The sequence below is a fragment of the Rutidosis leptorrhynchoides genome, chromosome 4, assembly GCF_046630445.1.
Source record: "Rutidosis leptorrhynchoides isolate AG116_Rl617_1_P2 chromosome 4, CSIRO_AGI_Rlap_v1, whole genome shotgun sequence".
In the NCBI taxonomy this organism is placed as follows: Eukaryota; Viridiplantae; Streptophyta; class Magnoliopsida; order Asterales; family Asteraceae; genus Rutidosis; species Rutidosis leptorrhynchoides.
In genome coordinates this window covers 166,492,464-166,564,552 of record NC_092336.1, presented here as the reverse complement: position 1 = coordinate 166,564,552, position 72,089 = coordinate 166,492,464, and the positions used below count along the sequence as shown (strand labels likewise).

General features: G+C 34.6%; 2 protein-coding genes across 2 annotated transcripts; both read left to right on the top strand.

Moving 5' to 3' along the window:
* The first annotated feature begins 28,328 nt into the window (after positions 1-28,328).
* Positions 28,329-29,198, top strand: LOC139841193 (uncharacterized). Its single transcript, XM_071831421.1, has one exon. The coding sequence runs from the start codon at positions 28,329-28,331 to the stop codon at positions 29,196-29,198; it is 870 nt and encodes a 289-aa protein (XP_071687522.1).
* A 13,607-nt stretch (positions 29,199-42,805) lies between these two features.
* LOC139841192 (uncharacterized) lies at positions 42,806-43,894 on the top strand. Its single transcript, XM_071831420.1, has one exon. The coding sequence runs from the start codon at positions 42,806-42,808 to the stop codon at positions 43,892-43,894; it is 1,089 nt and encodes a 362-aa protein (XP_071687521.1).
* The last annotated feature ends 28,195 nt before the right edge of the window (positions 43,895-72,089 follow it).

Below are 72,089 nucleotides of genomic sequence, written 5' to 3'. Positions count from 1 at the left end.
TTCCCCTTATGTGTCAATGCGGTTAAAGGTTTGGCTACTCGGGAGAAATCTTGAATAAATCTTCTATAATAACCAGCTAAAAACAAAAATTAACGTTTTTGCGTTGGAGTTTTCGGGGTCTCCCAATTTTTGATGGCTTCAATCTTGGCGGGATCAACTTTGATTCCATTACTACTGACTACGTGGCCAAGAAATTGTACTTCGTTTAACCAAAAAGCACATTTAGAGAACTTAGGATAAAGTTTTTCTTTTCTTAACAGCTCTAACACAAGTCTCAAGTGTTGTTCGTGTTCTTGGTTATTCTTCGAATAGATAAGGACATCAATAAAGACAATAACAAACTTATCTAAATATGGACTACATACTCGGTGCATGAGGTCCATGAAAACTGCGGGTGCATTGGTTAAACCGAATGGCATAACCATGAATTCGTAGTGGCCATAATGAGTTCTGAAGGCTGTTTTTGGTTTATCGGCATATTTAACCCTCAGTTGATGATAACCCGACCTTAAGTCGATTTTGGAGTATACGCTCGAACCTTGGAGTTGATCAAATAGATCGTCGATTCGGGGTAAAGGGTATCGGTTTTTGATGGTTACTTTGTTCAGCTCACGGTAATCGATACACATGTGAAAAGACCCATCTTTCTTTTTAACGAACAAAATTGGAGCTCCCCATGGTGACGTACTCGGTCGGATAAAACCACGTTCTAATAATTCTTGTAGCTGACTTTGTAATTCTTTCATTTCGGTGGGCGCAAGTCTATATGGAGCACGAGCTATTGGTGCGGCTCCTGGTACAAGATCTATTTGGAATTCAATGGATCGGTGTGGAGGTAGTCCCGGTAATTCGTCCGGAAACACCTCAGGAAATTCTCTTGCAACGGGAACATCATCGATTTTCTTTTCTTCTTTTTCAACCTTCTCGATGTGTGCTAGTACGGCATAGCAACCTTTTCTTATTAGTTTGCGCGCCTTCAAACTACTAATAAGATTTAATTTGGCATTACCCTTTTCTCCGTACACCATTAAGGGTAACCCGTGTTAGGACCCCGAAGTTGTATAGTGTTAATGTGAAATAAGCTTAATTGAAGGTTCCTTAGAAGAGGGCTATATAAGGAACCTAAGTAGTCCTAATTAGATAGCCATTGCATTGTAACTGAGTTCTAGAAGCTGTGGAATGTAATTGTACCGATTCTCTCTAATACCGAGTCTCATGCTTACATACCGAATCTCTCTTTATCTTATCATTTCTCTCAATTTCAACATGATCTGACCTATCATTTGGTATCAGAGCTTCCAGGAAGTGATTCTACATCACTATATCGATCCAGAGATTGTAGATTACAGAATCTGAATACTCTCGGTATTTTGAATCACATTCGGTATTATCAAATTTGATAATCTGACATTCAGATTCTTGTGATAAGTTCAGAGAAGGTGCATTAGGTATTTTAGAAAGAGTTTCGATCATCATTGCAGCTTTTTAACTTCAATTATGGAGAATCAAGTTGATTTTTAGAGTTTGTGGCTAAAACTCTCGGTATTGCTTAATTCAAGCTTGATTCTGGATTTTTGTGAAGATTTAAGGATTCAGTTGTGTTCGTGAGGTGTTAAATCACATTTCTGACGGTTCAATTTCTTCAATTCATCAAGTTTTGAAGATTTGATCAACACTCAGTATCGTAACTGTCATACCAAGTCTGCTTCATTACTTAAATTCATCTTAAGTGTTGTAGATTGTGGTGTGATTGTGATTCTATCACATTCGGTTTGATTATACGCAGCTACTTGGTGTGGTTTGAGAAAGGATTCTGTCATATTTCTAAGTTTTAAACTTAGACTCGGTATTGTCAACTGCTACAGTTGACATTCGGTATCCTATACTTTCGGTATCTTTGATATTTTGTGTGATACTAACGTGTTTCCTTGTGCAGCAAGGTTACAGAATCTAATTCAAAAGGATTGAATTGAGTTTGAACTTCAAATTCATACAGAATCTGACTACCGAATCAAATACAGAATCTGAGTTTCTGTATCACTTAATCCATTGTTTTAAGTGGTTACAGGCTACAATTCTTGTGATTACCAAATCTATACTGAATCTGGGTGTGTCTCTTATATTTCTGATCAGTTTCTTTTACAGAATCTGATATACAGAATCTTTACCGAATCTGCTACAGTACCGAATCTGCTACAGTACCGAATCTGACACAGAATCTGACATTCTGATCAGATTGTTGTGATTTTTCATCTTAGATTTGTGTAATACAGAATCTTTAACGAATCTACCTCATTTTCAAGATGTCTACTCAAGATACTTTGATCATTGGATCAGATTCCCGTCCTCCATTGTTGTTTGATGGAAAGTACACTCAGTGGCTTCACCGTATCACTCAGTACATAGACTATAAGGGTGAGAAAGCAAAGTACATTTGGGCTTCTCTGAGAGATGGTCCAGTTGTTGATTATCATCCGGATACTGGTATGCCAATTCCAGTCTATGAACTTTCTGGTGATAAGCGTGAGAGAGCTCAGGGTGACATAGAGGCAAAGAATATTGTTATGCAAGCTATCCCGTATGAATTGTTTGAAAATGTTGATAGCAACACAACAACAAAAGATATATGGGATGAGATCAAACGACAGCAAGAAGGTTATGACATGTCAGACGTTACTAAATTGAATAAGGCTCTGGGATTCTATGAAGATTTCAAGCAGGAAACTGATGAACCACTCAAGGATACCTATCGTCATTTCAATGGTGTTCTCAATGAGTTGAAAAGGTGCAAGATCATAAAAGTAAATACTGAAGTCAACATGAAGTTTCTCAAAAAGCTCAATGCTGATTGGCTTTCTTATGGAACCATTGTTCGATCTACTAAAGAGATTGACAAGTTGACTATTCATGAGCTTGTTGGAGTTCTTATGCATTACCAACCTGAAGTGTCTAAACTTCAAGAAGGAAGAAAAGAGTCTTCTCCGGGTGATCCACTTGCCCTAATTGCCAAAAATAAGAGCAAATCGTTGACGTCTTTCAAAAGCTTGTCCAAGAAAGTGCTTGTAGAAGAATCAACTGATTCAGAAGATTTGAATCTTTCTGATGTTGATGATTCTCACCTTGAATTAGTTAAGATGGCAGCCATGTTCACAAAAGCCTTGAACAAACACAAGTTTAAAGGCAAATCAAGCAATCAACGCAAAAACTCGTCATCTTCCTCGTACTACAAGAAAGCTGATCAATCTAAACAACAACGTGCTGATGATTCCAAGAAGGAAGATTCAATTTGTTTCAATTGTGGCAAAGCTGGTCATTACTCTCGTGAGTGCAAGATGCCTAAGAAGAAGGACGCAGCTTACTACAAGAAGAAAATGTTGATGGCTAAGATTGTGGAAACTTGGGGAGAGCTAAAACCGGTTGATGATACTTGGTTTAACTGGACTGACGATTCAGATTCAGAGGTGGAACATGCAAATGTTTGCAAGGTGACAAAGCTCATCAAAGCTAAGGAAGCAATGGAGAATTCTGACTCAACATCCGATGATGATGAGGTACAATCAACTGAAATCTCACCAGATTTTATAAAAATGCAAAATGACTTAATGAAGAATCTGGTCTCAATGTCAAAAGAAGTCAAAGGCTTAAAATCTGAAAACAAGGTTTTAAAAGATAAAATCAAAATGAATGAGTCCAGACCTTCCTCATCCAAATTGCAAACGGATGTGCAACAATTGACTATCCAACTCAACTCTACGGAAACTGAGTTGGAAGATCTGAAAAAGACAATTCATCCAATTAAAGTTGAAAGAACTGATTATCGTTTAAAATCGGAACGACTTGCAGAAAAAGTTCAATTTTTAGAAAAAGATCTTTCTGATTTGAAAAACCAACATGAACCCACACTTTCAAAACTAAACAAGAAAATCGTTCAATTGGAAAACACCATAATTGAAAAGAACACTGAAATTTCTTTATTGTCAAAAGAATCTTTTCAAATGAAAGCTCAACTTGCTCGATATGAGGAAAAACTCTATCGAACAGAGCAATCCAAAGCTATCATGGATATGGAACTTTCAAAACAAACGATTTTCATGAATAGACCAAAAACAATTCATGGTGAAAAGTGGGGGTTGGGTTATGAAGATCCGAAAATTTTGGAAGATGCTTCTAAAAAGATTCCAGGATTATATCATTCTGATTATTTTCAAGCCGATTTACCATCGCATTTTGTACATGCTTCTGATGCTGATTTTGATGATATTATTGTAAATCGTAAATCTAGGAAATACCATCAAATTAGCTTAATGTATGAAAAAATCAATGCTAAGATAGGTAAATCGAATCCTGATTTCTTGAAAAATCTTGTTTAAACTGAAAAGAACATGCAACGTGAAGATTATGTGCCTAAGCATAGACTGGTTTATATTCCAACACTCATGCTAGAGAAATACATTTTAATGCTTGAGAATGAAGTGCTTAACAAACCTAGTTCTAGCATTACTGCAATAGATGAGGTGTTTGATGAACCAATTTTTGATGTGAAACCATTTCTACCAACTTTACCTGCATGTCCAGATGATGTTTTTCGTGAAGACCTAGCACATGAACTAACCGTCTTCTTTGAGACAGATTCTCTAGATCAAAATTCTTTAGATGAAAAAGTAGAACCTCAGGATGAACCGAACATTGAACCTTTGATAGATTTTGAAAGTCAACTTGATCCTTTGCATGATTATTACTTGCATTTGCCTGCTGTACGTAATTTGAATCGTATAGTAGCTCAACTTGAACAGGAGAATATTGACTTGCAACTTAAGTGCCAATCATTAGAACAAATGCTTGCTTTGTGTGATAAATTGCCTTCACTGCCTAAGAAAGAATGTACTTATGCGTTTAAGGAGGGTGAAGTGATAGTTTCTGCTAAAAAAATATGTCTTGAGATTAAAAGCTTAAAACAAAAGATAATTCAAATGAAACAGGCTAACACACTTAAGCAAACGTCTAATGTTGCAACCAATGTGCTTGAATGTACTTGTGGGATTACTAAGAAGGGGAAGGGAACAACAACATCTAAGGATGTAAAACCCATTACTATTCTTAAAAATCATCTACGTTCTCAATTTGGTAATCATGGTTCGAAAGTTGTTTCTACAACTCAGTATATTGTTAAAAAGGTTCATTCTCCAAATGGTTCTGTGTTAACTGAAAAGATTCCTATGATTCCTATGACAAAAACTTCAAAAGCGAGTCTTTTAAAGAAATCATTTAAGTCCACAATACACACAAGTTCTAAACCTGATTTAAGTGAGTATGATGCAAAAGAACGTACAATCAAATTAGAAATTCTGCAAAATCAGTCATCTCATGTGTCAACTGAAAAGTTTGGACGTCTAACTAACAAAGGTGTTTTTCGTGTCACAGGTCATAATTCAAACTTGAATTACAAATCTGTATAGGTTCCTAAGTCCACGACTAAGAAAGTAGCAACCAAACCAAAGCAATCTGCTAGTCGGCCTAGGAAATCATCTCATGTTTTTTAATTTTCGTCTGTGAACAAAACATCTACTTGGAATAAATTGTGTGTTAAGACTTCTGATAACGATGTAAAGATTGATATTGCGTATGATGCTTCATGTAATGTGGTTTTAAATGATGCTTTATTGTCTAAACTGCATGATGCTTTACGTGATTATTTCATCATTGATCCAAAGTTTGTTGTTAATCAAAAGTTTATTGCTGGTACTAACCGAAAAGGACCCAAGAAACTTTGGGTACCTAAACTCTAGGGAATTCACATTTACAGGTTTTCAACGTCTGTGTTTGGTATATCGATTCCGGTTGTTCTCGACACATGACAGGCGATAAATCCTTGCTTGTTAACTTCATTGACAAATTCCTAGGAACGGTTACATTCGGAAACGATGAGATTGCAGCAATAACGGGTTACGGAGATTTTATGCAAAATGGTGGAACAATCAAACGGGTTTCATATGTTGAGGGTTTGGGGTGCAGTTTATTTAGTGTGAGCCAATTCTGCGATGGAGATCTCAAAGTTTTGTTTGAACGTCGACAATGCTCGGTGCAATCCACCGAAGGGAATGATCTTCTTGTTGGTAAACGTTGTGCTTCACTATATACTATTGACCTCAATGATGCACCATCACATGCAACCATGTGTTTGGCCACTCGTTCTATCAAAGAAAATTCATGGTTATGGCATCATCGGATGTCACACCTGAATTACAAGGGTATCAATCGATTAGTCTCTAAAGATTTAGTTGATGGTATTCCAACCTTTCAATATGATAAGCATCATGTGTGTCCATCATGTGCGATGGGTAAGCTGAAATGGACTAATCATCCGCTTAAGCAAAACCCCAGTACTTCATCGTCTTTGCAATTATTGCATATGGACTTATGTGGACCCATGCGTATTTCTAGCCTCGGTGGCAAGAAATATGTGCTTGTCATTGTTGATGACTATACCCAATTTACATGGATTTTTCTTTTGCGAACTAAGTCAGAAACCCCCGCCAATACCATTGAATTCATTAAAAAGATTCAACGCTCTTTTAACAAACATGTTAAGAGCATCCGAACTGATAATGGGACGGAATTTAAGAATGACCCGCTTGATAGTTATTTGAAAGACCAAGGCATTGAACATCAGTTCTCTGCTACTCGGACCCCCCAACAAAATGGAGTAGTCGAATGACGTAATCGTACGTTGTGCGAAGCAGCACGAACGATGATTGTATACTCCAAATTACCTCCAAAAATGTGGGGGGAGGCCATTTCAACTGCATGCTATACCCAAAATCGGTGTATTGTAAACAAACATTTTGATAAAACTCGATATGAGTTATTATATGGTAGACGCCCGAATGTCAAATATTTCCGTGTTTTTGGTTGTATATGCTATGTGCTTAACGATTTTGACAGCCCTGGAAAGTTTGATCCTCATGGCGATCAGGCCATATTTCTTGGTTATTCCTCGAACAAAGTTGCTTATCGTGTTTATCATAAGCGGACAAAGATGATTAAAGAGAGCATTAACGTCAAGTTCGATGAATTTTTGGGAATGGCTTTTGAACAACTCTGTTTAAAACCCGATCCTAACCTGGCTACTACTTCTTCTGTGCAAAACTCAATTTTCTCGAAGAAGGGTGTTCCTACGGTTACATCAGAGGAACTGGATATCTTGTTTGATAGTCTTTATACTCCTCAACGGGATTCAAATGTTCAAACCGTACCAGTTACACCATCACAGTCAACTACTGTGGAGACTCTTCAAAGTCTTTTTGATGAAGATTCAACACCAACTGATTCACTTGTTGCTTCTTCATCCTCCCTCCAACCTCCTGTTATTGATAATCTTGAACAAGATCAAGATTCATCATTTGATACAACTCCAGCTGTTTCTCCAGATACTCTATTGAATCCATTAGATACTGTTACATCAGATCATGTAGATCAAGGCTCAACGTCAACAACGGTTGATGTTCCGATGGATACAATTGATGTACAATCTCTTCCTCACACCCGATGGACTAAAATTCATCCAATAGATCTTATTATTGGTGACGCATCTACTCCAGTTTCAACTCGAAGGGCTACTCAGAATATGTGTCTATTCACAGTCTTTCTTAGTAAGATTGAACCAACAACGGTTGCTCAAGCTTTACTAGATCCATACTGGGTAGTTGAAATGCAAGACGAGATCAATCAATTTGAACGATTGAAAGTATGGCTATTAGTTCCAAGACCAACGGGTCAACGACCAATAGGGGTTAAGTGGATTTTCAAGAACAAGAAGGATTCTGATGGAATTGTGGTTCGAAATAAGGCACGTCTTGTGGCTAAAGGATATCAACAACAAGAGGGCATTGATTATGACGAAACGTTTGCTCCGGTTGCTAGGATTGAGGCAATTCGTCTTTTCCTTGCATTTGCTTCTCTTATGAAGTTCACGGTGTTTCAAATGGATGTCAAAACTGCTTTTCTGAATGGTTATCTTCAAGAGGAAGTCTATGTTGATCAACCAGAAGGCTTTGTCAATCCCATTCATCCAAACCACATTTACTACTTGGAGAAAGCTTTATACGGTCTGAAGCAAGCACCGCGTGCATGTTACGAGACCTTAACAAAGTATTTGCTGGACAATGGCTTCTCTTGTGGAACGATTGATACAACGCTATTCATCCGTAAAAACCACGGTCACATTCTCTTGGTTCAAATTTACGTTGATGATATTATTTTTGGTTCCACGTCCCCGGCCTTATGCAAAGAATTTGGTGATCTTATGGCCAGCAAATTCGAAATGAGCATGCTTGACCAGTTAACTTTATTCTTGGGGTTACAAGTAAAACAATTACCAAATGGGATTTTTATCAGTCAAACAAAGTATATCAATGATATGCTAAAACGTTTTAAAATGACTACTTTAAAACCAATGACAACCCCCATGAGGACTTTACTGGATGCTGATACTAATGGGGAACCCTTTGATATTACGCTTTATCAAAGCATGGTTGGTTCTTTAATGTATCTGACTGCGAGTCGACCAGACATTACACTTGCCGTAACTGTCTGTGCCCGCTTTCAGTCCAACCCTAAGAAATCTCACTCCAAAGCGGTTGTTAGGATTTTTCAATACCTTAAAGGTACACCTAACCTTGGGATCTGGTATCCTCATGGATCCGATTTCAATCTCACTGCTTATACTGATGCGAATCATGGTGGTTGCCATGTTGATAGAAAGAGCACATCTGGATCGATTCAGATGTTGGGGAATAGATTAGTTGGTTGGTTATCCAAAAAGTAGAACTGTGTGTCTTTATCAACAGCTGAGTCTGAGTACATTGCTGCTGCTCACTGTTGTTCACAAGTTTTGTGGATGCAAACTCAACTCTTGGACTATGGCTTTAAGATTTCTAAGACCCCGATCTATTGGGATTCACAAAGTGCTATTGCAATAACAAGCAACCCGGTTCAGCATTCTAAAACTAAACACATAGATATTCGTTATCATTTCATTAAGGACCATGTAGAGAAAGGGGATATAGAGTTATACTTTGTGCCTACTAAAGTGCAATTAGCTGACATGTTCACTAAACCTTTAGATGAACTTAGGCTAAATTTCTTGATCAAAGAGATTGGCATGGTAGAGTATAGTGCTTGATATTCCTTAGATCTGTTGGAACTTATTTTTGGGATCTTGTGTTTAGGGGGAGTAGATACTTTCTAGGGGGAGCAACTAAGTTTCAGTGCTTTAGATAATTTTTCTTTAAGGGACTGCCTTTAGATTAATGATAACTTCCTAGATATATTTGTTCAATGGTTACGCAAGGGGGAGGTAACTCATTGATATCCTATTTCAAGGGGGAGTTAATTCATTTTCTTGGGAATATAATCAAAATGCTGATTTACTTTCTTGTATATCACATTTTGAGGGGGAGAAAAAGGGAGAAAATGAGAAAATAATTCAAAAATATTGTTTTTCAAAAGTGAATTCAAAATTTCTTTGTTTTTATCTGAAATAATTCACTATGGCTTGTATACATCTCAGTATGCAACCCGTGTCAACAATTGGTATCACTGAAGATTTGTACTTTGTATAAAATTCAAAGTTCTTTTAAGTACAAATCTTATTTTGAAAAATTCATAAAAATTGGAAAAGATAAAATCAAAAAATATTTAAATTTTACTGAATAAATGCTATTTTTAGCATTTTACCGAGTCTGACAACCAACAGTACAGATTCGGTAAGTTCAAAGTTTTCAGAAATTGTCTCAGAATTGTTTTTCATGAAAAGATTGAAATGGATTTCAAGAGGAAAAATCAATTTGTCAAAATTTGGAGTTAAATTATTAAAGTTTTGAAAAATTGGACTGTATTCGGTATATTAGGCCCATTCTGTAAAGCCCATTCGGTATTTTACTTTCGGTATCTATAAAAGGAGAGTCAAAGTCAAACATTACTCTCTTACTGTTATTAATTACCTACCGAGTCTGTTGATTATACCGAATCTGCCTAATTCTACCGAGTCCGTCATTCTGTTTCTTCAAATTCTTGGTAATTGTTCATTTTAATCAATGTTTAAGATATATAATTGTAGATCTGAGATAATTAAGTTTTTATCAACCAGAAAAGATCAAAATAACTGGATTATGACCTTTAATTTTTGAAATCTTGTTGATTATACCGAGTCTTAGTCGATTTTAATTAATCTTTGATTAAACTCAATTGATTTGGAAAATCAACATGAAATCTTGTCTAATCTGAGTTAAATTGACTGATCTATCATTTGACCGAGTCTGATTACATGTTTAATTGCTTATTTGATGAATTCAGTATCTACCGAATGTGTTCTTATCCTGAGACCGAGTTTGTTCATACAATTAACATGTTAATATACTTGTAATTGAATGGTTAATTGATCATGGTTGTGATATTACTTGATATGTGATAGAATATGCATGTTTGAGTGACTTTCTATTCATTGTTGAAGATACCGAATCTGGTTTTCTTTCTTGATACCGAGTCTGAAATTTGGTACCTTGAAATTTTCCGATTTTTATCTTCAAACACTTAACATGTTTATTCTATATCTTTCTGATATGAAAACTCAAGCTTATTTGGTTACAGAATCTAAAGTTTTCATAACTACCGAATCTGCTTGAAATGTGTTTAAAAATTGACTAAGTGTTGTTCTGAGTCCTTGTGTTATATAATTGACTTTGCATGATTATTTTGTACTAAGATGAATATCATATGAATGTCATGGTTGTCAATTATTTGTTCATATTTGAGAATAAAAGACTTTTATATTTGTGAAAAACCATAAAAATCTTAAAATTTAAAAATATAAAAAGGATTTCAAAGGCAAATAAGAATAGAGATATATGCTTTTTGTTAAATATCTTGTGGTCTTCTATTTCTTATTTATACAGCTAAATGGCGAACAATCACTTCATCAACTCTGAAACCAGTATACCCTGCAACTACTGGACATCAATTCTAGAGAGGCACACACTGTGGACTGCTCTTAATACTACTGCCAGTGTAGCTGTAACAGATCTGGAGTTACTTAACAGAACAATTAGGTTTGTGGAAGCTACACAACCTACTACTGTAAATCCAGAGGGAACACAAGCTCGTTTTGAATTTCAACTAAGAGGAGTTCAAGGGAGGAGGAGTTTCACTAAAGCTGATTTCAGGAGGGTCTTCAGACTTCCTCTTGTACAGAATGCTCCTGCTTTTCCTGCTACTCAGTAAATGATGACTTCTATCTTTGATCTTGGTTATGTTGGAGCTACCAACGTTCCACCAGCTAAGTTTCAGAAGAAATATCTGCACTCAAGGTGGTATGTGATCTTCTCAATCATCAACAGATGCTTGCTGATGACAAGGAGTGGATCTGATAGCTTGACTGTGCCAATGCTGAAAGTATTCTACTCTTTCATAAGAGTAGAGGCTCCTGACTATGCTGAGCTTTTATGGGATCTGGTTCAAGCTCAAGTTGATAAGCCAAGGGGTTCATACATCCCTTACGAAAGGTTTTTCTGTATCTTTATCCATGATGCTATAAATGCTTGCAGAAATGTAAATATATTTGTACCAGGTACACATGGATTACAGATGAAAAGGTTTGGAGAGCTGAAGATGAACACCTCAATGGTGTCTGATAATCAATTCATTGCGCCAATTCCAAATTGGCTAGTGATGCTAGCTGAACCCCAAGACGCTCGTATGCGTTCTTATTTTCAGGCTGTAGGAATACCTCTTCCGAACCCGGTACAACAAGAACAAGTTGAACCTGCCGTGGTTCCAGCCCCAGAGGTTGTAGAGGAACCTGTAGTTCAACCACCCAGGCCAGCTAATCCTCCACTTAGGGTGAACCTCAAACGATCTAGGGTAGCACACCAAGCTCAACCCGTGAGGATCAGGGAACCTTGTCCAACTAGGATTGAACCAACCCTTTCCACAACACCCGAAGTAAGCAGTGACACTTCAGCAACAACATCTGAATCATCTCCTGAACATTCTCCTAAGAGAACTCGATACATGCCTGATGAGATGATTCAGACTCCGCCAACCCAACTAGTAACTAGATCTAGGACTTCGACACCCATCGTCCACCAAACAGTTACTCCAACCATTGGTGATACGGACCAAGACCAAGAGCCAATTAGGTCACCCTCACCTATCTCTGTATCACATCCAAGAATAACAGTAAGCCCTACGCTAAATGAAGCGCAAGCTTCGTTAGGCAAGAGATCTAAATGCATGGATGGTAAAAAGACCACTAAGCCCATCCAATCTAAACAGGACTTAATAATAAATCCTACAAAGCAAGGTGCTTCGGCATCTAAGGAAGTAAAGTCTTCCTCTGCAGTAAAGTCTGCGCTGACTCAATCGATTGAGGAAACTCAATCATTGAAGTCCAGAACGGCCGAAGGGGAGCCAAAAAATCTTGAAAAGGCACCCTGCGTATCGGCTGGAAATCCTCCTGTACCTCAACGTACAACAGGGTCTCGAGGTCCGGCTTATCTTGATGAGGAAGATCTGCCGCGTCCCATGGAAACGAGTCAACATGACAATCCTTCGGGATATTTATCAGACTTCCAGCAGACTGTTCCCTTGGTTCATGAAAGTGATCCATTGGTTCAAACCACTTCTCTTCCGGATTCTGAATCTCAGGGTCTGGAGGAAGAGTCTTTAACTGAAAGAGATGTGCCACCTCATGGTATATCAATGATTTCAGGAGTCAGGGATAGCAATATCTCTGCGAGAACTAAACCGACGGGTAGTCCTACTACTTTGTCAGAGTCCCATGAGACCAAAGTCATGGAGGCGGATGCTTCGAAAGAAACTACGCCGGTGACAACTCTGGTTGTTACCCAACCTCCATCAGAAGGGGATATCACGAATCTGACTAGTAGTATGTATAGCCCTACATATAAGAATAATACCGCACAATCATCCTTACCTGCCCTCACGGCAACTCAAACACTTCCACCAACATCGCCTTCAATAGTTGCTGCTGCTGGTGTTCCTATTGTTACTTTTCCACCATCACCTTCTCGTTTACCACATTTCTATGATGCTTTGGAGCAAGAATATTTCATTCATATGTTTTCTAGAGTCAATTTAGATGTTCTTCGACGCACTTCGCTTCAAGCATTGTTTCGTGCTCGTGTTCGATATCCACTTAATTCCTGCTCTTCTCCGTTGAGTCCTCACCGTGATGATGAACATGACGATTCTGATCCTCAGAATAGCCATGAGGGGGAGATAGGAGTAGATGGAGAATATCTAACGGTAAACATTTCAACTAAGGGTGGTGGTGTAAGGTCTTCATCAGCTTCACAAGCTCAACAAGTTCAGATGGAATCAGAAATGGTTACTACACATGATGAAATTGATGATAAGGAGCCTGAGCAAGTTATAATTCCAATTGTTCATAATGAGGCTGATAGTGGACTGGTAGATGAGGATTTGAACTTGAGTGATTTCTATCTTGAAGAGACGGATGACGATGGATTTGTCATTCTAAGCAAGTTATCATCAGTATCTTCAATTCCGGAAGATGTAGAGATTGTAGATGAAGAGAATCCTGAACCAGTAATAGAAAGTGATGATAAAATGGATTCTTCTGATGACGATGAAGACAATCTTTATGTTAATCCAAATGAAGATGAGATCTTTGATCATATTGAAGATGATGATGTTCCAAATAATGATGCAACAAATCCTACTGGTCATTCATCAAATTCTACACCCTCATCGAGTTCAAATCCAACAAATGCTAATGAAAGTTCAACTTCTGGTACATCTACATCAAGTGAAACAGTGAATTCCAGATTCAAATACAATCATGGAATATTCTTTAAGAATCAGGAGCAAAGATTATTGTTGGGAGTAGAACATGATTTTATAACGTTACGAAACACATTCATCGAAGAAAATGCTTACAAGATCTTCCGCATCAATGAATTACCAAGGAGTAAAAGGTTTACTTATATAGGTTCACGATTGCTTCCAGCAAGTGAAAGGAATTGGTATGAGTTTATGTGGAGGAAACATATCAATAAAGATGAAGATGATTTGTGGCTTCAAAGAAAATATCGTATTTCAGAAGTGTTGAATATTACTCGAGTCGAAGTAGAGATAAGCGAAAAGAAAGACGTCATCAGTCAGTTCCACGTTATCAGAGAAGATGAGAAAGAGTACAAGTTCACTGAAATAGATTTTCATAATCTAGATATGCTTGACAGCATTCACATCTACAACTACCTCAGTATCATCACCATACGACCTTTTGCTAAGGCTCAAGCTTTGGAAGCTGTGAAAAGATACATGATGGAGACAATTGAACTGATGAGACGTGAAGATTTTCAAATAGGTCTCGAAGCAAAAAGGAAAAAGATTCGAATTACGTGTCCGAATCAATTTACAAAGGGACTGAAGGATATGAGGATGTTTCAAATGCAATTCGAACCCGAAGGGTTTGTTTTTGTAAATTCTCAAAAAAAAAGGTGTTCATTCGTACTGAAGAGCTAAACAAATCTTCAGATGGAACACTTAAGGCTGCACTGAAGTATCTTAAGATTCATCAAAGCAAGTTCCATGACATTGACATGATAATGGGTCTTGGAGAATTCATAAAGCATATAAGAGATCGTCTGAAACTCCGGGTTCGTACAAGACAGTTTGAGATACTTCGTGGACAGAGAAAGAGAAGATATTTCAAGGAAATGGATGAATATCATTATATGAGGGAGATCCAAGAAAAACGTGGGGTGTCTGGAAACCTTCTAAGCAAATTTCAGAAAATCAAGTAGAAGTTTCAAAACCAGATGGCACACGATGGAAACTAACGTTTGGACCTCTCAAGATTACAAAATAGGATTATGTTGTAAACTTCACATTTAACACTAAGGGGGAGATTGTTAGGACCCCGAAGTTGTATAGTGTTAATGTGAAATAAGCTTAATTGAAGGTTCCTTAGAAGAGGGCTATATAAGGAACCTAAGTAGTCCTAATTAGATAGCCATTGCATTGTAATTGAGTTCTAGAAGCTGTGGAATGTAATTGTACCGATTCTCTCTAATACCGAGTCTCATTCTTACATACCGAATCTCTCTTTATCTTATCATTTCTCTCAATCTCAACATGATCTGACCTATCAACCCGTTTTCTCTCGGAATGCGAATCGCCTTCTCATGACAAACACCTTCGGCTTTCACCTTGGACATCCGTTCCATTCCAATAATTACATCGAAGCTTCCCAATTCCACCGGTATTAAATCAATTGCAAACGTTTCACTAACTAAACTAATTTTTTAATTTCGGTAAATTTTATCAACCTTAATTAGTTTACCATTTGCTACTTCAACTATACACTTTTTATCCAAAGGCGTTAACGGGCAATTTAATTTGGCACAAAATTCTCTACTCATATAACTTCTATCGGCACCCGAATCAAATAAAACATAAGCAGGTGTATTGTTGATAAGAAACGTACCTGTAACAAGCTCCGGGTCTTCCTGTACTTTCTCCCCATTAATGCTGAAGGCTCTCCCAAGGCCTTGCCTATTTCCATTCCTGCACTGGTTTATGGTATGGCCTGGTTTTCCACATCCATAGCAAACAACACCGTTATTATTTGTTCCGGCATTATTTACTCCTTTGTTTCTATTTGGTCCGTAGACTTCACACTTTGCCGTAATATGGCCATTCCTATTACACTTGGTACATAATTCTCTACAAAACCATTCCAGATGAAACGTATCACACCTAGGGCATATAGTTCTTTGCCTTTTGTTGTTGTTGTTGTTGTTGTTGTTGTTGTTGTTGTTGTTGTTGTTGTTGTTGTTGTTGTTGTTGTTGTTGTTGTTGTTGTTATTGTTGTTGTTGTTATTGTTGTTAGGGTTATTGTTGTTGAGTCGTTTGTTGTTGTTATTGTTGTGATTTTGATTGTTGTTGTTGTTATTATTATTGGGATGGTTGTTACGGTTATTGTTGCCGTTGTTGTTGCGATTATTGTTGTTGTTGGGGTGGTTGCGATTGTTGTTGAAGTTGTTATTTTGATTGTTGTTGTTTTACTGGTGACCCTGATCACTGCTTTCCTCCCACTTTCTTTTTCCCTGTTTCATTATGGCCTCCTCGGCCGTTTCTTTCTTTATCCTTCCTGTAATTTGGCCTATCAATTTCTGGGCTATACGGCCCGCTTTCTGCATTGTTGCAGGGTCGTTAGCACCTACATGCTCCTGGATTCGTTCCGGCAACCCTTTTATGAATGCTTCAATTTTTGCTTCTTCGTCCTCAAATGCTCTAGGACACATTAAAGCCAGTTCATTGAAACGTCGCTCGTAGGTAGTGACATCTAACCCTTGGGTTGTCAGTGCTTTAAGCTCTGCCTTGAGCTTGTTGATTTCGGTTCTGGGACGGTACTCTTCCGTCATCATGTGCTTGAAAGCGGACCATGGAAGTACGTAGGCGGTATTCTGTCCTACGTAATCCATGTAGGTATTCCACCATGTCAAAGCAGTACCTCTGAAAGTATGTGTGGCATACTTAACTTTATCCTCTTCTGCGCAGTTGCTGATTATGAACACGGCTTCAACCTTCTCTGTCCACCTCTTTAGTCCAACGGGTCCTTCAGTTCCTTCAAACTCATTGGGTTTGCAGGCCATAAAAGCTTTGTAGGAACATCCTACCTGGTTGCCATTGTTTCCTCAACTGCTGGAACCCGATTGGTTATTGTTGTTCATTGCATTCACCACTGCAGCCATATTTGCAGCGAAAGCTTGAAGTTCTTCTGTGTTCAATTGTTGTTGTCTAGTAGCTGGAGGAGCCATTTTCTTTAAAAATAGCCGAATGAGTTAATCATATAAAATTTTAGAAGTAGCCAAAAAGTATTTTGTAGCTTAATATGAACTTATTATTATAAAAGTCTTTTTTTCATATTAGCGTTTTATAACTATAATAATGTTCATACTTAGCAGCTAACACACAAATTAACTACTGAAATTCTAATATGAAAAGCTATGGTAAGTTATTACGTTACTACGTAATAATAATTTGTAATAATAATAATAAACCTTCCATGCTTATTCTTATTATTATACAATCATAAGGAAAATTACATTGCGGATTTTCTTACAAACTTAAACACACAATATAATACATATTATACAATGCATGGAATACAGGATAGCTGCTGTTGGTTCAAGAATGGAGAGATTTCTTAGATGTTGACGTTGTTTCTTTCTCGGCTAAATGTTTGGATTTTCATTTGGATAGTTCTTTTTCTAATTCCTCCCAATTGGTTCTTTCGGCTAATTGTTTGGGAGCAAAACCAACAGTCATTATACGAGCGGTCATTTTATAAACTGGTCTCTTAGGTGGTTTAGGTGGATGATCACAAACATTTTGGGTTATAATAGGTTCACCGGGTTTGGGATCGGGTATAACAGCCAAAGATTTTCCCAAATCACGTTGTGGTTCGGTAATTTCCACAACTTCTTCAGGATCCTCTTCTTCGGGTTCCTCTTCGGGATCTTCTTCTGGATCCTCTTCTGGAACCTCTACTGGCAATTGTGAATCTTCCCAATTTTCTCAACAATTTTCCACTTTAATGGTAGCACCAAAAGTTAACTTTTCCGTTGGTTCATAAGTCGTATGCTTTGACTCAGCCTCCGAATCACTTGATAAGTAAATGAAATCTGAATCACTAGAGATGCTTATATGATCGGATGAAGTCATCTATCACATAATAGCAGGCACGTTAAAAGAATGATATATCTTATAATATTTATATGTTAATAATCTTATGTTTCCAACAATTATATTAAGCAATCATTTTTAAAATAATTACGGTCGAAGTCCAGACTCACTAATGCATCAAAAATCAGTAAGACACACTAATGAAAAATTTTCTGATTCTCTAAGACCAACGCTCGGATACCAACTGAAATGCCCCGTTCATATTAATTATAAACATGTCATATTAATTGGTTTCTTTGCGAGGTTTTGACCTCTATATGAGACGTTTTTCAAATCTTGCATTCGTTTTTAAAAACCACCATAACCTTTATTATTGAATAAAGGTCTTAATGACATAATTTATATTGCCTATCAAAGACAATCTCCTCAAATAAATAAGTTTTTACACAACCCATTACAATATGATCAAATATATTACAACAAATACTCCGAATGCAAGTTTAAACAATATAAACAATTATGCCGACTCCAAATCTTGACCTTGGGTTGGCATATGACAGCGGAAGTGTTTTTAATATTCACCTGAGAATAAACATACTGAAAATGTCAACAAAAATGTTGGTGAGTCATAGGTTTAATTTCTATATAATAATCATAACATTTAATAAGCCACAAGATTTCATTTAATTAAATGCGCAGGATCATTACAACTGCAAAAATCATTCATACGATGAGTCGCCTGGTAACCGACCTTAACATAGAGCGCTTAAGATATCTGGCTTCATAAATTCCACTATTCAAATATATGACAAGAACCCTTCGAAGTACTAAAGCATTTCCACTATTCGAAAATGGGGGTGGTTGGTGCCCGTAGATCTACCTTTAGGATTCGCGTCAATTAGTGTTTTTCACTAATTTTTAGGTTACCAAGCATAATAATAATAAGTACAGATATCCGATATAACAAATCAATCATAGAATGTAGTTCCATGAACTTGTGCTTATTTTGTAAAACATTTATAAATTTTGCATGTATTCTCATCTCAAAATAATTTAGATAGTAAAAATGGGACTATAACTCAATTGTGATGATTTCCAAATAGATGGTGATAAGACTTGGCCTTTTGACAAATTCACGAACCTAATAATAATATTCTTGTGTCAAGATATATATATATATATATATATATATATATATATATATATATATATATATATATATATATATATATATATATATATATATATATATATATATATATATATATATATATATATATATAATTAATATTCCATACTTATGATACTTGTGATAATTTTAATTGTCCATTGTTAGTAGTCCAACGTTCGTAGTCCAATAGTCCAATAGTCCAACAGTATAAATATATATATATATATATATATATATATATATATATAAATGCATATATTGTGTTAGAATTCACTAACACTATAATATATTGTCTTAATATAATAAGACACATAATATGTATATTGTCTGAAGCAATCCGCGACCCATTGTATACATGTCTCAGGCTCGATCACAACTTAAAGTATACAATATTTTGGAATCCACTTTGACCCACATCTAACTCGAGATTACTGCCAATGGTGTCTAATAGTTCGTTCCAATAATATATATAGAAGAAGTCAAAATGATATGTCAAAACTTTGTATACGAGTCCACGGTGATCAAGTCATATATATATATATATATATATATATATATATATATATATATATATATATATATATATATATATATATATATATATGGTGCCTTACGATCTTTATTAAGACTATAATATATTGTCGTAGAACTTAATCACGACTATTATAAATTGTATTTCCATACGTTCAGAAACAAGACATGTATAAATACATGTAGGATACAAGGTAAGTTAGCTAGGATAAGGTTAGCATCCATTTTTATAAATCATGTCCGTAGCTAAAAATTAAGAAAAATATCCAATTTTGTTTTACCCATAATTTCTTCGTTACAAATCCATTTTGAGTGATTCAAGTTTCCATGGTTTTGTATCGAACTCAACATTATTAATTTTAACAGAAAAAGTATAGGTTTATAGTTGAAAATACAGCTTAGGTGTCAAATAAGAGAAGATAGTCATATCCGTCGTAAGAACGACATCTTGATGACCCTTTTGAAAAACATACTTAAACTTTGAGTTTAACCATGGATTTTGGATATATTTCATATCCATATAAAATAAGATTTTTCACCAAAGGAAATCTTTTAATTCAAAGTTTAAGATAGGTTTTTAAAATTAAACCCAAAACAGCCCCCGTTCGACTAAGACGGCGTATATTCGATTTTAAGGTGTTCTTCGTGTTTACAAGTTTTATATCCTTATGTTAGCTTGACATACTATCATAATACATGTGTTGAAGTGTTTTAAAAGTCAAGTTAGAAGGATTAAGTTTATTTGCAAACAAGTTTAGAAATAATCTAAACTATGTTCTTGTTGTTTTTAGTTATAACTCAAAATAAGATAGCTATATGAATACAAATCGAATAAGATTATGAATAAGGTTACTACCTCAAATCAAATGAGTAAAGTTTCTGGAGAAATAAGGAGAATATTTTGAGTTCAAAAGATACCCTTGATGGCTTAGAATTCTTGAAGTGTTCTTGATCAAGCTTTGTTATGATGATTATAATTTGGATTATGAGACCAATACTTGCTGAATTGAATGGAGGTTTGAGAGGGTGTTTAGAGATTAAAATGATGTAGTTAATTGGAATGAAATGGTTGGTTATTTATCCTACATGTTGGCATCAAAATGGGGACCATAACATGGCTCCATGGTTTGTAATTTTATGCATTTAGTCATACTAGTTTCCAAGCCATGGTTCCCACAAGTCTACATCATGTTTATACATGTCTCAAAACTGATTGAGGGCTGCTAAGATCAATGATTTGGTATGTATATACCCATAGTAAATACGTATAGAAGCTGGGTATTATACGGGTATAAATACCGTATGAATACGAATAGGATTCTTGATAAAATTGAATGAGAAAATGAGTATAGCTATCTTTATTGAGTATAAATATATTGATATATATTATTAAGTCTTTAAAAAGTGTATTAATACATATTAATACACTACATATACATACATTTTAATTTAGAAGTTATTACAACGTTAATCGTTATATATATGTATATAGTCTTTAAGTTAGTAATCTCATTTTATGTATATAACCAATTGTTATTATATATAATGAGATACTTAAATATCATTTTAACAAATCATAATTATATATATATCCATATATACATCATTATATAATTATTTCAAATTATGATGTTCGTGAATCGTCAGACAGACTGGGTGGTCAAACATTTGCATAAAATCCATTCCAAATATATATATATCTTGACAAGTTTGATTGTTTAATATGTTGGAAATATTTAATTATGTAAATATTAATCTTCAATATATTAGCGGAAAAATCCGGGTCGTTACATATATTGCTTTACATATTTAATTCAAATGATTAGATGGTATTATATTAATTCAAATAAATATATACACTTAATTTTATATTTTCATATATATATATATATATATTTATTTACATGTTTATTTACACAAAATTGTTTGTGAATAGTCAAAGGTCAAATGAATGTTGGAAAATAGTTCAAAAATTTTGAGATTTATGATAACAGACTTTGCTTATCGTGTTGAAAATATTAAATCGTATCGAGAGTTTGGTTTAAAAATTGTCAAAAATTTCCGGGTCATTACAAATTTATCTTGCAAACGACCAAGTCAAACATAGGTTAAAGAATGGAATTAAAAGTTCAGCTAATCACACGGTCGAGGTACGGTCGACCGCATAGTTAACCGTGAAACCCCATACTGAATTGCAACACAGTTTTATGAAAACAAGTTGCACGGTCACCACCACGGTCAACCGCAGTGCGACCGCAGTTTTCTCTGTTATCGATTTTGACCAAATAATGATTGACTAGTTCCTGACATCTATAATTCATGAAACCTTTCTCAACATGCTTAGAATAGATGCCCTCTCCATACTCAATTGAGTTTTCGTCATAAAAACACTAATTGTGATTAATTACGCCTAATGACATCTTAATGATGAATTAACCAAGATTAGGCATAACACATAAATGTTAATCAACAACTTGTGATCTTAATTCTTATCTAGATATCCTTAATATGATCATCAAGTACCAACACACTTAAGCCAAAGTCACTAGAACAATAATTGCTATTAGAAATGACTTAGTGATTAATTAAGGCTAAATGAGGAACAAGGCTCTCAAGGTTAACTAGTAATGACTTGTAATCCTAAAACACACTTAGATACATTTAGGATGGTCACCAAGTCTCAGCTAGAGATTGCTCTTCCCTTGTGCATGTGTTGGACATTAATGTGTGCTTACACATTAATCAAGCAATATGTTATATTGCAATTGAACTTGTTAAAAGCTTGAATTATAAGTTGTGCAAGTATCTATATAATTGATCCTAGAATAACTACCTCTTTCTATGTGTGAGTATTACTTGCTACTTGACAATATGCTTAATACTCATAAACTTGTTAACTTGATTAATATGTTTGTTATGTGCTCACTAGTTAGGATTCAAGTAACTAACCTACTCCAATAGATTAAGCGTAAAATGGTTCACAATGAAAGTATAGTCAATTGTCTATTTGGTCTAGTCTAAGTAACTAAGTGTGATTGCTTATTCAAGAATGACTTAACTTTAATGTCTCTACATACTTCGTGATTATCTTATAGAGACATCACTCAATTTATCTCTACCTAAATGGAACATGATTTGTGATTAATTGAAACTAGGAAGTTAATGACATAGTGACTAGTCTTTAGAATTGAACCAAAAGCATTAATGTGACTAACTAAGTCTTGACCAAACTGAGATTTCCCAAAATATCAATCAAGACACTTCTCCAAGAATGTTGGGTCTTGCCACTTTTGGAATGATTAGTCACTTTCATGCAATAAGACCAAATCTCACACACTTAATGCATATAGTACTTGTATAGGATGTTTGGTTTCTTTTGCAGGTGCTAGAAGGAGTAAAGGTGCCAAAATGTGGTGTTCAAATTTGAGTCAAACGGCTATACAACGGATACCAAATTTGGATTGGAGTACGCACGGTCGCACCACGGTCGACCGTGCAGGCAATCGTGTGTCAACGACTATTTTTTGAATCCCACTATAAAAGGCAAACATTAAAGAGCATTTGAAGCTGACCCTCTTGCATATTTCAAAGGCTTATTTCCAGAGATGACAAGTGCTCTAATTACTACTCAAATGTGATCAAGCAAGAGAAGATTCTATGATCTTAGAGATATAGAATTTGGTTGTTATAAACTTACTAATCAAAATTATTAATGTTGTGAGTATACTTAGTGTAATGTATGTCCTAGTATTGTCTTAGGATCATCATTTCAAAGTGTATAAGTCTTGTAACTTCAATTAGTAGAAGCATAGGCTAGCTTAGTGATCTACTTCCTTAAAGGGCCTTAGGAAGTTGATTAATCTTATTTGGAGATTAATACTTGTCCAAGGTGAAGACAAGTTGATCTAGGTTAGAGTTGATCTTTCAAAGGGATAGAATGATTAGGTTTGCTGTCTACCAAAGAAGTTGAAGACATGTAAATCGGATCTCCATCAGGTTTGGAAAAAGGTGCTTAGTGAAGCAACAAATCCCGATTAGTGTAATCGGGGAGTGGATTAAGGTAGATTAGTTAACATCTACCTGAACCACTATAAATCCTTGTGTCTATGTTCTTTACATTACTTAATTTATCATTTTGAACATATACACCACACACATCAAGTTTGAGTTGAATTGGTTGATCAAAGTTAATCGATTTTGGTGATCAATCGAAAAAGTGTTAAAAACGTATTAAGTAACTATTCACCCCCTCTAGTTACTTACAGAAACCTTCTTCTCTTTCTTTTTCTCTTTCTCTATGCTATTAACCTGATCTGGTACCGGAACCTGATTCAGTACTGGAACCTGATTCGGTACCGGAACCTGATATGGTACTGACAACTGATTAGTGGGCTCTGCCACTTCTTTCTTTATCCGTTTCCAAATTTTAGTCGTTGAAGTCCCATCATCATCGGAATCTTCTTCTTCTCAAATAAAGCCATAGCTTTCTTACTCCATAGAATTGTACACATGGGTCCATTTCATAATGCAAACGGTCCAATGCACCGCTTACCACTTGATTCACTTGAGCATCGGAAAATTCTTCTACGATATATTGCGAGTCCCGAATTAAAGTACAAACATTCTCCCGGGTCCGGATACCTCTCGGTAATCGTGCAGCTGCGTCTCGAACCAGGCAAAGAATGGTAACGTGTGGGGGCCGATCCTTTTTCAACATAAAATGGTCACGGGCTTTTGAAGTTGTTTTTCCCGTACCTTTTCGTGATGGAGCTACAGTTGACTTTTTCCCGTCAACAGCCGTATATGCAAATAATACCTTAGAATTTCTTCTTTGCGAAAATAATCCCGAACGTCCTCAGTAGTCGGGTTTATCGTGTTGAGACTTTTTTGAGCTCTTAATTCTCGAAAACGTTCTTTTTCGTCCAAAGTTTGTTGCATTAAAGCCAATGGTGGAGGTGGAAGACTCCCGATTTTTTGCAACGTTTCTTGACTTCTTTTAAGCCAATTAACTAATGAGTCAACCAATTTAACAAGCATTTTGTGAGGTAGACCCCACGAATCAGGAGACGTTACCTCTTGATCAGGTGGAACTTGGGAAACGGGCACCACCCATGACCAGCTTTTAATTGACTTTTTATACGACACAAGTGGTTTCTATCCCTTTGTTACAAAAGGTGCAGTTTTTGAAGCAAAAATATTTAAAACCCCTCTCACTAAATCTTGAAGTGGTTCTTGGGTTTCAAGAATACATGGGTCTCCCGGGTTTGACCTCACACGATTGACTATATCCTTAACGGTCAAAGAAAGAACATTCGAGTTTCCATCATGTTCTTGTTTATTATTATTATTATTATTATTATTATTATTATTATTATTATTATTATTATTATTATTATTATTATTATTATTATTATTATTATCATTATTATTAAAATTATTATTAAAATTATTATCATCATTATCATTATCATTTACACCATCTTCAGGAAGTAAAATAACCATTACCACGAAAATTACATTTTCAACCGGAATATCTTCTTCAGCACATTTCCTCTTCCTTGCACTTCTAACATACCCAACATCGTGTTGACCTTAACCATAATTTTTTTTTATCATGAGCATTTTTCATCTTACATTTCTTAGACCGTGAATTGCCCCTTAGTAACCGATCTTGACTATAACCTTCACTCATTTGACCTTTTTTGGAAGCATAATAATCATTTACAATCGTTGGTGTGTAAGGGTCATATAGTCACGCCCAATTTCTTTTTTTCTTCTTCTTTGATTTTCTTAAACTTTGCAATAGCATATCAACATCTTTAATACTTGTAGTATTACTATTATCAAGTTTGGACTTTTTACGACTTGGCCCAGATTTCATAGTTGCACCACTAGGGTAAGCCTATTTGGTTCTCACTGGCTAAGATGAATCTGATTCTGTTTCCTCACCACTACTAAAGTAAGCCCATTTGGTTCTCATACCATCTTTATAAAAGTGTCGAGACGAATCTGATTCAGTTTCCTCTCCACCATTTGCAACCATTGTCATTGCTTCTGCAGCTGCCACGAGTTGTTTTTATTTTTGTTTTGTTTTTTTTGAAAGGCAAACACACACGCTCATACACGAATTTAAACACGAATATATACATACCCACCACGGGACTCGGACCCCCAACCTATAGGTTGAAGGGGTCATCTCGATACCGCTAGGCCAATGGCCCTTTGGTGCTGCCATGAGTTGTTGATTTCGTGTACAAACTCCTCTTCCCTTCTTCATCCCCATCCTGTTTTCCATACACAAAAATTTGTTATAATTTTGATAAAAAATTAATTAAGATAATTTAGGTTCTAATGATACGCATATTCGCTAGATTGTGCGGATGCGCATCCAAAGCCCTAAAACCGCACACAAAGGCATAAGTCACGGGTATAGTCGTACCTTGTGCGCCTATATCATCTGATGCGAGTTTCATATACTTGCATAAGGATCCAGTACATTCTAGAAGAATGTATGATATAATCAATTCGAATTCTTTTCCTTAAATAACAAAAGTTAGTTGGGACAAGATCACATTTAATTACTGAAGAGATTCTACCGAAACCCTAATTCGTGAGCCTATAAATACATAGCTCATGAACCCTAATAGAAATATTCATTCGTTTACTCATACGTAAACCACAACATACAAATCTCCATCGTACGAATAAAGCTTCTTACGATCTTAAAGACTTTCAGGTATGTCTCGAACTATAAAACCTTCATGTCTTTGGGCCACTCAACCTTGTATGCTAGGTTGTTGGTGAACTCTCAAATTGGCCACCCTGTCAGAATCGAAACAATACCGATATGGGTTATCCACGACTAAGTGTCGGAGGTTCAAATATTGTTAGTCCTTAAACCCCTTTATGCACTCAAGCGTAGGTTCACCTTGACCCCGTGAAAATATGCTTGATCATTTGGCGCCATCCGTGGGACCAGTTATATGAAACAAAGAAGATTGGAATTTATGTTGTATATGATTTATTGTACATATCTTTTTTCCATAAAACTTTTTTGTTTAACTAATCGGTCACTTTCAGGTTTTTAATTGTTAGCAAGAATGGGTGGAGGAAGTAAGAGTGCAAAGGACCAAGGGCGATCGGACTCTCCAGTAAGTTCAGGGTTTCAAACACCTACGACGACTGTTACGAAGAGACCATCGACGCCACATGCACCAACCAAGGGCACATCAAAGCCTCCATCGACACCAAGTATTGAAACAGGGTCGGTTACATCAGAAACTGTCCAGAATGAATCATCTACGGGATGGTGGCACACTTCCGATGGAAGTTTACTGGAAACAGGAACTAGCTTTAAACTATTTGAGGATCTGTCACCAAAAATTCTGAGCTTCGGTTCTCCAAGTGAAACGGTTCAACCAGACTTTAAAGTTAAAACTACCTGTATGGGTACAATACCAATTATCACCTCGGTTGAACCCGAAACACCAATTGAAAGGGTCACTATCGAGAAAGCTCAGGAAAGAATCAGGCAGATGGGTCTGAGAAATCCAGATGGTTCATACATCATGCTGACACCAGAACAAGGGTCAACGTTGTGTGCGTCTTCGCAACCAGTCCATACTGTTGCAAGAAATCAATATAGTGGGGTGCACTATGCCACAGCCCAGTCAAATAGCTTCATATCTCAATTACAGCAAGTCGCGCCACCACACTTGGCACCCGCTTTCAATGAGCCAGCGCGGGTACAAGAATTTATGAGCAATTGGTTCGCGGTGATGCAAGGGCAAAAAGCTAAGCAAAGCCTTGAGTTAGCTCCCACAACAGAAAAGTTTGTGCCACACATCGCCAATCATCCCTTCACAGTCGCACCGGTGTTGCCTCTAACACTCAGAAGTTATGATGGGTTATCAGATCCGGATGACTTTTTACAAAAATTTGAAGGAACTGCAAGAACACACAGCTGGGGTGATGCAGAGCATGCCATATGCTACCAATAGTGCTGCAAGGAGTAGCAAGGGAGTGGTTCAATAATTTTCCAGCCCAAAGCATTACAGGTTTTGCGGATTTGCGCTCAATATTTTTATTAAACTTTCACAATTTGCGCGCACGCAAAAGAACACATGTCGAATGTCACGACATTAAGCAGAAATCGAAAGAGAGCTTGGGAGAAATAATAGACAGATATACCAAGGAGGTGGCTAAAATACAAGACTTTCCAGAAAGCCAGAAGGTATCCGGCTTTATACATTGTATAGATACCGACAGACACCTGTCTTTATGGCAACTGTTACAGAGAAGAGTGCCAGAAACATTCGCGGAAGCCGTAAAAGAAACGCATGATTACATGCGGGCACAAGAAGATATAAAGCAGAATCGCGGAAGTACCTCTTCAAATATGGACATCGACGATGATTATTATCGAGTGCAGGGAAGAGGGTCAGAGTCTGAAAAACGTTATGGTGGTAATGGCCAACCTAGGAGTGGTAACTATCATAATGATAAGTATCGCAAATTCAACAACAATAAAGGGGGAGGAAGTCAGAGGTTCAAAAGCAGCCACACTGAGAATGTTGCGTTAATAAAAGACCTCACAAAAACACCAAAAGAAATTTTGGCTACAGAGGCAGTCTGCAAAAGCTTCGACCCCCCAGTACCTTTGTCAAAGTATGGAAACAGAGACAAAAGCAAATTTTGTGATTTTCACGATGATTACGGTCATTAGACCAATGAATGTCGGCACTTAATTGAAAGGGTAGTTGCTGAATTCAAAAGAGGAAGATTGCAACACTTGAAGAAAAGTGCAAGAGCACAAGTCGATAAGCCAAATGGAGAAAAAGAATATCCGTGGTAAAAGAAGAATGAGGGAAAGGAAACGGATAAAACCATAAACATGGTAACCAGCGGACAGACAAATCAGAGGCGCAAGTTAGAGGTATCTGAGGAATGGGAAAACACTCCCATCATATTCCCGGCCATAGCACAGGAACCCTCGGATGCGCCCATCACAATTAAAGGGCGTGTCAAAAGCTGTGGGTACATCATCAAGCGATTGCATGTAGACACCGGTTGCGGTGTTGATATAATGTACGAGCACTGTTTTCGCTTGCTGCCAGGGGCTGTGAGAGCCAAGCTAGTGGCTCCTAACACTGCGTTATCAGGATTTTCTGGGGAGTCCGTATGGCCAATCGGGATCATCGAATTAGAGTTGGAGCTGGTGGACGATGATAATAAGGAGTTAGTGAGAAGCACGATAGTAGAATTTGCCGTCGTAAGGTCTTACTCAAAATACAACGCGCTTTTAGGGCGCACGAGTTTGCAAAAATTAGCAGCCATCCCTTCCACGGTACACGGCCTTATCAAGTTCCCAACACCGTTAGGAATTGCAACGATATGGTCAAAAAAGCAAGATGCAAGCATTGCGGCCGTAGAACAAGCAGAACAACAGCCGAGTGAGGCAGAGCAAATTCGAAGCTACATGATCATCGCAAACCCGCGACATCCAGTACAGAAAATTAAAATTGGCAGAGGATTGTGTGATGAGACAAAGTTTAAGCTTCTTAATATATTAGCTTCTAATACGGACGTCTTCGAATGGAATGAAGCTGACATGACGGGCGTACCAAGGGAAATTGCTGAGCACAAGCTTAACGCAAATCCTAGTCTGACACCAGTACGACAAAAGAAACGAGGCATGGCTCCTGAAAGAAGTGAATGGTTGAAGGCAGAAGTCGATAAGTTGGTCAAAGCAAACATCTTGTGAGAAGTAAGGTACCAAACGTGGGTAGCAAACCCAGTGCTGGTAAAAAAGCCCGATGGGTCTTGGCGCATGTGTGTTGACTTCATGGATATCAATAAAGCTTGCCCCAAGGACAATTATCCTCTACCAGAAATAGACTGGAAAGTTTAGTTGTTAGCTGGCTTCCGATACAAATATTTTTTGGATGCGTACAAAGGATACCATCAAATACAGATGGCAACGGACGACGAGGATAAGACTGCTTTCCACACAAGCCAGGGCATAACTGCTATACCAAGATGCCATTTGGTTTAAAAAATGCTGGAGCAACATACCAACGGGTAATAGACGAAGCTTTCAAAGGTCAGATTGGGAGAAATTTGGAAGCATACGTTAACGACCTAGTTATAAAAAGCACAACAGAACAAGGTATGTTGGAAGACATATTAGAAACGTTCGCGTTGTTAAGAAAGATTAATATGAAGCTCAACCCGTCGAAGTGCAGTTTTGGAGAGGAAGAAGGAAAGTTTCTTGGTCATATAATAACTGAGTGCGGGATACGTGCAAATCCAAAGAAAATAGAGGTAATCGAGAATATGCTGTCACCAAGAAATAAAAAAGAAGTACAAAGTTTAACGGGTAAGTTGGTGGCATTAACGAGGTTCTTATCAAAATCCGCAGAGCGATCACTCCCCTTTTTTGGGACATTGAAGAATTTCTTAAAGAAAATGGATTTCAAGTGGACGGAGGAAGCAGAAGTGGCGTTTCAAGAAATGAAAAAGTTGCTGAAAGAGCTGCCAACAATGACTGCGCCGATTGCGGGAGAAACGATGCTGCTATACTTAGCAGCATCGAAGGAAGCAATAAGTTCAGTATTAATAGCGGACCGAGGATAGGTACAAATTCCTGTATATTTTGTTAGCAAAGCTTTGACAGGAAGCGAATTAAACTATACTGCAATCGAAAAACTGGTTTATGCACTCGTGCATAGGGCTAGACGCTTACGAAGGTATTTCCAAGCGCATCCAATAAGGTTCCTAACAGACCAGCCGATAAAGTAGGTAAGACAAACAACAATTTGTCATCAAACAAATATAAAATTGCTTGATAAATCCTAGCAAATTTACATTCGTTGATACTTGTTGAGCAGGTGCTATATTGTAACGACCCGGATTTTTCCGCTAATATATAAAAGATTAATATTTACATAATTAATGTTTCTAACATGTTAAGCGATCAAACTCATTAAGATTTGGTTATTTGAAATGAATTTTATACAAATGTTTGGCCACCCAGTTTGTCTGACGATTCACGAACGTCATAACTCGAAATAATTATATAATGATGTATATATGGATATATATATATACTTATGATTTGATAAAATGATATTTAAGTATATCATTACATATAATAACAATTGGTTATATACATAAAACGAGATTACTAACTTAAAGACTTCAAGATTATATACATATATATATATAACGATTAACGTTGTAATAACTTCTAAATTAAAATGTATGTATATGTATTGTATTAATATGTATTAATACACTTTTGAAGGACTTAAACATATATACTAACATACTTATACTCAACAAAGATAGCTATACTCATAATCTCATTCAATTCCATCAAGAATTCTATTCGTATTCATTCGATATTTATACCCGTATCATACCCAGCTTCCATACTTAAATACTATGAGTATATACCAATATGAAATACCAATTAACTTCTAGTTTGCATTATTATGCTATATTCCAAATTTTGATAAAGTCTCTTAACCATATGCATGAACCACGACTTTTGACACTCTTTTTACTCATTCATATCAGCTATATAACTTACCTTCACTCTCATAATACTCACACACAAAAACTCCAAGTATTCTCTCCATTTCTTACTCTTTAAACACTCTTTAAACACACATACTTCAAGTACTAGAAAATCTTCATTCACTTTGATCATAAAATAGCTTCAAGAACACTTTATTAACTCATCTACTCCTCTTTATCAAGATAAGAATCATATATAAGCTTTGGTTCAATTCATATACTTATAACTATCTTAATTCAAGATAGAAATCTTATTCGAACTTTTGTTCATTCTATGACTCTACTCCAAGGATTACAAGCCATCAAGGATATCTTTGATCACAAGTTTATCATCTTATTTTCTCAGCAACTTTGTTCATTTAATTTGAGATAGTCACCTTATTCATAATCTTTTTCGATTCATATCCATATAGCTATCTTATTATGAGTTTATAACTTAGAACAACAAGAACATAGTTTAGATTAATTCTAAACTTGTTCACAAACAAATTTAATCCTTATAACTTGACTTTTAAAATACTTCAACACATGTATTATGACAGTATGTCAAGCTAACATAAGGATATAAAACTTGTAAACACGAAGAACACCTTAAAACTGAACATACGCTGTCATAGATCATCGGGGGCTGTTTTGGGTTTAATTTTAAAAACCTATCTTAAACTTTGCATTAAAAGATTTCCTTTGGTGAAAAATCTTATTTTATATGGATATGAAATATATCCAAAATCCATGGTTAAACTCTAAGTGGAAGTATGTTTTTCAAAAGGGTCATCAAGATGTCGTTCTTACAACGGATATAACTATCTTCTCTTATTTGACACCTAAGCTGTATTTTAGACTATAAAATTATATTTTTTCTGTTAAGATTAATAATTTTGAGTTCGATACGAAACCATGGCAACTTGAATCACTCAAAACGGATTTGTAACGAAGAAATTATGGGTAAAACAAAATTGGATATTTTTGCTTATTTTTAGCTACGGTTTTGATTAATAAAAATGGAAGCTAACCTTATCCTAGCTAACTTACCTTGTATCCTACATGTATTTATACATGTCTTGTTCCCGAACTTATGGAAATACAATTTATAATAGTCGTGATTAAGTTCTACGACAATATATTATAGTCTTAAAAAAGATCGTAAGATACCATATATATATATATATATATATATATATATATATATATATATATATATATATATATATATATATATATATATATATATGACTTGATCACCGTGGATCCGTATACAGCGTTTTGACATATCATTTTGATTTCTTCTATATATTATTGGAACGAACTATAAGACACCATTGGCAGTAATTTCGAGTTAGCTGTGGGTCGAAGTGGATTCCAAAATATTATATACTTTGAGTTGTAATCGAGCCTGAGACATGTATACAATGGGTCGCGGATTGCTTCAGACAATATACATATTATGTGTCTTATTATATTAAGACAATATATTATAGTATTAGTGAATTCTAACACAATATACGCATTTATATTTATATATATATTTATACTGTTGGACTATTGGACTATTGGACTACGGACGTTGGACTACTAACAATGGACAATTAAAATTATCACAAGTATCATAAGTATGGAATATTAATTATATATATATATCTTAACACAAGAATATTATTATTAGGTTCGTGAATTTGTCAAAAGGCCAAGTCTTATCACCATATATTCGGAAATCATCACAAGTGAGTTATAGTCCCATTTTTACTATCTAAATTATTTTGGGATGAGAATACATGCAAATTTATAAATGTTTTACAAAATAAGCACAAGTTCATGAAACTACATTCTACGACTGTTTTATTATACCGGATATCTGTACTTATTATTATTATGCTTGGTAACCTAAGAATTAATGAAAAACACTAATTGACGCGAATCCTAAAGGTAGATCTACGGGCACCAACCACCCTCATTTTCAAATAGTGGAAATGCTTTAGTACTTCGAATGGTTCTTGTCATACATTTGAATAGTGGAATGTATGATGCCAGATATCTTAAGCGCTCTATGTTAAGGTCGGTTACCAGGCGACTCATAGTATGAATGATTTTTGCAGTTGTAATGATCCTGCGCATTTAATTAAATGAAATCTTGTGGCTTATTAAATTTTATGATTATTATATAGAAATTAAACCTATGATTCACCAACATTTTTGTTGACGTTTTAAGCATGTTTATTCTCAGGTGAATATTAAAAACGCTTCCGCTGTCGTATGCCAACCCAAGGTCAAGATTTGGAGTCGGCATAATTGTTTATATTGTTTAAACTTGCATTCGGAGTATTTGTTGTAATATATTTGATCATATTGTAATGGGTTGTGTAAAAACTTATTTATTTGAGGAGATTATCTTTGATAGACAATTTAAATTATGTCATTAAGACCTTTATTCAATAATAAAGGTTATGGTTGTTTTTAAAAACTAATGCAAGATTTGAAAAACGTCTCATATAGAGGTCAAAACCTCGCAAAGAAACCAATTAATATGAAACGTTTATAATTAATATGAACGGGGCATTTCAGTTGGTATCCTAGCGTTGGTCTTAGAGAATTAGAAAATTTTTCATTAGTGTGTCTAACTGATTTTTGATGCATTAGTGAGTCTGGACTTGGACCGTAATTATTTTAAAAATGATTGCTTAATATAATTGTTGGAAACATAAGATTATTAACATATAAATATTATAAGATATATCATTCTCTTAATGTGCCTGCTATTATGTGATAGATGACTTCATCCGATCATATAAGCATCTCTAGTGATTCAGATTTCATTTACTTATCAAGTGATTCGGAGGCTGAGTCAAAGCATACGACTTATGAACCAACGGAAAAGTTAACTTTTGGTGCTACCATTAAAGTGGAAAATTGTTGGGAAAATTGGGAAGATTCACAATTGCCAGTAGAGGTTCCAGAAGAAGATCCTGAAGAGGAACCCGAATAAGAGGATCCTGAAGAAGTTGTGGAAATTACCGAACCACAACGTGATTTGGGAAAATCTTTGGCTGTTATACCCGATCCCAAACCCGATGAACCTATTATGACCCAAAATGTTTGTGATCATCCACCTGAACCACCTAAGAGACCAGTTTATAAAATGACCGCTCGTATAACGACTGTTGGTTTTGCTCCCAAATAATTAGCCGAAAGAACCAATTGAGAGGAATTGGAAAAAGAACTATCCAAACGAAAATCCAAACGTTTGGCCGAGAAAGAAACAACTTCAACATCTAAGAAATCTCGCCGTTCTTGAACCATCGGCAGCTATCCTGTATTCCATGCATTGTATAATATGTATTATATTGTGTGTTTAAGTTTGTAAGAAAATCCGCAATATAATTTTCCTTATGATTGTATAATAATAAGAATAAGCATGGAAGGTTTATTATTATTATTACAACTTATTATTACGTAGTAACGTAATAACTTACCATAGTTTTTCATATTAGAATTTTAGTAGTTAATTTGTGTGTTAGCTGCTAAGTATGAACATTATTATAGTTATAAAACGCTAATATGAAGAAAAGGATTTTATAATAATAAGTTCATATTAAGCTACAAAATACTTTTTGGCTACTTCTAAAATTCTATATGATTAACTCAGTCGGGTATTTTTGAAGGAAATGGCTCCTCCAGCTACTAGACAACAACAATTGAACACAGAAGAACTTCAAGCTTTCGAAGCAAATATGGCTACAGTGGTGAATGCAATGAACAACAATAACCAATCGGGTTCCAGCAGTGGAGGAAACAATGGCAACCGGATAGGATGTTCCTACAAAGCTTTTATGGCCTGCAAACCCAATGAGTTTGAAGGAACTGAAGGACCCGTTGGACTAAAGCGGTGGACAGAGAAGGTTGAAGCAGTGTTCACAATCAGCAACTGCGCAGAAGAGGATAAAGTTAAGTATGCCACACATACTTTCAGGGGTACTGCTTTGATGTGGTGGAATACCTACATGGATTACGTAGGACAGAATACCGCCTACGCACTTCCATGGTCCGCTTTCAAGCACATGATGACGGAAGAGTACCGTCCCAGAACCGAAATCAACAAGCTCAAGGCAGAGCTTAAAGCACTGACAACCCAAGGGTTAGATGTCACTACCTACGAGCGACATTTCAATGAACTGGCTTTAATGTGTCCTGGAGCATTTGAGGACGAAGAAGCAAAAATTGAAGCATTCATAAAATGGTTGCCGGAACGAATCCAAGAGCATGTAGGTGCTAACGACCCTGCAACAATGCAGAAAACGAGCCGTATAGCCCACAAATTGATAAGCCAAATTACAGGAAGGATAAAGAAAGAAGCGGCCGAGGAGGCCATAATGAAGCAGGGAAAAAGAAAGTGGGAGGAAAGCAGTGATCAGGGTCACCATTACAACAACAATAATCAAAACAACAACTACAACAACAATCGCAACCACCCCAACAATAACAATAATCGCAACAACAACCGTAACAATAACCGTAACAACCATCCTAATAATAATAACAACAACAACAATTCCAATCACAACAATAACAACAACAAACGACTCAACAACAATAACCCTAACAACAACAACAACAATGACGACGACAACAAAAGGCAAAGAACTATATGCCCCAGGTGTGATACGTTTCATCCGGAATGGTTTTGTAGAGAATTATGTACCAAGTGTAATAGGAATGGCCATATTGCGGCAAAGTGTGAAGTCTACGGACCAAATAGAAACAAAGGAGTAAATAATGCTGGAACAAATAATAACGGCGTTGTTTGCTATGGATGTGGAAAACCAGGCCATACCATAAACCAGTGCCGGAATGGAAATAGGCAAGGCCGTGGGAGAGCCTTCAACATTAATGGGGAGAAAGCACAGGAAGACCCGGAGCTTGTTACGGGTACGTTTCTTATCAACAATACACCTGCTTATGTTTTATTTGATTCGGGTGCTGATATAAGTTATATGAGTAGAGAATTTTGTGCCAAATTAAATTGCCCGTTAACGCCTTTGGATAAAAAGTGTATAGTTGAAGTAGCAAACGGTAAACTAATTAAGGTTGATAAAATTTGCCGAAATCAAAAAATTAGTTTAGTTAGCGAAACGTTTACAATTGATTTAATACCGGTGGAATTGGGAAGCTTCGACATAATTATTGGAATGGACTGGATGTCCAAGGTGAAAGCCGAAGTTGTTTGTCATGAGAAGGCTATTCGCATTCCGAGAGAAAACGGGTTACCCTTAATGGTGTACGGAGAAAAGGGTAATGCCAAATTAAATCTTATTAGTAGTTTGAAGGTGCGCAAACTAATAAGAAAAGGTTGCTATGCCATACTAGCACACGTCAAGAAGGTTGAAAAAGAAGAAAAGAAAATCGATGACGTTCCTGTTGCAAGAGAATTTCATGAGGTGTTTCCGGGCGAATTACCGGGACTACCTCCACACCGATCCGTTGAATTTCAAATAGATCTTGTACTAGGAGCCGCACCAATAGCTCGTGCTCCATATAGACTTGTGCCCACCAAAATGAAAGAATTACAAAGTCAGCTACAAGAATTATTAGAACGTGGTTTTATCCGACCGAGTACATCACCATGGGGAGCTCCAATTTTGTTCGTTAAAAAGAAAGATGGGTCTTTTTGCATGTGTATCGATTACCGTGAGCTGAACAAAGTAACCATAAAAAATCGATACCCTTTACCCCAAATCGACGACCTATTTGATCAACTCCAAGGTTCGAGCGTATACTCCAAAATTTACTTAAGATTGGGTTATCATCAACTGAGGGTTAAAGAAGCCGATATACCAAAAACAGCCTTCAGAACTTGTTATGGCCATTATGAATTCATGGTTATGCCATTCGGTCTAACCAATGCACCCGCAGTTTTCATGGATCTCATGCACCGAGTATGTAGTCCATATTTAGATAAGTTTGTTATTGTCTTTATTGATGACATTCTTATCTATTCGAAGAATAACCAAGAACACGAACAACACTTGAGACTTGTATTAGAGTTATTAAGAAAAGAACAACTTTATGCAAAATTCTCTAAGTGCGCTTTTTGGTTAAATGAAGTACAATTTCTTGGCCACGTAGTCAGTAGTAATGGAATCAAAGTTGATCCCTCCAAGATCGAAGCCATCAAAAATTGGGAAACCCCGAAAACTCCAACGCAAATACGTCAATTTTTGGGTTTAGCCGGTTATTATAGGAGATTTATTCAAGATTTCTCCCGAGTAGCCAAACCTTTAACTGCCTTGACACACAAAGGGAAAAAGTATGAATGGACTTCCGAACAAGAGGGTGCCTTCCAATTGTTGAAAAAGAAGTTGACTACGGCACCTATTTTATCGTTACCTGACGGAATGGAAGATTTTGTTATCTACTGCGACGCATCAAGAATGGGTTTTGGGTGTGTTCTTATGCAACGGAAGAAGGTGATTGCATATGCTTCTCGACAACTCAAAATTCATGAACAAAACTACACCACACATGATCTGAAATTGGGCGCCGTTATTTTTGCATTAAAGATGTGGAGACATTATCTATATGGGGTCAAGTTTATTGTATACACCGACCACAAAAGTCTCCAACATATTTTAAATCAAAAGCAACTAAATATGAGGCAGCGTAGGTGGGTTGAGCTGTTAAATGATTATGATTGTGAAATTTGTTACCACCCGGGGAAAGTGAATGTGGTAGCCGATGCCTTGAGTTGAAAGAAAAGAGAACCTATTCGAGTAAAAGCTATGAACATGATTATTCATACTAATCTTACTACTCGAATAAAAGAGGCACAACAGGAGGTTTCGAAGGAAGGAATTTTTGGAAAGAAAATACCCAAAGGATTAGAGAAACAGCTTAATATTCGGGAAGACGGAACCAGGTATTTAGCTGAAAGAATTTGGGTACCAAAGAATGGGGATTTGAGGAAAGTGGTACTAGATGAAGCACATAAAACCAGATATTCAATACATCCCGGAGCGGGGAAATGTACCTAGACCTCAAGAGAAACTTTTGGTGGCCAGGAATGAAGGCCGATATAGCCACATATGTAGGAGCATGTTTGACTTGTTCTAAAGTCAAAGCTAAACATCAGAAACCATCGGGTCTACTCCAACAACCTGAAATCCCAGAATGGAAATGGAAAAACATTACCATGGATTTCATTGCTAAGTTACTGAGAACCGCAGGTGGTTATGATATGATTTGGGTAATAGTCGATCGTCTTACTAAGTCAGCACACTTTCTACCAATAAAAGAAGAGGATGGTATAGAGAAATTAGCATGATTATACCTGAAAGAAGTTGTTTCTAGACATGGTATACCAATCTCTATTATCTCTGATCGTGATAGCAGATTTACTTCCAGATTCTGGCAGGCATTACACGAAGAGTTGGGAACTCGTCTAGATTTAAGTACTGCCTATCATCTACAAACTGATGGGCAGAGTGAAAGGATGATTCAGACAGTCGTAGATATGCTACGAGCATGTGTTATTGATTTTGGAAGCAGTTGGGATCGACATCTACCGTTAGCTGAGTTTTCCTACAACAACAGCTACCATTCTAGTATTGAGGCGGCACCATTCGAGGCACTTTATGGTAGGAAGTGCAGGTCTCCGATTTGTTGGAGTGATGCGGGGGATAAACAGATTACAGGTCCAGAAATTATCCAAGAAACCACCGATAAAATCATTCAGATTCAGCAACGATTGAAAATAGCCCAGAGTCGACAAAAGAGCTATGCAGATGTTAGGAGAAAACCTTTAGAGTTTGAGGAGGGTGATATGGTTATGCTTAAGGTATCACCTTGAAAAGGTGTTATTCGTTTTGGAAAGCGGGGGAAATTGAGCCCAAGATACATTGGGCCATTCAAGATTTAAAAACGCATTGGGCCAGTGGCCTATCGACTTGAGCTACCTCCACAATTAGAAAAGATTCACAACACCTTTCATGTTTCAAACCTGAAGAAATGCCTAGCTACCGAAGATCTCATTATCCCTTTAGACGAAATTAAGATTGACGAGAAACTAAATTTCGTCGAAGAACCCGTCGAAATTATGGATCGTGAGGTCAAACGACTCAAACAAAGTAAGATACCAATCTTTAAGGTTCGATGGAATGCTCGTAGAGGACCTGAATTTACTTGGGAATGAGAAGACCAAATGAAGCTGAAGTACCCACATTTGTTTCCCGATATCGCACGTTAACTAGGTACAATTCTTAATTTCGGGACGAAATTTAATTTAACGGGTGTGTAATGTAATGACCCGAATTTTTCCGCTAATATATAAAAGATTAATATTTACATAATTAATGTTTCTAACATGTTAAGCGATCAAACTCATTAAGATTTGGTTATTTGAAATGAATTTTATACAAATGTTTGGCCACCCAGTTTGTCTGACGATTCACAAACGTCATAACTCGAAATAATTATATAATGATGTATATATGGATATATATATATGCTTATGATTTGATAAAATGATATTTAAGTATCTCATTACATATAATAACAATTGGTTATATACATAAAATGAGATTACTAACTTAAAGACTTCAAGATTATATATATATATATATATATATATATATATATATATATATATATATATATATATATATATATATATATATATATATATATATATATATATATATATATATAACGATTAACGTTGTAATAACTTCTAAATTAAAATGTATGTATATGTATTGTATTAATATGTATTAATAAACTTTTGAAGGACTTAAACATATATACTAACATACTTATACTCAACAAAGATAGCTATACTCATAATCTCATTCAATTCCATCAAGAATTCTATTCGTATTCATTCGGTATTTATACCCGTATCATACCCAGCTTCCATACTTAAATACTATGAGTATATACTAATATGAAATACCAATTATAGCCTCCTTAGCAGTCTTATGAGTCATAAGATAAGGATAAACATGATGGAGACTTGTGAGAACCAACATTTAACTTCTAGTTTGCATTATTATGCTATATTCCAAATTTTGATAAAGTCTTTTAACCATATGCATGAACCACGACTTTTAACACTCTTTTTACTCATTCATATCAGCTATTTAACTTACCTTCACTCTCATAATACTCACACACAAGAACTCCAAGTATTCTCTCCATTTCTTACTCTTTAAACACTCTTTATACACACATACTTCAAGTACTAGAAAATCTTCATTCACTTTGATCATAAACTAGCTTCAAGAACACTTTGTTAACTCATCTACTCCTCTTTATCAAGGTAAGAATCATATATAAGATTTGGTTCAATTCATATACTTATAACTATCTTAATTCAAGATAGAAATCTTATTCGAACTTTTGTTCATTCTATGATTCTACTCCAAGGATTACAAGCCATCAAGGATATCTTTGATCACAAGATTATCATCTTATTTTCTCAGCAACTTTGTTCATTTAATTTGAGGTAGTCATCTTATTCATAATCTTTTTTGATTCATATCCATATAGCTATCTTATTATGAGTTTATAACTTACAACAACAAGAACATAGTTTAGAATAATTCTAAACTTGTTCACAAACAAATTTAATCCTTCTGATTTGACTTTTAAAATACTTCAACACATGTATTATGACAGTATGTCAAGCTAACATAAGGATATAAAACTTGTAAACACGAAGAACACCTTAAAGCTGAATATACGCCGTCATAGATCATCGGGGGCTGTTTTGGGTTTAATTTTAAAACCTATCTTAAACTTTGAATTAAAAGATTTTCTTTGTTGAAAAATCTTATTTTATATGGATATGAAATATATCCAAAATCCATGGTTAAACTCTAAGTGGAAGTATGTTTTTCAAAAGGGTCATCAAGATGTCGTTCTTACGACGGATATGACTATCTTCTCTTATTTGACACCTAAGCTGTATTTTTGACTATAAACTTATACTTTTTCTGTTAAGATTAATAATTTTGAGTTCGATACGAAACCATGGCAACTCGAATCACTCAAAATGGATTTGTAACGAAGAAATTATGGGTAAAACAAAATTGGATATTTTTGCTTGTTTTTAGCTACGGTTTTGATTAATAAAAATGGAAGCTAACCTTATCCTAGCTAACTTACCTTGTATCCTACATGTATTTATACATGTCTTGTTCCCAAACTTATGGAAATACAATTTATAATAGTCGTGATTAAGTTCTACGACAATATATTATAGTCTTAATAAAGATTGTAAGACACCATATATATATATATATATATATATATATATATATATATATATATATATATATATATATATATATATATATATATATATATATATATATATATATGACTTGATCACCGTGGATCCGTATACAGCGTTTTGACATATCATTTTGATTTCTTCTATATATATTATTGGAACGAACTATAAGACACCATTGGCAGTAATTTCGAGTTAGATGTGGGTCGAAGTGGATTCCAAAATATTATATACTTTGAGTTGTGATCGAGCATGAGACATGTATACAATGGGTCGCGGATTGCTTCAGACAATATACATATTATGTGTCTTATTATATTAAGACAATATATTATAGTGTTAGTGAATTCTAACACAATATACGCATTTATATTTATATATATATTTATACTGTTGGACTATTGGACTATTGGACTACGGACGTTAGACTACTAACAATGGACAATTAAAATTATCACAAGTATCATAAGTATGGAATATTAATTTTATATATATATATATATATATATATATATATATATATATATATATATATATATATATATATATATATATATATATATATCTTGAAATAAGAATATTATTATTAGGTTCGTGAATTTGTCAAAAGGCCAAGTCTTATCACCATCTATTCGGAAATCATCACAAGTGAGTTATAGTCCCATTTTTACTATCTAAATTATTTTGGGATGAGAATACATGCAAATTTATAAATGTTTTACAAAATAAGCACAAGTTCATGAAACTACATTCTACGACTGTTTTGTTATGCCGGATATCTCTACTTATTATTATTATGCTTGGTAACCTAAGAATTAGTGAAAAATACTAATTGACGCGAATCCTAAAGGTAGATCTACGGGCACCAACCACCCCCATTTTTGAATAGTGGAAATGCTTTAGTACTTCGAATGGTTCTTGTCATACATTTGAATAGTGGAATGTATGATGCCAGATATCTTAAGCGCTCTATGTTAAGGTCGGTTACCAGGCGACTCATAGTATGAATGATTTTTGCAGTTGTAATGATCCTGCGCATTTAATTAAATGAAATCTTGTGGCTTATTAAATGTTATGATTATTATATAGAAATTAAACCTATGATTCACCAACATTTTTGTTGACGTTTTAAGCATGTTTATTCTCAGGTGAATATTAAAAACGCTTTCGCTGTCGTATGCCAACCCAAGGTCAAGATTTGGAGTCGGCATAATTGTTTATATTGTTTAAACTTGCATTCGGAGTATTTGTTGTAATATATTTGATCATATTGTAATGGGTTGTGTAAAAACCTAATTATTTGAGGAGATTGTCTTTGATAGAAAATCTAAATTATGTTATTAAGACCTTTATTCAATAATAAAGGTTATGGTTGTTTTTAAAAACGAATGCAAGATTTGAAAAACGTCTCATATAGAGGTCAAAACCTCGCAAAGAAACCAATTAATATGAAACGTTTATAATTAATATGAACGGGGCATTTCATATATAAACCAGAAAATTCTGGTCGCATGGCCAAATGGGCTATTGAATTGGGAGAGCATGAAATAAGCTTCCCACCACGAAGTGCGGTAAAAGGGCAAGTCCTAGTAGATTATCTGGCTGAAATAGCCGGAGATATCGAAGTCTCGCATGAATCAAAAGAAATACACACAGACGGGGCTTGTGGCCCAGAAGGCGCAGGGGCAGGAATAGTCCTAAAAAGTCCAGAAGGAGAGAAATATACCTTCGCAATGCGATTCAGCTTCCCTGTCACAAATAATGAAGCTGAATATGAAGCATTGTTATCTGGGATGCGGGTAGCAAAATATCTGGAGGTTAAAGAACTGTTAGTATATGTTGATTCGCAGTTAGTTGCAAACCAATTTAACGGAATATTCGAAGCACACGATGAATCAATGCAAAAATACTTAAAGCTTGTGCAAGAGCTAGCATTTGACTTCGATTTATTCCTGATAACTCAGGTTTCGAGGACGCTAAATAAAAAGGCGAATGCGCTAAGTAAGTTAGCTGCATTAACATTCAGTCATTTTAAGAAAGAAATTTGGGTTGAGGAAGTTAAAGTAAAATCTATTGAAGAAGACAGTGTTTCAGCTGCAGTTGAAGAAGAGGAGCAGAGTTGGATGACACCAATAATAGAATTTTTAACCAAAGGTACATTGCCGATTGATTCAAGCGAAGTAAGAAAGATTAAGATGAAAGCACCAATGTATCTGTTAGACAAGGGAATTCTGTATAGAAAGTCTTTTCTGGGACCTCATTTGCGGTGCCTTAATCCAACTCAAGCGGAGTCAATCATACGGGAAGTACACGAGGGAATGTGCACTCTGCATTCGGGACACAAAACAGTTGCATCCAAAATAATGCGGCTCGGATATTATTGGCAGTCAATGTACAAAGATGCCGCAGAGGTAATACGCAAGTTTCAATCGTATCAACTTCACGCACCGGTAAGCAAGGCTCCGCGACATCCTATGATACCGGTCGCGTCTCCATGGCCGTTCTGCAAATGGGCAATCGACATAGTGGGGCCATTCCCCGCAGGACCAGGGGGTGTAAAATTTCTAGTAGTGGCCATTGATTATTTCACGAAATGGTAGAGGCCAAACCACTAAAAACAATTTCGGGCAAGCAAATTCGAAATTTTGTATGGGAAAACATCGTCTGTCAGTTTGGAATACCAAATGAAATAGTAAGCGACAATGGTACGCAGTTTGAAGGTAATCCATTTAGTGACTGATGCCAAGAATTGAATATAAAACAAACATTTACATCAGTCGCACACCCTCAGGTGAATGGTTAGTGTGAGGTTACGAATCGGGATATCGTTTTAGGAATCAAAGCAAGGCTGGGATTGTGTCGAAGGGGTTGAATAGACGAACTGTCTAACATTTTGTGGGCACCCCGCACAAATCCAAAGGGCGCAACTAAGGAAACACCTTTTAGTTTGGTGTACGGGTCCGAGGCGGTAATACCCGCCGAAATAAATGTGCCAACTATGCGCATAGCTTCCTTCGATGAAAGTAGCAACAGCGAAGAATTGCGTGAAAATCTAAACTTAGTTGACGAACGCAGAGAAATGGCAGCCATAAAAGAAGCAATCAACAAACAAAGAATCGCAAGCTACTATAATAAGCGCGTACAACCATTATCTTTCCAATTGGATGACTTGGTGTGGCGAAAAAATGAAGCAAGCAGGGCAGAGGATACGGGTAAGCTTGGACCTAAATGGGAAGGACCTTACAAGGTTATTGGCGTAAGCGATACAGGGGCGTATCATCTAGCAAGTTTGGATGGAAGAGCAATAAAGCGCACCTGGCATGCGCAGACACTGAAACGGTACTACATATGAAAAACTGCAGAGGGACTGATCACCCCAAACAACTGTTTAAAGTTTTTATCATATGAATTTTTATTTTCCATTGTAAACATGACAGCTAAGTGCTGGTCAAAAGATATGTTTGAAATAAATTGAATTATGCAATTTAAGCCAATAACTTGTGCATTGTTTTTACATTTGTTGATTGCATGCCCCTTAAGCTGCACAGGGACACACTACGAGTCTCAAGTGGCATAGTTTAGTTTGGTTACTAGTACTATTTTTAATGGTGACCGTAGTAAAACATTGGTTTGTTTCAAACGCTTTTACACCGCGCAAGACGGAGACTTGCACAGTCTAGACTATAAAATACAAGTTTGGTTTACTTGTTTAAATAACCCGGGCATTGGCATGCCCGGAAGACTCTTGAGTATAGACATTGGTTTGTCTATAGTACGGGTAATTTGCATTGGATTTTATACGCGTACATACTTATAAATTTTTTTATAAAAGTCTTAAGTATAAACTTATAAGCATTGGTTTGCTTACTTTTGCGTACAACATTGGATTGTTGGTGCAAGAATAAAAAGATCATGAAACGATTGAAGGGTCGCTCCCATCATGAAGTCATGGCATTTATTCTACACAAGAGTTATTGAATGCATAATATTGTAACAAATCATTATAACCACCATAGTAATTTCGTAAAAACACAATAAATGCGCTTTAACCAAAAAAGTTGACGAAATTATATTCAATCAAAAGCTAGCATATTACAGTTGGAGAATATAAAGTCAACCGCTTAGCATAAAAGCGGGACATATACAAAAATTTGACCTAATATATGCCAATATAAGCGAATAAAAAAGGAGGGGTGGCAATTGGTGGGAACGTTTGCCCTACACTAAGGAGAGTATGCCATCCTCACCCGTAGCGATCAGACGCATACTCCGCTATAAACAGAAAAAGAAAAAATATAATATAGGGATGCGAAACCTCCGAGACTGCAAGGCCCATCCCTCGCTGGAAAAAAAAAGCCACCAAGGATGGTTGAAAGTATCCACCCAAGGTAGCTTAACAAACTCAGTCGAGTTTGTCAGAAATTATCTCCTGTGCGGAGATGGTGGGATCGTTAACAAGAAATTGAAGACGGGGGATTGAGATTTATTGGAGTTGGGAACAAGCTTCATCACATTTTTCTTTGGCTCTATCGACAAGCAACTCAGCAATATTGGGCGAAATAACGGGGGGTACGCACATCTCCCGGCAAATGACATTCCAGAATAGGGTCCGCTCATAGGCGCGGGCAGCAACCATCGCTGCGCCAAAACGCAGCTCGACCGCTTTGCAGTCGAGTGCGTGTTGAACTATTGTCGGAATGCCCTGACGAAGAATGTCATATTGTGCTTTTATAACACCGTGTTTGGCACCCCAGGATTCCTACGCTGAAATCCAGTCGCTAAAACTCTCGTTCAAAAACACAACATGGCCTTCTGCCTCTTTAAGTTTTGCAGAGAGAGCCGCAATCTCGGACTCCATGAACGCCTTTTCCGCCATATGCTGATCTTCCTCCTGTTGCCTCTTGAACATCATCACATTGATTCGCTCTTCAGCGTGCTTGTGCGTGGTTACTGCAACCGTAAGCTGAGCAACGAATTTGGCATTTTCCTGCTGCAAAGAAGTCTCTGTGGACGACGACTGTGGTGGATGAGCAAGCACAGTAGATTTAAGCTACAAACGGTTTAGGTCCTTGGCAAAGTTGAACAATGTAGATTGTGTGTCCATATATAGTTCCTCGGTAGGAGAAAGTGTAGAAAGCTTCTAAATCAATTGCTGGGGGCGCATGATTGTAGGAAAGAAAACTGTTGGGAAAATGCTGGTAGAGAAACCTTCAGGAGTTCATCGATATTTGGAATCAGTAGAGACAAATCTTCTGGGTTTGTACATACGCGCTTTGAAGGATGAACTGCACCGCTTGGACCTGCAAAAGCAATAAACATGGTGTATAAATATCTTAACATCAAAATTCAACTGAAAGGTCGTCGGATGAAATTCATACCTTCGTCGTGTAACCTTTTTTGGTTACCTAACCCTCTTGAACCGGGAGTCTGGTACAATGAAGGTAGTGAATCTGAATGACTAGCTGGTGAACTTGTCTGGTTACCAGAATCGATGGTCGGATTCGGTATGTAAGATTCCAACTTCATCTCCAAAGACAATAATCAAAACAACAAATTAGTGAAAAATAAAATTTGTAACTAGGGTTACATCATGCAGAGCGTAAGAGTATGAGATACACCTTTTTGAGTTTTTGGCAGAGAAGATGAAAAAGGGAGACTGATTTAAAAAAAGAAAAGGATTGTGAGATACGAAAAAGCCAAAAGGCTATTTATAGAGAAAATATGGGAGTCAAAAGGTAACGCGGGTATAATGATAGCCGTACACGTGTATCAGTCTCAAGTTAAGTACCTTGTTAAGAGTTTCGGTGCACGTTAGCATTAACAGGTGGTTGTATAATTATAATCATTACCTTTTCGATAAACAGTGACAGTTGTCACCTCAGGTGCAGGAATTGCAGCCGAAAAGACAGTTTGGTGACTGCACGCATACATTGCATTTAACGCTAATACAGTATCCGGTTACGCATATATATTTAAAGAACCTCACAATCTGTCCGGTTACATTTGAAATCCAACTAGGATTTATATTTGCACTATTAAGCATGCTAATCTGATTTAAAGGTGACGTTAAGGTTCATTGTGTATACATTTTTTCTTACTAGTTCGACATCATACACTATATTTCATTGTATATAACATCGAACTAGAGGGACTTAATGATACGCATATCCGCAAGATTGTGCGGATCCGCATCCAAAGCCCTAAAACCACACACAAAGGCATAAGTCATGGGTATAGTCGCAACTTGTGCGCCTATACCATCTGATGCGAGTTTCATATACTTGCATAAGGATCCAGTACATTCTAGAAGAATGTACGATATAATCAATTCGGATTCTTTTCCTTAAATAACGAAAGTTAGTTGGGATAAGATCACATTTAATTAGGGAAGAGATTCTACCGAAACCCTAATTCGTGAGCCTATAAATACATAGCTCATGAACCCTAATAAAAATATTCATTCGTTTACTCATACGTAAACAACAGCATACAAATCTTCATCGTACGAATAAAGCTTCTTACGATCTTAAAGACTTTCAGGTATGTCTCGAACTATAAAACCTTCATGTCTTTGGGCCACTCAACCTCGTATGCTAGGTTGTTGGTGGACTCTCAAATCAGCCACCCTGTCGGAATCGAAACGATACCGATATGGGTTATCCACGACTAAGTGTCGAAGGTTCGAATATTGTTAGTCCTTAAACCCCTTTATGCACTCAAGCGTAGGTTCACCTTGACCCCGTGAAAATATGTTTGATCAGGTTCCATGTTATTAAGGGGGTGTTTGGAATCACGATTGGAGCTTGATTTTTTAATTATTTCATTTTAAAATCGTAATTAATTAATTTTTGGTGTTTGGCAAATACAAGTAAAAAATCAATTTTTTACGTTTCATAAGCTCCAAAACGCGGTTTTAAAAAAGTGACAGGGTACTTGCTGCTAGAAAACGTGGTTCCCAAATGATTATTAATTCACACTTACACCCCTATATAAACCTATTAACCCTCTTTATTTTCCTCCAGTATATTACTCAGGACTTAGTTGTGCTACTCTAGTGGGTTTTTCTTTTTCATTCGAGTAAAGAGTATAATATACGGAGTATTATTTTATATCGATATTGACGTACGAAGTATACTGAATATGGAGTATGTGTTTTGTCTGCCATTCATCATCACTATTTTCATGATTGTGACATTAGAGAATTGTTTATATCGATCGATCAATGTTACATACTCATCAAGTAAAAATACTACCGTGTAATATTCTCACAAAATATGATGAAAATTTTAATTTATATACGTTAGTTTGTACAATTAATAAAAAAAAAATGTATTACTACATATTAGACTTGTATATTTTATTATTTTTAAAGAAGGGTCATTTTAGTAATTTTACTCGTTAATAATTAGATAATTTAATTTTCTCAAACACTCAAAAACTAATTATCTAATTATTCCGTTATCAAACAGCATAATCAAATCCAAACACCAGTAATCAAAATCTCGTTTTAATACAGCTGATTATTTGATTATAATTATTTGAATTCAATAATCAGTTTTCAAAACGTAAATCCAAACACCCCCTAACTGTTTTTGTGTCATTCTCTCTCTACCCAATCTCCACCAAAATCATCCCTAATAATTCATGACTATTTAACTGCAGTTGATTTAACACCATAATCCATAGCTATCCATTATCTCTTATTATACCCGGTTTTATGTTGTTAAAAACTTTAAAAGTTATACATTTTAATATTGCTATACAATCAGAAATCTTGTATCGTTGTTTAAATTTCGTAGGTTAAGCGTTAGGGTTATATAATTTGGTTTATGTGTTATGCATATAAGGTGTATGATTAAACGTTTGTGTGAATTGATTGTGTAGTAGGTGGAAGTGTTCATCTGTAAGAAATACTTAATAAGAAGTACTAATCATAACTAATTAATTTTGTAAACCCTCGTGTTTATATTAGTTAAAGTGAACATAAGTTGCATTCAATTCATTGTTTACATCTTTGTAAAACATTTTCATGCTTTTATGCTCAAGTAATTACGGGTCCAGATTTTATTAGATCGTTAAGCTCTCTTTAAATTGACATACATTGACTTTTATATATATATATATATATATATATATATATATATATATATATATATATATATATATATATATATATATATATATATATATATATATATATATATAGCAACTTTGACATATATAATCATGATAAGCAGTCACCTACAGGTTTTGTAATCTCTGACTATTATATTAGATTCATTCCCTTCATTATAGACAATTTATGAGGTTTTAGCTTAGAAAATGAATTTCAAGTTTACTCCATATATTAGATTCTTAGAAAACAAGTCATATGTTAAATATGTGAAACTGATTGTATACTTACCAGAAGAATATTCATTTGAGAACAAGTTTTATCTTGAGTTTGGGGGACTGATTTTTAGCCCTTGGATTAGTGGTGATCAATGGCTGAGATTAAATGGATCAAAATATATGGAATTTTGGGAGGAGGGGCAAAATCGTCATTTCAGCACAAATCTTTTGTACACTCACACTCGGTATCGTTCATTCCTCACGCACACTTTTCACTTTCTTTTCTCTCTCACTCTCAACCGCATCTAGGGTTTCCATATCGATCATCAACAATAGCCATCTTCGATCAATATTATCTCGGATTACACAAGCTCTCAAATGAATCATCATCACTACTCATCGATCTATAAGGAATGGCTAAATCAGGCGAATCTCCAGTTTCCAAACGTTCTTCGACTAGAAAGCAACCGTCCGCTAAAACAACAACTTCGGCTAAATCAGAATCTCCGGTCAAAGCCATAGGTAATTTTACTACAATGTTCATCAATTAATCAAGTTTTTGCTCTATTTTCATTGTTTTATACATTTTTAGGGCTTTTATAGGAATTGCTTCGTGTTTGTTTCTTATATCTTACGTGTGTTATTTTACCAGTATATTAGTTGCATTTGTTGTTGTTGAAAAGTTCAGTATACAATATTTTACATCATCATGTGATTTTTACAGAAATCAATTGGCAGTCATATTTAGATGTTAGTAAATGCTATCACAAGTGATTGTTTGTGTTTCAATGTACCATTTAGGGTTTTTTTTTGTAATCAGATTGTAATTGTTATTATTTTAATCACATGTCATTTTTACAATAAATCATTTGGTAGTCACATTTAGATGTCTGCAAATGCCATCACATATGATTGTTTACTGTTTTATTGTACCACTCAGGGTTTTTTTTTTTAATAAGATTGTAATTTTCATGGTTTTCAATCACTTGTGATTATACAATGACATTACAAGAGATCATTTGATAGTCACATTTAGATGTTTGCAAATGCCATCACATGTGATTGTTAATTGTTTTATTGTACCACTGAGGGTTTTCTTTAATAAGATTGTAATTTTTATTGTTTCCAATCACTTGTGATTATATAGTGAGATTACAAAAAATTATTTGGTTGTCACATTTAGATGTTTTCGCAAATGCCATCACATGTGATTTGTTTATTGTTTTAATGTACCACTGAGGGTTTTCTTTAATAATATTGTAATTTTTATTGCTTTCAATCACTTGTGATTATACAGTTACATTTTGTTTTTTAATCTTTTATGATTTACATGTTTTACATGTAAAGCTAATCGGAAACGCAAGTTTGATGTCGTTCCGGTTTTTCGTAGTCGTCCAGTTTTCAAGAACTGGAAAGGAGCCATTGGCGTACGTGCAAAGAAAGAGGCTGCACTTGGAGCTTTTGGTACTCTGAAACTTGCACTAGAGTATGATCATGAACTAGATGGAGAGGGGTTTTTAAAATTGGAAGATGAAAAGCATGACATTCATTCGGTTGAGGTATTTTTCCTTCTATCTACTATGTTTCTGATTCTGCTTGTTACCAATCACGTGTGATTCTGTTTTGACAATCACATGTGATTCGGCTTTTGCCACACATGTTATCTATGCTTTTTGTCAATCACATGTGATTATGCTTTGCCAATCACATGTGATTGTGCTTTAATTTACTGCATCACCTTATAATCTAACGTTTGTGCCTTATATGCAGTACTATTGTCGAGTTATCAAGGAGAATTTCAAATTGGTTGATGATTTGAAGATGTTTTTGTAAAAAAAAAAAAAAAATAACCGAAGGTCTAACGAATTATCCCAACGAGAAGACTTTGATATCTTATCAAAGTAAAATGAATGAAGTTTTTAGAATTGTTGAGGGTGATGAGGTGAAGGTACCGATGAATGGTACCGATGATGAGAAGAAGGAAGATGATGAGAAGAATTCAAGAAATCTCATGCGAAAGAAGACTATAGGATGGTTGTTCTTTATGCACAAAAATCAAGAGTTGACCGTGTTGAAAAATCAAAGGATTTGTTAGAAAAGTGAAGTGTTTTGTGGAAAATAATTCCAGATTGTATTATTGTTGAGGTTATGTTTTATGTGTTAATAAATATGTTATTTTGTTAGCCAATCACTTGTGTATTTCTTTTCTATCTACTATTGTTGGATGGTAAATGACAGTAATGGTTTAGATCAGGTTATGTTTGTTAGCCAATCACTTGTTATTTGTTGGATGGTAAATGACAGTAATGGTTTAGATCTTAATTTTTGTATTTCTTTTCTATATACTATTGTTGATGGTTTTCATTGTTGATTGTTAATTAATTTTTATTAAACAGGTACATGTTATGTTTGTTAGCCAATCACTTGTGATTATGCATTGCCAATCACTTGTGATTCTGCCAATAACTTATGATTGTGTATATTGTGATTAATGTAATCACATGTGATTGTACAATCTAGAATTACAAGTAATTGTAAGTCACTATAACTTTATGATTATATAACAGTCCAGGGATCAAATGAGAACTTTTGTGGATTGAGAACCCTGAGAACTCATGCGGTCATTCAACCGTTCTACATTTTGATTTTGGTTCTACATTTTCTGTGGAACATCATGTAAATGTAGAATATGTTGTTCTACACATGTTCTACATTAATTTTCATCAAATTGAGTTTAAATTGAGTTTATGGTTTAAATTTAGGGTTTATATTTTAGATTATGGTTTAGAATGAGTTATTTGACAAATGGTTTAGAGTTTAGGGTTTAGGGGTTTTGAAAAGGGGGATGGTACCCCCGGCAAATTTTATTAATAAAAAGAAAAAAGTACAAAAGGAGCGGGTGTTTTGAAGTGACCACCCGTAACACTTTAACAAATAACCCTATTCTAAAAATAGAACCACACTATACAATTCCAAACAAAAAACCTATCAAAAAACCTAGAGCTATACATTTATCAAATAACAAACCCTAATACTAAAAAGAATCCCATAACAACCGAAGATCACCTGCATGAAAACCATAATTCATAGAATAATTCAAATACATACGTGGAAAAAGCAAGCAGAAACAGAACCATAAAATCTTCTTAAAACCCTTCAGCTTTGACTGCCTTTGACTTTTACTCTTTCGGTCTTCAAAATTAGCCAATTTTCACACCAACCATGCAAACAACATCCATCACTCTGCATCTAACACTTAACTGCAGCTGATTGAACTTAAATTTTACAATCTTCAAAATATCCCTCAGCTTTGACTTCCATTGACTTTTACTTTTTAAATCTTCATAGACTTTAATCTTCACATCATCACAAATATCAGACTTCAAACTTCTATATGCCATACCAAAATAAAGTAACCGCAACTACTCAAGGTCATCACTGAATCACCAGTAAAGCAAAAATTCAATCCAGCCTCAGTTTGAACAAAAAAGTCAAACTGAAACAACAAACCATATACCATTGACTCTTTAGGCAAACCATAGGTTTAAGGTTTAGGGTTTTGGGTTTATAATGAGTTGTTTGGCTCTTTCTCAAATTTCTTCATGGAGCAATTAAGAAGCCATGTGTAAGTCTCGGCTGTTTCATCCCTGATCAATCTCGCAGCAACTGTGACACACCTACGGTGGTTATCTATGCCAGTAAATGGTATAAACTTGAGGTTGTACCTGTCGAAAAAGACATTCACATGTGATTAGAAACTCAAATATATCAAATAACATGTCAATCACATGTGATTAGAAACTCAAATATACTAAATAACATGTCAAACAAGACTATCACATGTATTAGAAAATTCAATATACCAAATAACATTTCAATCACATGCAATTAGAAACTCAAATATACCAAATAACATGTCAAAGAAGACAATCACATGTGATTAGAAACTCCAATATATCAAATAACTTTTCAATCACATGTGATTAGAAACAGTCAATCACATGTGATTAGAAACTGTAATAAGCCAAATAACATACTTGTTCGTTCTGTAGTGAGTGCATAAGTTATTGCATAATAAGTCACATATGATTGAATAGGAAAACAGTCACATGTTATTGAATAACAAAACAATCACAAACAAATTGCATATAGTTATAGTCATTTACAATAAACAAAATGCATAAGTTATAGTGATTGAATAAAGTTATTGCATCGTAAGTTACATGTGTTTATCATTCATATCAAAGATTACTTAACAACAAAATACATATCACATAATGTATTATCATAAAACTCAATCACATGTGATTGACTAACTGAAAATTTACCACAGTTATGTTTCTATCTTCATTGTATTGATCATTATCACTTTATATCATAGTAATGCATTATCATAAAACACTTACATGTGATTTTACAAGAAATTACATGTGATTGATGAAGAAATTACTTAAATTCACAGTAAACACCAGTAAACACCGTTTCATGAAATCTAATCACATGTGATTGAAGAAGAAAAATACACATACCTTCAGCATATTCTGGATTTCGTTTAGTTCTTGGTCATTGATATTGATTTCTGGTTCCATTTGCTTAAATTGAAGGTGAATATCAATTGATTTTGAGAACGAATTCGTATATCCTTCAATTGGAGTGATCGACTGCTTTTATGAATCGAAGTTAAATTCGGTTATTGAACCGAAGTGAATTAAATCGGAGTGAATTAACGGTGTTAACGAGGTTGAAGATGACCGATTGTTCGCCGGAGAAAGCTTAAATCGCCATCGCCAGGAGGTGTTTAGGGTTTTTGAAGGTTTTGCTCGATAGCGTTCTGGTTTTGTTACGTACGTAGATGTGTAATTGCAAAATGATGATACTACCCTCCCTGTGTAATTTGGTGGTTTAATCTAGTTCATTGATCAAAAATGATCCAAGGGCCGAGGAGTGTTCCTGTGATCTCAACCTTTTCCTTGTTTTCTCCTGATTACAACTCTTACTTACCAAATCAAAAGTTTATGATTCAAATATTAGATTGTTACTGTATTAGGTGGCCAATTACATGATATTACATTAATTGTGTTGTTGACTTCACATATACAATATGTATCCTTATTATCTTGATAATATTTATATTTATGTGTTTGAATATTATTATTTGATGAACTTGAGAATAGTATTCACAGCATGTTACAACTTAAACGTTTGCTAATATGTATATTTCAAGCCATCAAAAACTGGTCTATGTGGTCATTATGAAGTTATTTAGAGAATGTAGTGCATATGAATTCACATGATAAATCATAAAAAAAAAAATTAGAGAATCAAAGAAATTAAATTGAATACTTAATAATATATAAAAGGTAGGAATATGTGGTATCTATTGCAAGTACACTAGATTAGATTACTTAATAATAAAAGGGTCTGAAGTTTGGGAGTGCATGCAACTATGAAACCTTTTATTTTTTGTATTGAAGTGTTTAAATCATCGTCATGTCATCCTAGTTACGATGAGTAACTACAACTAATGACAATCTCAATAGTGCACCCACTACTCAGGGTGACTAAGCATACACCAAACTCTTAAGTTTGCTCACTCACCTTAGCTAACCGAAACCACCATAACACTTTCCGACTCACAAAAACCCGATGTGACAACAGGCACATCACCCGAGACCACTATATCCTGGGAACGAATACATGATTCCTATTTCGTCCGTTAGGTACGTGTCATGTCATGCTTGGTGTCAAGATACACTTTCGTAATAATGGTGATCAGTCACTATTACAATTGCGTATCTTACCATTTCCACCTGGTCACGCAAAGTACTTTACACGGAGTAGCGCACCATTCACACAATACAATGCACAATCACCTTTAAACATGTAAAGTCTCGTCGTTAGACTGTTTAACGACCCGTCCTAATCCATCTAGACGAATACATTACATTTGGTTACATCGCGAGGTACTTGACCTCTATATGATACTTTTTACAAACATTGCATTCGTTTTTAAAAAGACAAACTTTCATTACATCAAAAGTTGACGGCATGCATACCATATCATAATATATCCAACTATAATTGACTTAATAATAATCTTGATGAACTCAATGACTCGAATGCAACGTCTTTTGAATATGTCATGAATGACTCCAAGTAATATCTCTAAAATGAGCAAATGCACAGAGAAAAAATTTCTTTCATACCTGAGAATAAACATGCTTTAAAGTGTCAACTAAAAGGTTGGTGAGTTCATGAGTTTATCATAATTAATCATTTTCAATAATATAATAGACCACAAGATACTCATATTTCGAAAACAATCTGTGCAGGTCTGCTCAATGCTGTAAATATCATTCATATGAAGAACACCTGAAATTTACAAAACAATCTCACCAACGGTAGCTAATACATCATGCAATGCAAAAATTTCTCACCGAGGGTAGCTAAAACGGTAGCTAATGAAGCAACCCGTCCTAATCCACCTGGACAAAGTCTTCAACAGTTGGTCTCATTGCGAGGTACAGACCTCTATTTGCCATAAAACGACTCCATGTAAACGAGCAAATGCACAGCGAAAGGTTTCTTTCAGACCTGAGAATAAACATGTTTTAAAAGTGTCAACCAAAAGGTTGGTGAGTTCATAGGTTTATCATAAACAATAAAATTTATCATTTTGATAGACCACAAGATTTAAATGTGCATGGTACAAATGGGCCCGAATCCTATACCCACCTGTAATGTACATGCGATATCTTTTAAATACAGTACACCTTTCTCGTGTGCGCAACCATTTTTCATAAATCTTAGTAACCGTACACATATCTCATGTACAAAATATAATACAAATAACCTGTGTTTAAAAATCATTCTCTCGATACATAACATTCACTTTGCTTTCATCGCTTGGCTTGGTAACCGAACTTAACATATAATGCGCATCAATAATATCCCCAAACAGAACATCTCGTCTGTATAATATATAAACTTCAAAGTACTAAACACCACGCCCACTAGCTCTTCCGTCTAGTGAACATTCTAGGTGGGGGTGTTAAACCCGGTAGCTACCTTTAGGATTCGCGTGAATTAGGGCCTTACCCGTTTTCTAATTCTTAGGTTACCAAGCTATAATAATCAAGGGGAAATATTCAAATCAATTAGTGGCAATTATCACGTCCAACTAATTCCATAATAATAATCAACAGAACTTCTGTCTGCATAATAATTCATTCGAGGAATGTTTTGCTTGTGTCATATCGTGTCAAACATTTATAAAAGCATTTCATGTATTCTCAGTTCAAAATATATTTTAAAAGCATTTAGTAAAGCAGTTGTAAAAACAGCGCATGTATTCTCAGTCCTAAAAATGTAAAGAGTAAAAGGGAGCAAATGAACTCACAATATGATATTTTGTAGTAAAAATATGCATACGACGATACTGAACAATGTAGGGTTGGCGTCGAATTCACGAACCTATATCAGGTATATATATTAATACATATAATCGTAATCAAATAAATTTATATATCATATCTTATATTATATATCTTATATATTTAATTTGTATATATTTAAAATAGTTAATATTTATATGGTTTTATATTATATTAAAAATCAATAATTTGCAATTTGTAAATATTTATATAAATAATCTTAATATTAGGGTAGTTGTAATAAATGTACTCTTATATAGAAAATATTTATTTGTTATAATAATATTGTTAATATAAAAGTAATATGATAATAATAACTTTAATACTAATACTTATGTTCATACTAAATATAATAATACTCATAATACTTATTTTAATTATAATAATGTAAACTAAATTAATAAAGATCATGATAATAATAACTAACATAATAATAATAATAATAATAATAATAATAATAATAATAATAATAATAATAATAATAATAATAATAATAATAATAATAATAATAATAATAATAATAATAATAATAATAATAATAATAATAATAATAATAATAATAATAATAGTAATACTACATCAAAGAAGTAGCCCTTAAAAGAATGCCCAAGTCGCGGTTTGAACTTGCGACGTCCCGCTAACCCGTTAACAACCTAACCACTCCGATGTTACCTCATATATGATTTAATACCCAAACTAAATATCTTAACCCGTTCTCTTATTCCATCTTCTTCTTCATCATGAACACATACAAAATCATCTAAATTTTCCATTGTCATCGTTTATATCAGTTTCATTATCGTCATCATTTTACATAATCAATATCATTATCTTTTCCTAATCCTAATCTAATCATCGTCTGCTTTAAACATCTCGGTTAAGTACCTTGTTATCATCATGATCCCATTCTGCTCATCACGATTTTACTCTTCAATCATTATCAATATCTTCATCATACATCATATCATCATCGACATCTTCGCATCCTCCATTACCTTCATCTTTATCATTACAACTTCACTGCATCTTCTTCAACACCCATCATAACTTCATAATCATCATCAAATCATCCTTAATGATTCATCATCACCATCTAATCCTATTCTTAATCATCTTTATTAATCATCTAATATCTCTGTCATTATCGAAATCATAATTACAATGTATCATTTTATTATCTATTCATCTCTAATATCATCATATTATCGAGCATCATTTATCTATATCATCATCGAACCCTCATCTCATACATCATGATCCTAATCATCCATCATCACAACGCTATCATTCGTTTTCATTTTACTACTATCATCCAAATTCTCATATAATTATCATCATTATGATGATTGAAACAAAGTATAGCAACTGTAACATTTTAATAATCCTAGTATTCGGCCCACTAACTTAAGCAAGCCCAAAATAGAGAAAGTACCCAGCCCGTTTAATAAGGATCTACCCATTACACGAGATAATGTTTCTTCCACTGAAATCCTTGATTAGGTTAAAAGGATTAAACTTATAAAAAGTGTCTCCTTTTTCTTAATAAACAAGTGGGTTAGTTGTGAGTACATGTCGGTCAAAGGAACGTGCAATCATCATCATTATCTAAATCCTTCTTTGTCAAAATAGAAACAGAAACAGAAAGTATTACAGTGGTGGTTATAAGCAGGTGCAGTCCTTATATATGGTGGTAAAAGAGGTGGTGTGCGTGTGGTTTTCGAAAAGAAAATAGAAATCAAGTAAGAGCAGCAAAAATTTCATGGTGCAAATCAATTGAAACATGGAACAGTGGCGTGCAGCAGTTTTCAGTTTATGTGAGTGATGATGGGTTTGAGTTGAAATAGAAAACGAAGGTAGATGGTTGTGGGTGTTTTGATTAACTGAAACCTTAAATCACAAAAAGGTAGAAGTGAGAGAGAGAGATGTGATGACCCGGAAATTTCTGACCAAATTTAAACTTAATCTTTGTGTGATTTACATTTCTGACACTATTAGCAAAGTCTGTAAAACTGAATATCAAAATTTTTGAACTATTCAAATACCTTTCGGTTGGTCTCGACGATTCGCGAACAATTATATGTATATAGATACATATATATATATATATATACTATAACTTGAAAACATAACAATGTATTAATTGTTTAATACCGTACATTAAACTTATTGGTTTAAATATTTATTTGAATATATATGATAAGTTGGAATATTAATTGTATGAATAACTTGCGACGTATATTTAAAACGTGTTTATGAATGTTGAAAATATATATTAACTTGGTCATAAAATGATTTGTTATTATATATATATCAACAAATAGCGAGACAATGATTTATAGAAGTAAATGACCAAAACACTCGAAAGTTTAAGATATACTTTGAGTGGTATAGTTTAGGGATAATTTAAGGCTATATTATGACAAAGATACGTGACACGAAATGTAAAATGCAAGTTTTCTCAGCGTACGAAAGGACATTTGAAAAACCAGAACCGGGACATAAGTCGAGTGATGACGTACGACTTATCAGAACAAAAATTACAAGTCAATTATGCATGTGAATTTAATATAATATATAATTAATTATATAAATTAAATATATTATATATATAATATAAAATTATGTCGACAAACAAGAAGTTAAAAATTTGTGAGCTGTTCCAGGGTGCCATGCGATCGTATGGGGTACTTTTTCAGAAAAGATTCTATAAATTGCTCAGTTTTCACACTCTTTCTCTAAATCATATATTACTCCGTATTTATTTTATTTATTATTATTATTATTATTATTATTATTATTATTAAGATTAATATTATTATTAATCTTATTATTATTAATATTATTAATTAGTATTATACATAAAATACTACGACGAGGTTATGAGCGTGTCACTTTCAAAATGGTTTTCAAGCGGGAAAGAGCTAAGAAAATTATGGGTTATTGTCAAGGAGGTTATGGGTAATGTTCGGGGGTATATTTGTGAATCAAACCTAGTGTTTATCATCTCCGTTATGTCTACGTACTTTCCTACAATATTGAATCTCAATACTGATACGTAAGCACTCATATCTTATCTTTTATATATTAATTATGTATCCATGTCTAGTGCTCGAGTATATATATTTATATATGCTTGTATGCTAAATTTCATAGTTAAACAGTTTATAATGAATCACTAATTAAATACATATATTACTGGTAAAAGGTATATGATATACATGTTTTTGGAAAGCTGGCGAAAAATCAATAACTTTTCATTTAGATATCGAATAGTTTCGATGAACGGATTAAAAGATATGATCAACTGAATTATGATTGACGTTAATTGAAATTGCTTTTGAATCTGCAAATTAAGATTTAAACAACTTGTTTACGAGACTGATAAAGTGAACTTTTATATATTACCAACCGAGTAAATGAATCCTTATATAAGGCACGTCTCGTTTTGTTAAGCAACTGTCAAAATTGACTTTTTGAAATGACTGTGGATAACTATTGTATGTCGATCTCGAGCATTAGGATTGTGATACTCTATGACCTGACCTAGCTTGATAGACATTTATTGACCAACATATGTTCTCTAGGTTGAGATCTACGATTATTTGGTAATCCGAGTTTCGGTCACATTACGATGAACAACTTTATGTGCTGCTAAGGTGAGTTTCATTTGCTCCCTTTTTAATTGCTTTTGCAATATACATTTTTGGGCTGAGAATACATGCACTTTATTTTAAACGCAATGGATACAAGTACATACTAAATTCTACACCAATTTTGAACCGAAAATCCCTTAGCTTTGGTAACTAGTAACTGCCGGTTATAAGAACTGGTAGGCGCGAGTAGTTATATATGGATCCATAGGGCTTGATATCCCCGTCCGAGCTAGAGCACTAGCCTTTTAACGGACGTATGCTATTTGAGAAGCGTACACGTTGGTTTGCGTGTATTATTAAGATGATTATAAAATGGTACAAAATATATATACGTTAAGTTTAGTTACCAGGGTGCTCAATTTCGTAGAATAATTTGATAAACATTTCGGATGAAACAACTGAAATCTTGTGATCCACCTTTATATACAGATTATGCGCAACATTAAAACTATGAACTCACCAACCTTTGTGTTGACACTTGTTAGCATGTTTATTCTCAGGTTTCCTAGAAGTCTTCCGCTGTTTACTTATATGTTAGACAAGCTATGTGCATGAAGTCTTACATGGCATATTTTTCAAGGAAATGCTGCATTCACCAAATCATCACCATGTATCTTATTTTGACTGCATTGTCAACGGAAGTACTATTGTAAACCATTATTTTAGGTGATTGTCTATATGTAGAAATCATCATATGTTGAAAACCTTTGATTTAAATATTCATTTATGGTGTGCCTTTTCAAAAGAATGCAATATTTACAAAACGTATCATATAGAGGTCAAATACCTCGCAATGAAATCGATGAATGACGTGTCCGTCCATATGGATTTGGAGCGATCGTCACAAGAGAGGAGGGAGAGTGACGGGTGGTGGAGCTTTGGTGATGGATTGGTTGATCATATCAGAAAATGGAAGTTATTATAGCAGCAGAAAACAAGATGTTGCCATTGTGGTCTTGGTGTTTCGATTAAAACAGAAAAGATATAATAATAGTTGTTCGAAGGTTGGGCTATGGTAGTTGTCATCGTGATTGGAAAAGGTGGTTTGAAAAGGTGGAAGGTGACGACGGTACTCCGGTGGTGATGGGTGGTCTCGAGCACTAGTATCGTTAAAATGGTGCTAAAAGGTGGTGGCGGTGGTCGGCTATGGTTCTACAGCAGCAGCGGATAAGCTGTAAATGAACAGTCTACAGGTTGTTGGGTTTTGAGTTTAAAATGAAACAAGATCGTAACAGCAGCCATAATTCTGATGTGGGTTTTGGTTAATTGAATAGGACATGAAATCATAAACATAGTTATGTAAAATAAGAGGTAATAAAGTCATGGTTGTGGTGTGTGATGGTAAAAACGAAGATGGTTGGTAACAATGGTGGTTGATGATCAAGAATGAGGAGGGTGATCGTTTTCATATAATATGTAGGTCTTCATATATATTTGTATGTTAGTATGTGTATAGAGAATGAGATAGATAAAGAAAAGAAACAGAATTTCAACATTTCTAATATTTGCACTTCCCTTTCCGGCTCATTTGTTAACTTTAGCTTGTTATTATTAGATGAATGGTAGACAAGAAAACGAGTTTGGGTAATGACCTATATGGATTCAGTTGATTACATAGATATACATACAAAAATAGTGAACACATAGTGATAATAATTGATTCAATTATATACAGTACGCACAGTAATATGAAACAAACACTTTAATAATTTCAATGATATTTAACTGATTTAGAATATAATAATAATTATAATATAATATAAAATTAAAATGTGTGATTAAGTTAGCCGTCGTCTACTATTTCATTCACAGACTGAAATTCGTACTCCGTTGTTAATTAGTGGCGGATAAAAGTTTTCGGAAAAAAATCCCATTTTTTTTTATATTACACATCTTTATTTATTTTAGTCATTATGGTAAAAAAAAATTCATTTATTAACTATTAAATAAAAATTACATTAATTATTCACTCCCAACCGCAAGTAAAATATAAAAAGTTTTAAAACTCAGCAAATTGTTCCTAAATATATTTTTAGTAAGCCAACAATTTATATAAATCTTTTTCGGATCACCGTTTATTTTAAAATTACATAAGTTCCTTTTTAACTCGTGTAATATCGTTCGAATGATAACTGGATGTTACCATCATTTTCTAAGTAAATTTAAAATCTTAAAATGTATATTTAATATACTTTATTTATATATATAGATATATTTTAAATAATAATTATTATAATATCCTATTTATATTTTATTAATTTAATAACAACAACATATAATACTTCAAAATATATTTCAACTTATTATTTATATATATATATATACACACACATATCTATTTACAATTAATTGTTCGTGAATCGTTGGGAATGGTCGAAGGTCAATCGAATATACGAAACAGTTCAAAAATTTTGAGACTCAACCTAACAGACTTTTCTTATCGTGTAAAAATACTAAATCGTATCGAGAGTTTGGTTTAAAATTAGTCAAAATTTTCTGGGTCGTCACAGTTAATGCATCATGCAATGCAAAAAATTTCTCACCGATAGTAGCTAATAAATCGAACCATTTCGGTAGCTATTACATCGTGTAATGCAAACATTTCTCACCGAGGATAGCTAAAATGGTAGCTAATGCATCGTGCAATGCAAAAATTTCTAACCGATAGTAGCTAATAAATCGAACCATTTCGGTAGCTAATGCATCGTGCAATGCAAAAATTTCTCACCGACAGTAGCTAATAAATCGAACCATTTCGGTAGCTAATACATCGTGCAATGCAAAAATTTCTCACCGATGGTCGATAATCTTTATAGAAATCGAACCTCTGAATCCAAATAATTCTATCATAGAATGCAGTTTTTAGTACTTGTGTTTATTTCGTCAAACATTTATAAAAGCAGTTCATGTATTCTCAGTTCAAAAATATATCTCAAAAACATTTAATAAAACAATTATAAAAACAGCGCATGTATTCTCAGTCCCAAAAATGTAAAGAGTAAAAGGGAATCAAATGAACTCACAATACTGTATTTCGTAGCAATTATGCATATGACGGTACTGAACAAGTGCAGGGTTGGCCTCGGATACACGAACCTAAAGCATTTATTTTTATATTAACACACATAATTGAAATCGAACAAATTTATATATATATATATATATATATATATATATATATATATATATATATATATATATATATATATATATATATATATATATATATAAATTTGTTTAGTAGTTTCATTTTTAGATTAATAACTTATATGTTTCATTATTTATATTTATTACATATTTAATAAATAAAACTATTAATATAGTTAAGTTATGTGTATTAAATACCTTTTTATATAAATATCATTTACTTGATAAATTGACAATAATACCAAAATAATGATAATACTAATAACAAAAATGAATATAATAATTTTTAATGATACTAATAATGTTATTAATAATAATAATGATAACAATCATAATATTACTAAAAATCGTGATTTTACTAATAATTATAATAATGATAGTAATGATAGTAATTTTACTAAAAAGATAGTTTTAGCAAAAGTAATATTTTTATAATAATAATGATTTTGTTAATAACTGTGGTGACCCGAACTTTTCCATGTTTATATATATTTAATGAAATTGATATTTACATGATTAAATGTTTCCAACATGTTAAGTAATCAAACTTGTTAAGACTTGGTTAATTGAAATGAGTTTATGTAGTCAATTGATCACCCAAGTTGATCGGCGATTCATGAACGTTTAAACTTGTAACAACTACATGATGATATATATATATGGATATATATATAGTTAACATGAGAATTATCATAGGTAAGTATCACACTAAGTATATTAACAATGAGTTATATACATAAAAATGAGACTATTGAATTAAGAAACTCGAAACGGTATATATAACGATTATCGTTATAACATCGTCTTACTAAATACATATGAATCATATTAAGATATTGATACACTATGTTTAACATGATAAAATGATAATTAAATATATCATTAAGTGTGTTAACAATGAAATACATATGTAAAACAAGACTACGAACTTAAGAGTTTCGAAACGAGTTATATATGTAACGATTATCGTTGTAACGACGTTTTAATATATATATATATATATATATATATATATATATATATATATATATATATATATATATATATATATATATATATATATATATATATATATATATTGTATTAAGATATATTCATACACCATGTTATCATGATAATATGATAATTTAACATCTCATTAGACATAATAAACAATGGGTTAACTACATTAAGCGAGATCGTTAACTTAAAAGTTTTAAGACAACACTTACATGTAATGACTAACGGTGACTTAACGACTCAGTTAAAATGTATATACATGTAGTGTATTAAGTTATATTAATACACTTTTGAAAGACTTTAAGACATATATCAAAACACTCATACTTAACAAAAATGCTTACAATTACATTCTCATTCATTTTCATCAACAATTCTACTCATATTCATTCAGTCTTCGCACTCGTATTATACCCAGCATCTAGACGTACTTACTATGGGTATATACCAATAGGAACTAGCGTGAGATTCCACTCTTGATTATGTCATGCATGACTAATCAAGTTTAACTTCTACCATGAACTAGTCAACTAACAAGAACTCCTTTTAACCCCACTGACCACTCACCACTCACCATTCACTTCATTTCATTTCCATTTTCCTTTCTAATTCTCTCTCAACACACACATACACCTATGAACGAATTTTTCCAGTAATCAAATCATCATTTTCATCAAAAACTACTTCAAGAATCAAGCTATAATCATCATAGGAAGAACACTTCAAGAATACTTCAAAAATCCTTTCAAGTTTGCAAGTATACTTCCAAGCTTTCTAATCCATTCCAAGTAATTATCTAAGATCAAGAAACCTTTGTTTTTTACAGTAGGTTATCTTTATTATTCAAGGTAAAACTCATATCCAAACTTTAATTCAATTTCTATAACTATAACTATCTTAATTCGAGTAGAAATCTTACTTGAACTTGTTTTCGTGTCATGATTCTACTTCAAGAACTTTCAAGCCATCCAAGGACCCTTTGAAGCTAGATCATTTCTTGTCACTTCTAGTAGGTTTACTTACCAAACTTGAGGTAGTAATGATGTTCATAAAATCATTCGATTCATATATAACTTGAGGTAGAACATAGTTTAGTTAATTCTAAACTTGTTCGCAAACAAAGTTAACCTTCTAACTTAACTTTTAAAATCAACTAAACACATGTTCTATATCTATATGATATGCTGACTTAATGATTTTAAACCTGGAAACACGAAGAACACCGTAAAATCGGACATACGCCGTCGTAGCGAAACCGAGGGCTGTTTTGGTTTGGATAATTAAAAACTAAGATAAACTTGGATTTAAAGGCTATACTTCTGGGAAAATGATTTTTCTTATGAACATGAAACTATATCCAAAAATCATGGTTAAACTCAAAGTGGAAGTATGTTATTCAAAATGGTCATCAAGACGTCGTTCTTTCGACTGAAATGACTACCTCTACAAAAATGACTTGTAACTTGTATTTCTGACTATAAACTTATACTTTTTCTGTTTAGTTTCATAAATTTCAGTTCATTATGAAACCATAGTAACTTGAATCACTCAGAACGGATTTAAAACGAAGAAGTTATGGGTAAAACAAGATTGGATAATTTTGCTTGTTGTAGCTACGTGAAATTTGTATCAAATCTATACAAATCATAACTTAACTAACTTATATTGTATTACACATGTATTCTAACATATATTATGTAATCTTGGGATACCATTGACACGTATACAATGTTTTGACATATCATATCGACCCATCTATATAATTTTCGGAACAACTATAGACACTCTATATGCAGTAATGCTTGAGTTAGCTATACAGGGTTGAGGTTGATTCCAAAATAATATATATACTTTGAGTTGTGATCTAGCCTGAGACTTGTATACCCTGGGTCGTGGATTGATTTGAGATAATATATATTGATTTATTTCTGTACATCTAACTGTGGATAACTAGCTATAGATTACTAACGTTGGACTGTTAACTTAACAAGCTTAAATCATTAAAATGTAATAAAAATGTTGTGAATATATTTCGATCATACTTTGATATATATGTACATATCTGTATAGGTTCGTGAATCGACCAGTGGCCAAGTCTTATTTTCCAACAAAGTGAAAATACGTGAAAGTGAGTTATAGTCCCACTTTTGAAATCTATTATTTTTGGGATGAGAATACATGCAGTTTTATAAATGTTTTACAAAATAGACACAAGTGATCGAAATTACATTCTATGTTGAATTATCGAACCGAATATGCCCCTTTTTAGCTTGGTAGCCTAAGAATTGGTGTTTATGATAATTGCCACCAATTGACGCGAATCCTAAAGATAGATCTATTTAGCCCAACAAGCCTCATTCGAGTTACGGATGCTTTAGTACTTCGATTTATCATATCCGATGTGAGTCCCGGAATGATGGGGATATTCTATATGCATCTTGTTAATGTCGGTTACCAGGTGTTCATCATATGAATGATTTTTATGCAGATTGCATGTTATTGAGAAATGGAAATGGAAATCTTGTGGTCTACTATTACGATTTGATAAATATATAGGCTAAACCTATAACTCACCAACATTTTTGTTGATGTTTAAAGCATGTTTATTCTCAGGTGATTATTAAGAGCTTCCGCTGTTGCATGCTAATTTATGAACAAGAGTTGGAGTCAGCATGCTTGTATTATATTGTTTAAAAACTGCATTCGAAGACATATATTGTTGTGTAATATTATTGTAAACCATTATGTAATGGTCGTGTGAAAACACTATATTTTTGATTATCATTATTTGATAATCGTCGTAATATTTTAAAGGTTATGGTTTGTTATAAAATCGAATGCAGTCTTTGAAAAACATCTCATATAGAGGTCAAAACCTCGCATCGAAATCAATTAATATGGAACGTTTATAATCAATATGAACGGGACATTTCAGTTGGTATCAGAGCGTTGGTCTTAGAGAACCAGAAATTGCATTAGTGTGTCTTACTGAGTTTGTTAGGGTACATTAGTGAGTCTGGACTTCGATCGTGTTTTCTTTAAAAATGATTGCTTAACACTTTTTGTTGGAAACTACATATTACTAACATGTAAATATTATCTGATATATTAATCTCTTAACGTGTTTGATATTGTGTGATATATGTCTACCTCTAGTACAAATCCCATCAAATCACCTAATAATAATGAAGAGTCGAATATATTTTGGGAAGATTCACAAATCCTCGAAGAGGAACCGGAAGAGGAGGAACCGGAAGAGGAGGAACCGGAAGAGGAGGAACCGGAAGAAGAAGAGGTTTCGGAGGAAGAAATATTAATACCTACAGTAAAATGATTAAATAAATCCTCAACCAATGGACCAAAGTTAAAAATGGTCAATGGTGTTTCCGCCAAGGAAGCAAAATATTGGGAAAATTACCAATTTTCTGATGAATTGGATCTCGACGAGGATTCCGTTGATATTATAAAAATTACCCCAACTCAATTTAATAAGGAAAAAGAGAATAATAATGGAAAGGGCATCAAAATAGAGAAACCTGATTTCGACCCTGATGAACTTTATGTGTATCGTAAACGCCCGTATTTCTTAGATTTTAACAATAATCCGGGAACATCTAGGCCACCAGGTTTTTCTAAACAATTTGTGAAAATTACAGCTCGTATTAGAGAATCACCATGTATCCCTAGGAAATTAGTCAAATGAACCAAGTCCGAAGAAGAAGAAACGAGTGAGTCGGAATAAAGTGTTGTAATCATGCTGTGTAATATATGTATTGTTGTGTGCTTGTACTTTTAAGATATATGTAAAAATTGCTTGTATTGTTTGTTAATTATCTTTTACGAATCTAATCCTTGTTTATTTTTACAGTATAAAAACAAAAATGGACGTTAAGGATAGACAACCAAAAATTTTAGAAGACCTACCAGGGGATATGATTGATGAAATCTTGTCTAGAGTCGGGCAGAATTCATCAGCACAATTATTTACTGCAAAATTAGTTTGTCGAACTTTTAAAAGACATTCCAGGCATGCCTTAGTTTATAAGAGGCTTTCCTTCGAAAGATGGGGTATATCACATTGGGGAGACTTTAAGTTACGCCGAGTTTTCTTTAAGGCATTTAGTGCGGGAAACCCAGATGCAATTTTACGCTATGGGTTGAGAACCTATTTTGACTCAACCTATCCCAACATAGGACTTCGTGCATTAGAAAGAGCTTCAAACATGCAATTTAAAGAAGCATGTTATGCTTACGGATTAGTAATGTTCGCTTCTCACCAAATTGAGAAAAAGAACATCGGATTACAACTGTTAAATAAAACATTCCCACAAGTGACGGATTCAGTAGTTGGGGTGAGAAACAAGATTTTTAGATTGTTACAGGGCTGTTGGGTATTACGTAACCCTCGTCCTTTTGAGGACGCTAAAACATGCTGCCTAGCCAACGGCCACAACGGTTATTTTCCACAAGACCAAGGATGGGAAATAATATTAGTAAAACCAGAATGTATGACCTATTTCTGGACCTATGAATTACGTGTTTTTATTGCCTTTACTGAACGACTTGCGTATTAACTAGAATTATCTTCGCAACTACCTTGTATCAAAGTTATTGTGTGCTATATTTCATGCTATATGTAAAATTGCGGTATTATACGTTTGTAAAATATTGTATAAAAGTTTGAGCACGAAATATTATTATCAGTTTTTCATATAGAATTGTAGTAGTTGAATTGTATATTAGCTGCTAAGTATGAACTTAACAGGTAGGTACTACCCGAATTATAAATTATAAAATGCTAATATGAAGAAAAATCTTTTATAAATGAGTTCATATCATGCTACGAAATACTATTAACTACTCTTAATATTCTGTATGATTAACTTGATTCATTTGATTATTTTTGAAGGAAATAGCACCGACTATATACTCTGAATATGACCGAGGAAGACTTCCGTGTTTTCCTTGCTGCAAATGTAGCCGCAGTGCAGGCTGCAATGCGAAATAACAACAATAACTTTGAAACTAGCAATGGATCTAACGCCACTAGAAATCGTGTAGGATGCTCCTACAAAGAATTCACTACCTGCAAACCTTTAGAATTTGATGGAACCGAGGGTCCAATCGGATTGAAATGGTGGACCGAGAAGGTTGAATCGGTGTTTGCCATAAGTAAATGTACTGAAGAAAATAAAGTAATGTACGCTACGCATACCTTCACAGGTACTGCGTTAACATGGTGGAATACCTATCTCGAGCAGGTAGGACAAGATGCTGCTTACGCACTACCGTGGTCAGCATTCAAGCACTTGATGAACGAGCAGTATCGTCCCAAAAACGAGGTCAATAAGCTCAAGGTAGAGCTTAGAGGATTACGAATGCAAGGTTTCGATATCACCACGTACGAACGATGATTCACAGAGTTGTGCCTATTGTGTCCCAGAGCGTTCGAAGACGAAGAAGAGAAGATCGACGCATTTGTAAAAGGGTTACCGGAAAGGATTCAAGAAGATGTGAGTTCACACGAGCCCGCCTCCATACAAAAGGCAAGTCGAATGGCTCACTAACTAGTGAAACAAATTGAGGGTAGGATTAAAGAGCAGGCGGCCGAAGAGGCCAAAACGAAGCAAGTCAAGAGAAAGTGTGAAGAAACCAGTGACAAGAGTCACCAATACAACAACAACAATCACAACCACAATCGCAATAACTATCCCAATAACCACAACATCAACCGCAACAACAACAATCGCAATCCCAACAACTACTACAACAAACGTCCCAACAACAATAATTACAACAAACACCCCAATAACAACAATAACATTCCCAACAACAATCTCAATAACAGCAATAGCGACAACAATTAGAAAACTCCATGCTATAGGTGTGATGGATATCATCCGAATAAATATAGTAAGGTTGTATGTACCAAATGTAAAAGACCGGGTCATGGTGCGACGAAGTGTGAAACTTTCGGACCAACGACTGGAGGAACAAATAACGCCCACATTGTTTGTTTCGGATGCGGAAAGAAGGGCCACTTCAAAACTACGTACCCAAATTAGGGGAATACTAATGGGCAAGGCCGCGGAAGAGTTTTCAATATTAATACGACAGAAGCACAGGAAGACCCGGAGCTTGTTACGGGTACGTTTCTTATTGACAATAAACATGCTTATGTTTTATTTGATTCGGGTACGGATAGAAGCTATATGAGTAGGGATTTTTGTGCTAAATTAAGTTGTCCAGTGACGCCTTTGGATAATAAATTTTTACTCGAATTAGCTAACGGCAAATTAATTTCAGCAGATAATATATGTCGAAATCTTGAAATTAAACTGGTTACCGAAATGTTTAAGATTGATTTGATACCAGTAGAGTTAGGGAGTTTTGATGTGATAATCGGCATGGACTGGTTGAGAGAAGTGAAAGCAGAGATCGTTTGTTACAAAAATGCAATCCGCATTGTACGAGAAAAAGGAAAACCCTTAATGGTGTACGGAGAAAAGATCAACATGAAGCTAAATATTATTAGTAATTTGAAGGCGCAGAAACTAATAAGAAAAGGTTGCTATACTGTTCTAGCACACGTCGAGAAAATCAATAACGAAGAAAAGGACATCAGTGATGTTCCCGTCGCAAAAGAATTTTCCGATGTATTTCCGAAAGAATTACCGGGACTACCTCCACACCGATCCATTGAATTTCAAATAGATCTTGTACCAGGAAATGCACCGATAGCTCTTGCTCCATACAGACTCGCACCCAGCAAAATGAAGGAACTCCAGAGCCAATTGTAAGAACTTTTAGAGCGTGGTTTCATTCGACCAAGCACATTACTGTGGGGAGCTCCTGTTTTGTTTGTCAAAAAGAAGGATGGTACATTCAGGTTGTGTATCAACTACCGAGAGTTGAACAAACTTACCATCAAGAACCGTTATCCACTACCAAGAATCGACGACTTATTTGATCAACTACAAGGCTCGTCAGTTGAAATGTCCCGTTCTTATTGATTAAAAACGTTCCATATTAATTGATTTCGTTGCGAGGTTTTGACCTCTATATGAGATGTTTTTCAAAGACTGCATTCATTTTTAAAACAAACCATAACCTTTATTTCATAAATAAAGGATTAAAAAGCTTTACGTAGAATATCAAATAATGATAATCTAAAATATCCTGTTTACACACGACCATTACATAATGGTTTACAATACAAATATGTTACATCG

Coding starts and splice junctions, on each gene's coding strand:
- LOC139841193 (XM_071831421.1), top strand. CDS start 28,329: ATGGTAACCAGCGGACAGACAAATCAGAGGCGCAAGTTAGAGGTATCT.
- LOC139841192 (XM_071831420.1), top strand. CDS start 42,806: ATGGCCAAATGGGCTATTGAATTGGGAGAGCATGAAATAAGCTTCCCA.